General features: G+C 43.8%; 2 protein-coding genes, 1 long non-coding RNA gene and 1 pseudogene across 3 annotated transcripts; 2 read left to right on the forward strand and 2 right to left on the reverse strand.

Annotated features, from left to right (window-relative positions):
- Positions 1–23,272: 23,272 nt before the first annotated feature.
- Positions 23,273–24,250, reverse strand: LOC146725042 (uncharacterized). The gene is made up of 2 exons (XM_085485139.1): positions 23,999–24,250; positions 23,273–23,902 (listed from the first exon to the last, which is right to left on the reverse strand). Exons 1-2 carry the CDS (start codon positions 24,248–24,250, stop codon positions 23,273–23,275), a joined length of 882 nt encoding a protein of 293 aa, XP_085341265.1.
- A 989-nt stretch (positions 24,251–25,239) lies between these two features.
- LOC114943285 (uncharacterized) lies at positions 25,240–28,970 on the forward strand. The gene is made up of 3 exons (XR_003821990.2): positions 25,240–26,611; positions 26,721–26,944; positions 28,433–28,970. It is a non-coding gene; the product is annotated as an uncharacterized LOC114943285 (long non-coding RNA).
- Positions 28,971–35,603: 6,633 nt separating this feature from the next.
- On the forward strand, positions 35,604–36,167 carry LOC146725043 (uncharacterized; annotated as a pseudogene).
- A 29,418-nt stretch (positions 36,168–65,585) lies between these two features.
- Positions 65,586–68,930, reverse strand: LOC114943286 (uncharacterized). Its single transcript, XM_029318873.2, has one exon. The coding sequence runs from the start codon at positions 68,928–68,930 to the stop codon at positions 65,586–65,588; it is 3,345 nt and encodes a 1,114-aa protein (XP_029174706.2).
- Positions 68,931–72,089: the final 3,159 nt, after the last annotated feature.

The raw sequence follows: 72,089 nt of genomic DNA on the forward strand, positions 1-72,089 counted from the left end.
AATAGTCTGTTGTCATTCTACCGTCGATTTTGAATAAATTTCCCATACCTGACCACGCAAAACATCCTCACACCATTATACTGCCTCCTCCGTGCTTAATTGTCTTTTGGATATTTTTATCTAAAAGTTTTTCGCTAGGCTTTAACCAGACCCGCGGTCGCTGTTTATGACCAAAAAGATCAAATTTGCTTTCGTCACTCCAAAGAACTTTTTTCCAGAAGTCCAGTGACTTGTTGACATATTTTTTTGCAAATTGTAATCGTTTAATTTTATTCACCTTTCGAATCAAAGGGCGACGCAGTGCAAAACTGTTTATCAACCCAGCTTCCCGAAGTCTTCTGCGAATAGTTCGATCAGAAATGTTTAACTGCATGTTTTCTCGAATAACACGGCTGGTAATTGTTGGATTTTTCTTTGTTTCCCGTATAATTCTACGGTCTTCAACTGAATTTGTCTTTCTTCTCCGTCCGCGTCCAGATTTATCCGCTACTGTGCCAAGCTCCTGGAATTTTTTTCAATTCTTCCTGACTGCAGCTTCACTTATATTGTATTTGCGAGCGATTTTTCTATTGGAAAGTCCCTCCTGCCGATCCTTAATTATCAACTTTTGAATTTGCAGACAAATTTGCTTATTTTCCATGATTACTAGTGAAGAATCGTTACTATACTGAATTTAACAATATGAATATCTAACAATATTTAACAAAACACAACTATATTTATTTGTTTAAATAGCTTCTATCGTTTCCCAGCAACGCCAAAAGGAAAGCAAAAAATTTGTCGTGCGTACTTTATTTTGTCCAAGGAAAATCTCATAATAAATGTAGCGGACTTAACTATTGAAAAATTTTGAATGTATTTAAGATTTTTATTGTCAAAAAACGAAAGTAGATTAAGAAACCTTCTTTTTGTCCAAATACATTATTATTATATTTGCTAAAACTGTCGAGTTATTCATATAAATATAAAAATATTCGAGGTGCGTACTTTATTTTGTCCAGTACTCTATTTCTTAATAGTTATATCTTTGAGGGATATAACATCCTTTCCCCGTTAAAGAAGAAAAACGAAGGTACGTAGTTTTTCGCTTAATACTAAAATTTTTAAATGTTTTATGTCCGTTTACAATCTAATTACAATCGTTTCTTATTTTCTAAAAACGCGTGCTATTGCTTCTTTACTCTCGGTCTTCTTTTAGTCTTTTTTGTTTTTTGTTTTCAAACTACAATAGCAAAATAATAGGTATTATGATTAAAATTATTATTATTATTATTATTATTATTCCGCTAGATACTATTGGATATATAAACTATTTTTGTGTGTCGTGATCTAGCCGTCTCGGGGTATGTATTTTTCTTAGTTATCTATAAATTGTTTTATTATATTTACATGTATTCGTATCATCCGCCTTCTCTTTTTTATTGTATAATTGACGTCGGAGTTCTTTTCGATTATCCTGTACGGTCCTGTCTATAAGGCGTCAAGTTTCTTTGATCGTCCGCGTCGCAGCGTATCGTCATATATAAGCACTTTATCATCGACTTTAAATTTTATTTCTTTCGCGTCTTTATCATAATATTTTTTTGATGTGATTTTCTCTTCGTTTACGCGATCCTTTGCAATTTGTTGTGTGGCCCTTAACCTTTCCCTAAGCTCTTGGGCGTAGTCATCGTAACTGTAAGTAGCCCTCGGTGGTTTTGTTAATGCCGTCGGTAGGTTGGCTTGATGTCCGTAAATTAACTCAAACGGCGTGTATCCCGTTGCAATGTGTGGGGTTGTATTATAAGTGAACATTGCATAAGGCGTCCATTCGTCCCAGTCGGTTTGATCAGCGTCAATATAATGCCGAAGATATTCTGCTAACGTCCTATGTGATCGTTCGAGTGCTCCATTTGTTTCCGGATGGTATGCGGTTGTTTGCAATTTTTTGATTTTTAATAGTTTGCATGTGTTTTTGAATATTTCACTTAAAAAATTTGTCCCTTGATCTGTCAAAATTTTTTCTGGTATTCCGTGTTCTAGGATTATTTTTGTTACGAACTCTTTCGCGATTGTGCCGGCTTCCTGGTTAGGTATTGGTATCGCCTTACTGAATTTTGTTAGGATGTCTTGAAATGTCAATAAATATTTACTTTCATTCGTAGTTACTGTTAACGGCCCTACAATGTCTAACGCGCATTTTTTGAATGGCTCACTAGGCGTATCTGTAATTATTAACGGCGCCTTGTTTTTCCGCGACAATTTATTTTTTTGACATGATTCACACTTGGCGATGTGCTTTTCGACATCTTTCGTTGAACCCGGCCAATCATGATTTAAACGGATCCTCTTAATTGTTCTCTCTATTCCCTGATGTCCTCCAATGGGCGCATCATGATATTCATAAAGTATCTATTGTTTTTCCTCTTCGGTGTACACCCTTTCATTATCGGAGTCGTTTACCTCTTCTTTTTCTATCTTGCATATATCTTCCATCCTTTCGCTCGAGTCAGCGTTTCGGATTACATTCCGACTCAGTGCATCAGCGTTTGCGTTCGCTCGTCCGGCCTTATGTATGATTTCGTAATCATATTCTAATTTTAATCTCCAGCGAATTAACCGTGAGCCGAGGTCATTTACGTTAAATAGCCATACCAATGGTTTATGATCTGTGATGATTTTGAACTTTGTCCCGTATACGTATGGTCTAAAATGTTTTACGGCCCATACAATTGCTAATAATTCTTTTTCAGTTGTGCTGTAATTTTGCTCCGCGCGAGATAGCACTCTGCTTGCGTAAGCAACAGGGCGGTCATTGCCTATGAGCCCCTGTGAGAGCACGGCTCTGATTGCGTAGTCGGACGCGTCTGTAGTTACATTAAATTCCTTACTGAAATCCGGATATTGTAATATTGGTGCCGTTATTAGCTTATCTTTTAAAATATCGAACGCAATTTGTTGCTCGCTGTTCCATCCGAAGATTTCACCCTTTTTTGTCAACCTAGTCAGGGGTTTCGTGATCTTCGAGAAATCCTGAATGAACTTTCTATAATAACCGGCGAGCCCTATAAACGCCTGTACATCTTTAACTTTTCGCGGCGTCGGAAAATTTTTTACCGCCTCTAATTTTGATGGATCAGGTAATATACCGTTTTCCGAGATTATGTGCCCTAAGTAAATAACTTCCTTTCGTAAAAATTCGCACTTATCTGGCTGCAGTTTCATGTTGTGTGTCCGTAGTCTTTGCAATACTTCCATGAGCCTCTTATTATGGTCTTCTAAACTTGATCCATATATGACAATGTCGTCGAGATATACAAGACATTTGAGCCCTTGAATTCCAGTCAGTACTGAATTCATTAGTCGTTGGAAGGTCGCAGGTGCGTTCTTCAGTCCAAATGGCATTCTGTTGAATTCATAGTCCGAAAGGAGTTGAGAAAGCCGTTTTATTTTTATCGTATTCAGCCATAGGTATCTGGTGGTAACCTGATGCTAAATCGAGCGTTGTAAAATATTTTGCGTTTCCCAGCTGGTCCAAAATGTCCGTGATATTTGGTAGCGGAAACGAGTCGCCTATTGTAAGATCATTTACCTTTCGGAAATCTACAACTACCCTTAGTCTTGGGTTTCCGGATGCGTCAGCTTTTTTCGGCACTACTAACAGCGGAGCGTTCCATTGGCTAACGCTTGACCTGATAATGCCGGCATCTAGCATCTCTTTAACTTGTTTGTTTACTTCCGCCTTATGCTTCTTCGGCAGGCGGTACGGTCGTACGTTGACCGGTGCTGAATCGGCACGCGTGGTTATCTCATGTTCTACGGTCGCGGTGCAGCTCAGTGGTTCTCCATTCAGAAGAAATAAATCGCAGTATTCTTCGCATATCCTGTGTATAGCCTGTCGTTCTTCTAAGTTGAGATGGTCCGTTCGTAATGATTGTCATATTTCCCGATTTCTTTTGCTTGAATATTTCGGGATTTCTTTTTGTACAACGGTTATTTTATGCGTTGTTTCCCCATCTATTTCATCTATAGTTATTAACGGCGTTCGTAATTCGACAATTTTGTCAGTAGTATTTATGACGCTAATTGGGCACACGTAGTTCTTCGGTTTCACGAGGCATCGTCCTATATAGACACCGATTGCAGTTTGTTCGGCTCTTACGATTCCTGCGCTATTTTTGTTTGTGGCGGCTCGGATAATCGTTTCGCTGCGCGGCTGTAATCGGATCTTCTCATACGGGCGCAATTTTATTACAGCGTTTCCTATTTGCAGCTCTTGTTTCCTATAATCGCAAGAAATTTTTTGTTTCTGCAGGAAATCTATTCCTATAATCCCATCATATTCCATCGGGAAATAGTCTTTCACGACATAGATCGCGTGTTTCATTTTTCGGCCGTCCAGATCAATGGTCGCGAAAAATTTTCCTATTGTCCGCGCCTTGTGCCCGGTTATGCCGATCAAAGTGATTTTGTCTTTATGGATTTCGGTTTCGCCCTTTAGGTGTTTGACCTTTATTAGAGAGACAGTAGCACCGGTATCGTAAAGCATATTAATCTTGCCGGTTTTTATTTCTCGTATCGGTAGGGTTATCAAATTCAAGCTTGCCTTCTCGCGAAACGTCGAGCGCACGTGCGTCACCTGATATTCCAGTGCGCGTGTCTTATTCTTTTCCTCGTGTCTCTCGTCCTCGTCGCTGCTTCGCTCGGAATCCGTATCACTTTTTCTCGTTTTCGGCTTCTTACGACTTTTGGTTACATTGACATTACGCAATTTTTTATCACCGTTTATTCTATCGTGACTTGATGTCGTTTTTAATCGTCCATTTAACGTCCAGCATTGTTCTCGGCTGTGTCCGCGTTTTTTGCAGTAATTGCAAAATTTTTCTATTGTAGTTACGCGATCTGACTTCTCCGGTTTAGGAAACGCGTATTTACTACTACGGCATTCTCGCTCGTACTGTCCCGATTTTCCGCATTTATAGCATTGCACGGCATTTTTTGATAGTCGCGACGGCGCTTCATCATAACGATTTCGATTTGTATAGTGACTCGATCGCGATGCGGTTGTGTTCTTTACCTTTTCTTTGGCAGTTGCAGCCGTTATTGCCTCCTGTAGCGTTTGATAATTTCGAGAACGAATAAGTAGTTGTGTCTTGTCGCGTAGTCCGATTTGAAAATTTTGCAAGGCTTTTGTATAGTACTTAGTATGATCCGCTTTTCAATGGGGGAGTGATCTTCTCCCTACGTCATGGATTTATATAACTCCATAGCTAAGGTATCGACGCGCGTTCCGAAAGCTTGCGCGCCTTCATTTGCCTTTTGTTTTAAGGAATTGAACTCTATCTGCAAATGCATAGTGCTTCGCCTACTCTGATACGTACATTCCAATTGTCGCTTGAGTTCGTCGTATGTCTCGCGTTTGAAAATCCAACATTGCTTTGTCTTTTAATTTTGTACACAAAATAGCTCCCACCAACCCACTCTCATTAGCAGGGTGTATATTTTTCATAGCATAAGTGCATGCGCTTAAGAATTCTTGCAGTTTGTGTTGTGTCGTCCCGTTAAATTCCGGAATCATTTGTCGTGCTTCTTTTAATGAGATAAAATACTCATGGGGTCCTTGTCGGTGTCTAGCGTCATTCTCCGTCCGTCCATACATAACGTCATATCTTTTGTTGTACTCTGGGTATCGCGTTTCTCCCTCGAGTGTACGTGCGTGTGTGTCCCGGCGGATCTGACACCGTTCGTTGGCATATGCGTTAGATTCGCGAATTTGTTCGCGCAATACATTTATTTCGGTACGTAATTCTCGCATGCCTCTCATTACTTCGCGTAGCATAGTGTTTTCTATGCCTGCCTCCCTATAATTGGGTGTTTCGCGCATTTCGGCTTCTTCAACGCGTTTATTTGTGTATCGCCTGATATCTCGAGGGTTATCTGTTCCTATATCGCTATTAGGGGGTAGTGCATGTACATCGACTTCCACGGGTCGATTATTGTCGCGAGCTATGGTGCCGTGAAGACGGTCAATCTCGCGGTCGATAGCACCCTCGGACACATCCATGACACCGTTCGGCGGTGTTCGCAACATGTCCTGATATTCGCTCGGATCAAAAATACTACTGTCGTAGGACGTAAGCGAGTACTCTCCGCGTTGCGACACGTTACTAAGAGTTCGACTTACGCGTATTTTACTTTCTTTTCTTAATTCTTTATCGGCGTCGATTTCTCCTTTTTCGAATAAACTTTCGTCAAAAATATCGAACGAAAATTCGCGTTCGGCTTTCCCGTGCGTAACTGATTCTGAGTCGCTCTTGCTTGAATAAATTGCTTCTAATTTTATTCGCACGTTTTCAAGATTTTTTAAAGTTAACGGTAATGTTCTGATTGACCGTTTGGCTGAGTCGCTATGTAACCACGGTTTATTCTTCAACGCTTGTCGGGGTGTTTCGCTCTCCTCCGACATTCACGCAATATATATAAAAAGTTTTATTCGGACTTACATTAATACGGCTAGCATTATTATCGCTCGCTTGCAGACGCTGCAGGTCATCGCTCGGCGGTGTTGATACGGCTGGCGATCCGGCGTTGTAAGGTGATCCTGCGGGTCGCGGTACGGTGCGATGCGTCCTTAGATGATGGCCTACTTCACGTCTGCTGATGCGTTGTCCGTGTGTGTGTGTAGTCTTGCACGTACGGCACGCTGCTGCTTATACGTCGGCTGATTTATCTGGCTGACGTGTCTGTTTCCTTATGTGCGCGTATATGTTACAGGTCTTATTTGATGCCTTCTGTTTTATCCGCTTCCCGTCGATTATTATTTTCGACGTGCCTGATTATTAATACTGCTGTATTTTTCAGGTTTTCCTTCGAGTAGTTCCTGACGGTCCTTCGGCGCAATCCCACCGCTGCCACCAATTTTGTTGTGTGCCTCGGGTGAGACACAAGGGGTCGCGTTAAATTAGGATGAGGATCCGAGACGTCAGGACTTATTTCGGGTTGATGAAATAAATGCATTTCACTTTTATTATTAAAACTTTTATTCAAGTAAACCGCTTGACTTTTAATTGCTTCACCACTGTTACACTGGTGTGTATATTGGTTTAACGGCACTGTTTAACTATAACTTCGCGTATCGCGCGCGACTACGAGAAGATGTTAAGATTGCACACGGCTAGCGAGATCGTTTTAACGAACGACGCGAGAGCGTCTTGAGAGCGACTTATTGCGACTGCGACTGAGCGGCGCGTCTCCTGCTCCGTTTTTATAGTATCACTTTTTGGGATTTCCTTGATCGGAAGGGGTGCCTGGCAACAGGCTCCCTCGGTCAAGGACCTAAGTGCAAGCGAAGCAGATTCAAAGTCCTTCTGCTTTGCTTGCGCGTTGAGCAATTTCGGTTCCGCGTATATCTCGCGTCGTATGCGTTTTTACGCGGTCAGTGTCCGTCGTCAGGCGGATGTAACACGAGAAGTTAATAAACTATATATTTCTTAATAGTTATATCTCTGAGGGATATAACAGCGCGGGATCGGACGCGAACCCGCTGCTGTTTCGTGTTGTCTTTTTTTGTAATTTAGAATTATTACGGCGGCAAACAGGATGTGCGACGAGTCTCAGCCAAGAGAGACCCAGGAGGAGAGATAGGGAGGCATGGGAAGCAGGACGACGGAGACCCCCCTCATCAGGGACACGCCCGATAAGCCGCATTTCGAAATTCCTCCGCCTAACATCCGACAACGGAGTAGATGCTGCCGCCTAATTATTTTGTGCCTTTCAGGAGCGGAAAGGGGAATGGCCACTCAGGTGCTACATGCACCCGAGCCCTCGCATTCGGAGCGCCGGCGGGAGAGCTGTCGCATCTCCGGGACATCCGGAGTCCTGAAGGAGAGCCCAGGAGCGGCCCTGCCGTGCGCTGCCGCGACGACCGCCAAGGAGGGCAACTCGCGGACCAAGGATCCGCGCAAGGATGATTACGCGCGCGGCCGCAAGGACCACCGAGGCCGCGCGCGCGGCCCGACCTGATAGCGCCACGAGTGGCTTATCTAGGTAATTGGGTCACCGGCGTGTCTCCTGAGGGCCCCCGGTTTGTCACTGTCTGGCGAGCGCCTGATGAGAGCAGAGGTCCACAGAGAAAGAGAGTGCGCGAACCCTACAAGAGAGCGGAGAGAGCGAGAGAGCCGCCGCAAAGGACCGGTGAGACGACGTCGTCATCCTGCAGTCGCCCGAATTCAGGTAGATAAGTGGATGGGTCTCTATTAGAAACTGTCGTTATTGAGATTTGCGCCGGACTTAGTTGCCAGAAACTCCGAGATTTAGAGATAATTATTGTTTTTGAGTCACGTGATGAACGTAAAGACATTGCGAGAAATCTACGACCCATCCACTCTCACGTGCCCGAATATCCTCTCTCCCGCGTCGACAGTCCTCGCGTGTAATAATTGTCGCGCGTATCATTTGTGTAATTTCTTCGTTGTCGCTAATTACCGAGAAGTAACTCATTGGGGAGCTCATAAACGCATTTCGAGATTTGCCAGTGTATTATTATTACTAGGAAGAAAATGCGTTGTAAATCTTTTGTATGGATAAAAGTGTGTACGGCGCACGCGAGGCGCTCTTACGCCGTTCTCTTTGTTGTCGCGCATACCGCGCGGATCACGCGCCCGCGGCGTGAAATAATATACCCGGTGGCGCGCCGCCGACTCGCGCGCAGAAAATCTTGACGGCCATAAAACCGCAGATTGTTGGCGTATTACAATTCTTTTTTTTGGGGTACCTATTCCGTTCCCCACGACCTATATATATTGTTCGTAACTCGTCACGGTGAGCCATCGATCGTATTCTTTCACCCAAAATATGTAAAAGTTCGTTCGGTCACCGCTGCTATTATATACATTTTATATTTTCTTTTTGTTCTGCTTTTTCTCTATCGTGTTATGCTCGTGGGACGCCACGTAATCAAGTAAATAATGGACTGTATAACTTTGTTTTTATTTTGGCACAAAAAAATGAGTAAATTTACAGTAATGAATAAAACACAAAGTAAGAATAAAGCCTGATTAAGATTATAAACTGAATAATAATGTCACTATAGAAAATAATGTCACCAGGGTTCGTAATCGCGGATCACTCGCTCGTTAACTTTTCGGGTCTCTCGGACGACTGACTGCTCGGAGCGCTTAGGCATTTCACCCAAAAACGGGGCAAGCGTGCCTCGCAGGGAAGATCACGACGTGCTCACGCTTGAGAGTCGTATAGTATCACGCGCCTATCATGCCGAATAACAGTTCGGACGAACTCCGAACAGTGTTATTCAAATATATGCTATTGAAAATTAAGCAACTCTGATGATTTCTTGCCGCCACGCACCCGAATCCATACCTTTTCTAGGGCTAGCCGGGCGGGAACATTTTCCGTCGCGATTTCTCTCCCGAACATGACGTTTTCGGTAGAAAGTTTTTGAAGGATACTTCCACTAGAGTAAACTTTGGCACTTCCGATAATTAGCGTGATTGCGAGACGGTGCGGCTGCCGCACCTGGCGCCCAACTCAATTGTGAATTTTGCGGATCGAACAGAGAGATCGTGCCGAAGGGTAACCGGCATTTGGAAGGAGAAATTTTCTCCTTACTTCACGGTTCACATTTTTGCTGCGATTTCGCGCGACCGGTTACAGTATTAATGTATAAATGTATTTGAATGTGCTGGTGTGCGATGCAGGCGGTGTGTTCCGGTATCGGTGCGGCGGTCGTGCCCTGTAACAACGCGCCAGGGATTTATTAATTGCGTGATTTTAAGTGCGGTATCCGGAACGACAAGTTTGTGATTCATTTCGGCGATCGGAATGTGAGATTTAAAGGACCGGCTTTTTAAATCCTCGAGGCTATGTTTATTATTTTCCCTGACGATGCGCGGCGCGGGGCGCGATACGGTGAGCGTGTTAATTTTGTCACTCGTGTGCAATGGTGACGCGCGATGCAGGGCGCGGTGCGCGGGTCTCCTGGTCATCGAGAGAGAGAGAGAGAGAAAGAGAGAGAGAGATTAATTGATCTTTATTAGTTTTCTCAGCTATTTGTAAAATACAAATCTAATTAACATTAATTACAATAAATTCCTTTAACGTTCGCTTAAACGGTTCAAACTCATCAATTTGTTTCATTTTACCTGGTAAGGCATTGAACATTTTCACTTTTTCATAAAACATACTCTTCTGTGCACTTGTTCTACAAAATTGCATTACATTGTTCCCTGCTTGTTGCGTTTGTCTTTCACTCTCATTTTCTACTACTGTTAATTTATTTCTTAATTGACCTGGTAACATATTCCTCAAAATCTTAAAAATAAATATACACACATTATAATATAGCCTCTGTCTTACGGACATAAAGTGCAGCGCTTGCAGCATACGCTCTACTTTGGTATATCTATCACATTGCAATATGACCCTCATGGCTCAGTTTTGCGCTCTTTGCAACTCATTTAGCTGTGTTTCTCTCATATCAATTAACAGCGTCGCACAATACTCAAAGTGAGGCGCTATGATTGATTTATATATAATCATCTAATGTATGTCGATATGCAGTTACCTATTCTATTTAAAAAACTCACTTTTTCCCTATTTTCTTTAGCATGTAATCACAGTGGTTCTTAAATCATAACCTATCATCAATAATTATACTTAGATATTTCATTCTTTGCACACGCTCTATCTCTGTTCCGTCCAAACATTCCAATGTAATGTTACCTCTCAGTTCTTTTCTTATACTTCGAACTATCATATATTTCGTTTTCCCTGTATTCATTTTTAGCTTATTTGCATTCATCCATCTTTCCACTGCAACAAATGCCATATTCATTTTTCTTTCTAATTCCACATTACTTTCTCCACTCATATACACTAACGTATCGTCTGCAAACATTTTTCTATTACATTCCTCCGGACAGATGTTAATTATATCGGTTATATATATTAGTAGGTATACAACACGGGTTCTAACCTAGGAGCAATGAGGGGGGGGGGGGGAGTGAGTTGGTTACTGACGAGACGTCTTTTAAGACAGAAGGTTTAATTTTATATATTTTTACATCAGTGATGTTTTAAGTTTTTCTCATTGCTTTACTATTATGTCATCTCAAAGATTTTGTAAGTAATTTTTTGTACGCTCTTGGTGGTTTAATCTTATTTTGTTTGCTTTTGTATTAACGTTGTATTTAATTATATTTTTCAGTTTATTTGAAAGTGACCAAAACCACAGGTCGAAACGTCATGATATTTCTATTTTAATAAAGGAATTATTGTCCAATTTTGGTCGTTTTTTGAATATTACATACTTAATTTTGGTAAATCTATAATTGTTCTACTATCTTTCATAATTCTCGTCGGTTTATTTACATATTGCTTCATGCCTAAGTTCCACATTGTTGTTTCGGAGCGCGCGTAGAAAAGGAATCGGCACAAACGGATGGAGAAAAAGTATGCTCTCAGATTCACAAAAAACCAAACAAAAAGGTTTATTATTCACAAAGACAAAACAAAATAATAATTTTGTGTACTCGGTACAATTTTCAATCGCGCGGATCGAAACAAGTGATTTCGAATTTCTGAGACCGCGATCAAGAAAAAAACGTTGGGTTGAAAAGTCTGCGAGCGACAAACTTTTATACAAAAAGCAGAGTGCGACCAATTCGTGGAAACTCCCGGCGAATTCTGATTAATGCGCCGGTGTTTGCTAGAAGTCTCGACTCGCAAAACATGCAAAAAAGCGCGGTCGCAGCCCGATCGTCGTCTCTAGCCCCGCGAGTATCGAAATATCAACACCGAAAGATCTTCGGCACAGTTGATCTCTTGTTCTTTTCGTTGTTTTGATTCGCGACGCGGCACCTGACTCGATTGCGACCGTCGTGCGAAAACGATTGCTTCTTCTCGAATATTGTCGTTTGCAACTTTCTTGTATAAAACGAATCCAACATAATATCTATGTTAAAATCTATTACTATTGTATATTCTCCTCTATTATTAATTCTTCTATTATATGCCTGTCTAAAGACACACAGCGTTGCTATGAAGAATGGTCTATGTACCTACTGTCTTTTACCATTTGACTAGTTAGTTCTTTCTACTGATCAACAGCGGCGCCACACTCGCGTTTCTTAACCTTGTCGAGTTGGCGATCTGTGAAGCACTGACACTTCATAGCGTTTTGTGTATTGTTACTGCGTAAAGTGCCGAAAAATTTTTCACGTAAAGAAAAATTTTGGCGAGCAGTTAATTATTGTTATTTAAAGTCTTATAATATATCGTGAGTAGTAAGCTTCTTGTAATAAGCGGTATATTGAACGGAGATGAGCGAAGTACGAGACGGAAAGGCGGATGACCTTGAGTTACAGCACAGCCATATTGAAAGCTCTCCGCCTAACGAGGACATCGCGACAAGTGATGTGGATCGACAGAGAAAGGGGGATAGTAGTTCTTCGTCTTCGGACACGGATCAACCCCCAAAGAAGAGAAGCAGCAATGATCCGCGAGTAGATCATTTAATTACTCAAGTAGGTTATATTGCTAGTTGTCTAAATTACAAAGTGTTCCCAGGCGACTGTGCCATCAACGAGCGCAGGGGGAATAGACTCGGGGAGCTCCTTCCTGGTTAACCCTGCAACGAATAAATCCTTATTCTTGGGAGAAATTCAGACTAAGGTTGACGACAAAAAAGTTATTAAGCAGGCACCTACGGAGCGAGTAGAATCTGTGTCAAAATTACAACGATTTAGTTCTAATTCTTGGAAAGAAGTAAAATACTCAAAAGCCTTGCAGCCCTTTTTAGCCACACCAGCTTCGTGGAATTAAAGATTAACCACGAGCTATGTCATCTTAACCGTGGCAAGGACTTTCTGGCTCAGACAGAACGAGTAATGGCTGGATTGACAAATGCCTTACTCGATTAGAAGGATCTTTTACGCTTTGGATTGCAGGAAATTATTTACTGGGCAAATAATTTACCGTCAGAAATGAATTTATCAAATTTATTTAATAAAATCGTAAGTTTATTTGGTTCTGACTCTCAAAACTATAAGAATATGGAACAGATTCTACAGGTGTTATGCGGAAAGAGAGCGGAATGCATTGAGGTAAGACGCAAACGTATCTTATCTGATCGTGAGTTATCAAATAAGAATTTGCAGGTAGCACTGCGAAGAGTACCCCCGAGTGCGGAATACCTCTTTGACTGTAACAGTCTGACACCTTTGATACAGTCTGTCGGTGGTGCAAATATATGGTTGAATACGCCAGGATACCTGAAGGAGAAGAAGAAGGAGTTTGGATCAAAGAAACGTCCTGCAGCACAAACCGGAACATCATCGTCTTTTAAATCTAAGGAAAATGCTCATAAAGACCCACGATCATTTAATACGAACAAGAACACACAAAAAGTTTAAAAGTAGCACAAAAAGCAATTCCTTTCGTACGAGAGAAAAGAATTGACTATGCTCCCTTCAGAGGGAGTTGTTTGCGGAATTTTCAGGACGCATGGCTGGGCTTAGGAGCAAACAGTTTTATCATGAAAATCATTACGGAATTCCGACTTCCGTTTTCATCCAAACCCCCTTTTTTAGTCTATTCGGCATCACACAGTATGAGAAGGTACAGTACAAAAATATCATTGGAACTAACAGAGCTGATCGATAAGCTAAAAGAACAGGTACTGGAAGCCCCAGAGCAAATAGATCCAAGTTTCATCTCGAAGATGTTCATAATTCGAAAGAGCGACGGAGGATTCCGTGCAATTTTCTACCTGCGAGGGTTGAACGCATTTATAAAAACAAAACATTTTTAGTTAATTTTACAGGCGACAGTACCAGAGTTTCTCCAGAAACAGGACAGGATGGTAAAGATCGATTTGTCACAGACTTACTTCCATGTCCCCATCGCAGAATCCCATCGTTGTTACTTAAGGCTAGTATACAAGAGCGAGTTTCTTCAAATGACCTCACTGCCATTTGGCCTAGCCTCTGCGTTCAGAACTTTTGTAGCGCTGACGAATTGGATCGCGGAGATCCTTCGTGCACGAGAATGTCGAGTGCTAACCTATCTAGACGATTTCCTCCTGGTCCATCAGGACCAATACAAGTTAATGTCACAGGCTGCGGAAGCCGTGAAGATCTTGGAATCTCTGGGATGACAAATCAACTACCAAAAGTCGATCCTCAGACCGTCCCAGCAGGTCGAGTATCTAAGCATTACTTGGAACATCAGCAACAACACAGTGTTCTTGGCAAAGAAGAAAAAAGAGAAGATCTTAGAATCAGTAAACCTTGCCCTGACCGAACGCAGATGCAGCTTGAAACAAATTCAGAGGCTTCTGGGGCAGTTAAACTTTGCAAACTTTGCGATCCCCAGGGGTCGTCTCCACTGCAGGCATCTACAGATCTTCTCGCATCGCTTCAGTCGCCAGCGGTTAAGGGAGAGACGAATGATACCCTCTCGAGCGATAGCAGATCTAGAATGGTGACGCGGAGCCATTGGAAACACATCCTCGTTGCACCCAAAGAAATACACCCATTTCTTGACGACCGACGCGGCAGACGCTGGTTGGGGTGCGCAACTGAACGAAACCATGATGATGGGAACATGGACGAACAGACAGATGAAATGGCACTCAAACGGGAAAGAGCTGTTTGCAGTATATGTAGCAATACAGAAACAAGCGGCCTACCTGAAGAATGTGCATATTCTAATCCAATCGGACAATCGGACTTTAGTAGCTTACATCCGCAACGAAGGCGGGATGAAATCACTGAGTCTTCTGGACTTAACATGCAGGCTGTTGACGCTGACGGATCGACTGAACATTCGTCTGTCAGCGCTCTATCTACCGGGGAGGTATAACTGCATCGCCGATCACCTGTCACGAGGACGGCGCCCACCAGAATGGCACTTGTTACCCGCTGCAACAAGGCAAGTATTCAGCAGATGGGGCACACCAGACGTCGATCTCTTTGCGTCCGCAAAAACAGCTGTAGGCAGGGACTATGTTTCACTAGACTCCAAGGATCGCTTGGCTCTCTACTCAAACGCCTTCAGTCATCGATTTCCGACTGGGGTGGATATTTCCCCCGCCCAACCTGATGCCCAGGGTGCTGGCTCACTTAAACGATGCCAGCGGTTGGTACATAATAATAGCATCTTAGTGGAAGGAAACCTTTTGGATGGCAGACTTGAAGTCTCGTGCCCGGGAGGCACCAATAACGAATACAGCAGCTCTCAGAAGTACTAATAGATGCGACGACGGGCAGGCCACCAGCGCAGATAGACCAACTGATTCTTTAGGCTTGGTTAATTGGGGGTGGGGAGACCTCATCAATGACTGGTTACCCGCCGAAAGACGGCTCCTAAACTCGGACTGGAGACAATCGACACTCAACACGTACTTCCCAGCACTTAGGAGATGGCTAAATTGGAGCGAGCAGAGCGGTGTGAACCCGCGTTCACCGTAGGTTCAGCAGGTCGCACGATTCCTAGCCTGGCTTCATCTAGAGAAAAAGCTAGCATACAGTACAATTCTAGTACATAAGTTTGCTATTTCCACATTCTGTGGCCCCACAGCTTCTGAATCTTTATCGAGAAGCCTGCTGGTACGCCAGGTGATAAAAGCAATTGCAACGGCGCGTCCAAAGGATTTACAGCCACCAATCTGGGATGTACAGATAGTCTTTGATTGGCTAACAAATTCCAGCAATAGAAATACGTTATTCGAGGTATCTAGGAGAACAGCGGCAATCCTACTGCTGGTATCGGGCCGAAGAGTGCATGACCTGACGCTGCTGAGGATATCAGAGGACAAAATGTCATCATCTGATGAGACGATAACGCTGTGGCCAGCATTTGGATCCAAGACTGACTTCTCAGTGCATAGACAATCAGGGTGGTTGTTATCGAGACATTCAAACCAGAATGTTTGTCCTGTCAGCTGGATTAGGAAACTAATACAGGCTTCTCAAGAAAGAAGAAAACAAGGTAAGGAACTGCATTACCTGTTCATTACAATAAACGGCGAGGCATGCTCAGCTTTGAGAACAATAATAGGTAGCTGGGTAAAGTCAGCGCTGAGAGATGCGGGAATTGAGGCCCTGCCAGGCAGTTGTAGAGCAGCAGTAGCTTCAGCAGGTTGGCTGGAAGACCATTCTTTCCAGGACATCTTAGCAAGAGGAAACTGGAAGAGCGAGAACACCTACAAGAAGTTCTACTGCAAGGAAGTTTGTAGAAGTCGAGAGAGAGAGAAAGACTTATTCTCAAATTTTTGACCAGAAAAAGCTCATTCCAAAGATTCTGATATCTAGATATAAGACTTATTGTTTAGTCCAGCACATATATATATACATATTATAATCTGATACGCAACAATTAAGTTTCAGTTTCAAAAAGTTTAGTTGATATACGACAATTAAGTTTTAGTTTCAAAAAGTTTAGTTGAAATGCAACAATTAAGTTTTAGTTTCAGAAAGTTTAAAACATAAAACCCATTATGTTAGTCATTAAGTTTAGAGCTAAATGAGCAAAATTTTAATTAAGGGAATGGTAGAATGTAGTCTAAGAGAATTGTTTGCTTTTAGTAATAATTAAAAAATACATATCATGCAAGACTTGAGTCTTGTCAAAATCCTAATACCAACAGACTTATCATCACAGCGTTTTGTGTTGGTCACCAGCAGATACCAAATGCGTCTTTATAGCAACGCTGTGTCTTTAGACAGGCACATAATATAACATTTTGAATTACAACAAAATGATTGTTATGTGCCGAGAGAAAGACACACAGCGTTGCGGGAAGGGCTTTCTGGTGAAGATGCTATGAAGTGTCAGTACTTCACAGATCGCCAACTCAACAAGGTTAAGAAACGCGAGTGTGGCGCCGCTGTTGACCAGCAGAGAGAACTAACTAGTCAAATGGTAAGAGACAGTAGGTACACAGACCATTCTTCATAGCAACGCTGTGTGTCTTTCGGCACATAACAATTATTTTGTTGTAATTCAAAATGTTATATTATATCCTCCAGAAATCTCACGAAATCACCATGCGATGAACTCGGTGAATGATATTACTGTTATCACTCCCTTATACAATTTATCTTTCACCTCAATCGCAGCATACCAACAATTCGCTTCTAACATTTTTATAAATTCATGTATTATTATTATTAATAATATTGAAAGCCGACATATATTTCTTATTTGATTTTATTTACGCCTGGGCCTAATTATGGCGTTATTTACTAACATCTACTAAAAAGGCAAATGAAAAATATAGGATCGAAAGGGTCTGAATAGCTTAGTTGGTAAGAGCAGTTGCTCGGAAAGTGAAAGACGCGGGTTCGATTCCCGCTTCAGCAACTTTTTGGACCTATATTTTTTTCCATATGTAAGTTCGAGATTAATTTATATATGGAACTTAGTAATCTTAAACCAAGAGATACAGTTCCGAAGAATTAATTTTTCGCGCTTGGGCTCTATTGGCTGATTAAAAAAATTTATGTATTATTATTATTAATAATATTGAGAGATATTTCTTATCTGATTTTTATTAATATTATCTCATATTTAATATTATCTCTTACATATAAAATAACCCCTTGTATTTCTGTTTTCAGCATCACATTTAATCATACTATAACCTGGTACGTTCACTTCAAAGTCTTCAATTTCAGTAGTTACTCTAGTTTCTGATACTGCTACAAATGCAGGGTTCATTTTCTTCATAATCTGATGCTGTATGTCATTCTTATGCGCCATCAAATTTTGCGCATTTGTATATAGTATTAATTCTGTTTCCTTTTGTACTTGCTATTTAGCTTCCTCCCGGCCCTCTTTTTCTCCTCCTGTATCGCCCTCTTGAAAGTCGGACATTCCGGATCAAGTACGTCAAGTTCATCATTTATTTTCAAATTGTATGTTTTAATCTTAAACATACAATTTATACATCTTTTCTTTGTCGCTGTACATTCACTTACATTATGATCTCCTGCACATTTGTGACATGTTTCATTACGCGTACAATTTTTTGCAATATGATAATAATCCCAGCATTTAAAACATCTTTTAATGTTAATGTGATTGAATGCAGGACACTTTCTCCATCCTACATTCAGTTTCCTTTTACTCAACATTACTTCATGAGTCTCTTTATCTGTTTCAATTATTACGATACCATCCTTTTTTCTTCTTCCGGATTGGTTTTTTTATCATTTGTTTTCTCTTTAACTATTTTCTTCACTATCCGCATAGTAATTCCTTCATTTTTTACATCAATTTTGTTCTACTTTTTAATCGTACTTATTAAATTATCATTATTTTCAATTTTATTTCTTCTTCGCCAATATTGACAATTTTTATCTTAGGTTTCATCCGCGGTGACTCAGTAACTTTGAAATTCTCGCTTAACTGAGCCTGTCGCCTTTAATTTTTCCATTTCTTCTCCACTCTCACAGCCGAGAATCACTGTTCCCTTACTTCCTTTTTTAGCTTCGTTATTCCCATAGCCATATTCTTGATATCTACCTTTTCCTTTATCAGTTTTTTTGTTGCTTCACTCTCCTGTTGCACCTTAGGTTTGACAATTACAATATTTTCTTTTTTTTCTTTAATTGCTTCACTTCTAACTTTTCTGAGCTTCTCCTGCTGGTCTACACGCACCTTACATCATTCCTTTCAAGTCTTCCAGTTCTTGTTTAATGCATCCAAATTCTTCTCGAACTATTTCTTTGATCATTATTTTAATTTCTTCCTTACATGCGGTTTCGTCTTTTATTTCTTTCACAGTCTTTACAAGCCAATCTATTTTTACATCAATATTTGTTGATTCACTCACTCCTGATGTTCTATTTCCACTGCTAGATGCTTTAAGCAAACCCGTAGATCCTGTAGATCCCTAGTGTATCCCTGCTATTCCCCGCCACGGTCGATGTCTTTCTCATATCTGCTTTACTTTCAGTTAATTTGTGCCGTAGTCGCTGGTAAGCGTAGTGCAGATGCGGTGACTCGCGAATCTCCTACAGGCTGCGATAAAACCTTGTACTGAACAGTCGGTTGCTAGTTCGAGATGTATAGCGGAAGTAGAGAAACAAATGAAGACGATTAGAAATCTTTTGTAGGTACGGTCTTTTCGTCTATGCCAGGTTCGGAGAGAGAAGGGACCGGCGTAGTCTACTCCGGAGTTCAAGAATGACTAGACGGAGTAATACGGAGTTTAGGTAATTGCCCCATGAGTTTCTTCGCGGCTACGGCACGAAACCGTATGCAGCGCACGAAGCGTTGCACGAAAGATTTGACTGGAGCTGGACCACTCAAATTCTAGAAGGAGTCTTAGAGTTGACGACATGAGCTGAATGCTTCCGTAGAGTGTTTTCGTATGTGTCTTCTTGAGGATGAGGTGAATTAATGCGGATTCTCGCGATAGCAATGTTCGATGTTTTGCATCAGGGTCGAGAGGTGAATTCCGAAGCCATCCGCCGACTCGTAAAAAACCGTGGACAGCTTCGGAATTTACGTTCATCTACGAAAGGAGCAAACCGTAGAAGAGGATTAGACTTCGCGAGGCTTTTATTATCTTTGAGAATCGCGATTTCTTCAGAGAAATGATCAGCTTGAGTTTGTCTAATTTAAAACGTCTCAGCGTCTTTAAGTTCTGCAGACGTCAACGATTGTAAAGAGTTTGAAATCGGAAGCTTTCTGAAATACGAGATAGCACGGGAGATCCAGGCGGTGACTCGAGTTAATCGTGAAAACGTGGAATACCGATTGACGAGATTCCATAAAGCGAATTGTTGATACGTTGCGAAGGTAGCTTGAGACGTCTGTTCCTCGAGATCGTCCTCTGGGTTGAGCGGCGCTGTTAAGGAGGGCCAACTTGTCAATAGCATGGAAAATCTGTTTACCAGAGCTAATGATTTTGAAGAGTCTTAGGCAATAGTCTACGCAAAGCGCAGTCAGCGGAATTTTCCCTTCTCGAGACGTGATGCCAACGAGCGGAAGGGGCAAGTTCGCGAATAAGTACGACGCGGTTGGCGACAAAGTTTTTCCATTGAGACGGATGACTTCTTATCCACGTCAGCACGACGGTTGAGTTAACTCAAAAATGCATCGGAATGTTATTCAGATTTAATGCGGTTCGGACAAGAATAGAGAGACCAGTGAGAAAAACGGCAGTAGATAATTCGAGTCGTAGAATTGTAACTCATTTAAGCGGTACGACTTTGCTTTTCGCGGTAATTAATGAAACTCGCGCGTGATGCGAATTCTGTAATTTATATTTGTCGAGAACGCGAATATAAATTACAACACCAAGAGCGGTTTGCGACGCGTCCGAGAATTCATGCAGTTTAACTGCTGTTGAAGTCGAGGAAGTTCCGAGCCATCGAGGTAGTGGAGCGGAAGTGAATTCGAGCTCTTCCTCAAATTCCTTTTATTGTTGAGCATCGGTATCTCGGAAAGCGGATCGTCTCAGTCAAGGTTGAGCTTTCAGAGGTTCTGTAGAAACGTTTTCGGCACGATAGTGATAAGCGTGATCCATTTGAGCGGATCAAAGATTTGCATGATTCTTAAGAGCACAGGTACGTTTTGTAATGATTGAAGAGTTAGAAGATGAAAAGCGCGGGCTTATAAGGAAGCGGTCGGATGATGGATTCTACGACAGCCCGAGAGTGTGTGTGAACGGCTCAGAATGAAAATCTTTCGTCGTTGCTGTAGTTTGACGATGAGCGTTGATGCCAACAATGATTTCAGGTTCGTTAGATGTCCATTTGTGGAGAAAAACCGCCCGCTATGAGGAGTTGATTGACCTACACAGCTTTGAATTGAGCGAGATCGATGATATCAGCTCCCGAAAGTACGTCGTCTATGTACATTTCGTGCTGTATTACGTATACAACGAGCGAGTAACGTGAACTCGGAGATACGGAGCGCAAGCAAGATCGTACGTTACGGTATTAAGCTGGTATTCCACCAACGGTCCTGACACGCTCCGGAGAATTTTTTGAAAACGCCGATCGTTCAGATGCATGTTAATTTGATGGTACCTTTTAGAAATATCGGCGTTGAAGAGTACGGATAAATCCATAAAAAGACCTTTCACATTTTATGGGCACTTTATCATTAGTGGAAGAGAATTGAGATATTAGGGCTGACGTTGCGACGAACTGGCGTAACGTTATTTATAGATGGTGCAAATGTAAAAGCGCTGACGTTTGGCAGCTTTGTATCCTCGCGGAAAATCTCTCATAAACGGAGAGAAACATCTTTTTTTTTTAATTGCAACACATTGGCGCCAACGTTCGGCTGCCTTACTCCTCCACACATAAAACGGCAACGCGACATGGGAAACTATTTTTTGAGATACGCCAAATGCTAAACAAGAATACAGAATTGGGTGAAATACATATAAGGAGGATGAGAGCGCGTCAAGTCATAGTACGATTTGAGAATGCATAGATGCAGTGGTAAAAAAATTTAGTGATTACTTTTTTGCGTCAGTGGCATAATAGTGATTAAAAAAAGAAAAAAACATGGAAAACGCAGAGTATATTGAGCGCAATTTATTGGAGCGGTTCCGCCAAGTCGCCACCTTGGGCGAATTTTTTGAATGGTTGCAACAGTGCGACGAATTTATCGCACATCTTAAAGAATGCAGTCGTGTCAAGTGTCCGCGACTCTCGATTGGACATAGACAATCTATGGTGGCTAGAATAGTGCGACTCGAGGGTGTAAAGGTACGCTTGCAGAGACGATATATGTGTATTGGTGGTAAATACAGTGGCGGTGGCAATATCGACGGCAACAATAACGCACAAAGACTCGTTTGACGCGAAATCGATACGGCGTTCGAGAGTCGTATACTGACCAATGCGGTAATTAATGCAGACTATATCGAACCGCGACAATTTTTGGAAAATGCTAAAGACATTGTAATTGAGAACATGCAAAATGTGTTGCAAAGACACATCAGTGTAAAAGTGAACACCGTATTCAACGGCGAGTTTGTATCTGGCGATAAGCGTGCCAATAAATGTATCAATACGAGAAACTTTGAACGTCTGATTACCGCATGTGGTACGAGCGCCGCGTTATCGAGCCCACGCTATCTAGCATTGCTAGAAGAGTTCCAGGAACGCGACAGCGGCTGGGCATTGTCGCGGATAATAGATTTGACAGTGAATATCAACAAGTACAATCCAATGCGTGCGGGATGCCATGTCAAATTACCGCGAAAAATTGTGACAAAAAGAGCGGTGGTTAATGTGCGATCAGCGGACAATGCGTGTTTTGCATGGTCAGTGGTGGCCGCTCTTTATCTTGCTGAAAGAGACATGGATCGAGAATCCTCCTATCCGCATTACACAACAGTGCTGAATCTCCAGAACATTGAGTTTCCAGTGGCTGTGATCAAATTAAAAAGTTTGAACTTGCAAACGACATCTCCGTAAATGTATACAGCATCGAGAACGACATTGTCCCGTTACGTCTTTCAGAGAAAAAAAAAGACAAACGTCAATTTGCTGTACATGCAAGACGAAAACAGCGTTGGACATTTCGCTTGGATAAAGAATTTATCTTGATTTGTCAGTGCGCAACTGAGTAGAAAGAAATGTAGAAGATATATCTGTGATCGGTACGTATATATTTATTTGTTCGCGAGCGGACTTGTAGCGCGAGTGAGGCGCAGTGAGGAGAGAGAATTTTACGAAAGTTAGATAGGGCGACTGCCCAACAAATAAATTGAGTCGGTCTCAAGATAACTTGCACCTTTATTCTCACTACTCGGCTAACGCAAGCGATTATAACAATTATTCCGATTCCGGAGTTAATAATTATTATGCCCCGACGCTTCTCGCCGGCGAAAATCGTATCAGAAATCAAATCGATGTCCAAAGGGTAGTCGTGTCCGTAATAATTTTCGCGTGTACAAATTCTCGTTTATCTCGTCAATTATCGAAAGGCGACTGCGAATCGCGCTCGACTTTTACGCCTTATAAGGACACTGATCCTTCTAGAAAGATCAGGCGGGAAAAACAATCCGACAACAAATTCTGTTATTTGGATCTTTCTAGAAGGAACGAAAAGGTACGTGTTAAACAAATATTTATCACGGCTAGCGGTATACAATGGCCCAAACGGACGCGTTCGCTGGCCGCAGCGCAACGCGGCTTAGTGACAGCCGTCTCTCTCTTTCCCGCTAGCGCGCGTTGGCTCGCAGCTAGAGCGGGAAAGAGAGAGACACTATTTCGTGCTCTTGTCCTTTTTTTCGCGCTGATCAGAACATCCCGCCCGCCTTGCCCGAGCTTCCTAGGGCGACATGCATGTGCACCCCGGCGAGAGAACTGCTCGAAACGCTAATCGGCCGGGTGAACTGCGAAGCCGCAGTCCGGACGGTGACTACGCGGGTTTGTCCATCCTCGCCAGGATGAACTCGGATGATGCGCGTGAATGGCCAATGCGTTGGCGGAGTGTTCTCGTTCCTGATGAGGCACAGCCGTCCAAGGCTGTAGTCGTCGATGCTCCTGAGCCACTTCGGCCGATGGACGAGTGAGTGTAAATACTCGCGAGACCATCGATCCCAGAAGTGGTCCCTCATTTTCTGCAGGAGCTGCCAACGAGTCAGGCGGTTGTCCGGAACGTCCAGGAGCGGCGGTTCGGGCACAGCGGTCAACGGCGTGCCCACCAAGAAGTGTCCGGGCGTCAGGGCAAACAGGTCTTCAGGGTCGTCGGACAAGGCCTGAAGCGGTCGGGAGTTCAGGCAAGCCTCCACCTGAGCGAGGAGAGTGGCCCTCTCCTCAAAGGTCAACGTAGCGTCCCCCAGCACCCGCCTCAAGTGATGCTTAAGGGACTTCACGGCGGCCTCCCAGATACCGCCAAAATGCGGTGCGGACGGGGGGTTGAACAGCTACTGGATCCGATCGCTGGCTAAATGTCCGATGACCCGGCGCAGCTCAGCACTACTGGCCGCAAAGAAGGCTCGCAGCTGGGCATCAGCGCCTACGAAATTTGTCCCGCAGTCGCTCCGGATTGTGCGACAAAGACCACGACGGGACACGAATCGTCGTAAGGCCGCCAGGAAGGCGTCGGCGGTGTAGTCCGACACCGCCTCGAGGTGGACGGCTCTCGTGGACAGGCAGACAAACACGGCGATAAAAGCCTTGTAAGACCGCTGACCGCGTCCTCGGCTGGTTTGTAGTTGAACAGGGCCGGCGTAATCAACGCCGGTGTTCAGAAAGGGGCGAGCGGGAGTCATCCGCTCCCTCGGTAGGCTCCCCATCAGCTGTTGCGGAGTCGCCGCTCGTCATCGCACGCAGGTAACGCAACGGCGCAATCACAGCTTCACGACTGCTCGGCCTCGTGGGATCCAGTAGAGTTGCTGGACCATCCCTAGGGTCAGCTGAACGCCGCCGTGCAACGAGCGTCGGTGGCAGGACTCCACCACCAGACGGGCGAGGTGCGAATTTCCTGGCAGGATGACCGGATGTCGCTCATTGTACGCGAGGAGCGCGTGCTTGAGACGGCCGCCCACTCGCAGCAGTCCTTGTAAATCTACAAATGGGTTCAAGCGTAGCAGTGGGTTGGAAGAGGGAAGAGGAAGGTGACTCCGAAGGGCGGTAAACTCGGCCTTTAATGTCCTGCTTGGACTTGCAGGATCCAGGTCAGCCTGGCCTCCTCCAGCTCGGCCGCCGTCAGCTCAGGTCCAGAGGTCGGTACGCGGGGAAGCTATCGTCGGCACCAGGCAGTCAATTGCAACATGCGGTTGAGTGATGAGCATCGTCGGAGCTCGTCAGGCTCCTCCACCGAAACAGGCACAGTCCTAGTGGCGTTGATCCCTGTCCTCTTTTCCGGCCAGTCGTCGTAGACAGGCCCAGGGTCCTCGCCGGGCCAAGACGATGGCTCCGCCTGGAGCCAGGAAGGACCTCGCCACCAGAGAGGATGTGTCAACAACTCTTCAGGCGACAGCCCGTGGGAGGCACAGTCGGCAAGGTTGTCCTGGCTAGAAACATGGTGCCATCGAGCGTCAGGCACCATGGTCTGGATCTCGGACACGCGGTTGGCCACAAAGGTCTTCCACCGGTTAGGATGACCTCGGATCCACCCCAGGGTGACTGTGAAGTCCGACCATAGGTGGATGGTAATCCGAGAGAGGCCAAGCGTAGAGCAAGCGTGGAGGGTGAGCCTGGCCAGGAGCGCCGTGGCACACAACTCGAGCCGTGGCAGAGTCACTGGTTTTACTGGCGCGACCTTGGTTTTGGCCGTCACCAGTCGCGCGTGCCAGGAACCGTTGTCTCCGGTCCGGATGTAGAGCACCGCGGCGTAGGTACGCTCCGAGGCGTCGGCAAAGCCGTGAAGCTCGACGTAGTCGTCAGGCGGGCCGATCTCCAGTCACCGCGGCACTCGAAGGCTCTCGAGCAGCGGAAGCTCCTGCGCGTAGGCGTGCCACTGCCGCTCGGCCGCCTCTCCCAGCGGGTCGTCCCATCCCAGACCCCGCAGCCAGGTTGACTGGAAGGAGATCTTGGCCCTCACTATCACAGGCGCTAACCAGCCGAGGGGGTCGAAGAGGCGCGCGGTGAAAGAGAGTACCGATCTCTTCGTGACGTCCTTCAGGGTGGTAGCTAGAACAGAAAAAGAAAATTCGTCTGTGGCGGGATGCCACCGCAGTCCCAGAGTGCCATGCGTCTCGTGAGGCCGCCAATCACGCAGAGCCCGCTGCATGAGATGCTTAGCCGGAACGCTCTTCAAGATTCTAGGATCGTTTGCCGATCACTTGCGCAGGGGGAAGCCGCCCGCCATGCACAGTCCGGTCAGCTGCCGTTGTAGCTCGCAAGCTTCCTCCAAGGTCGAGGCACCAGTCAATATATCGTCCATGTACACTTTTCCGCGTAGAACTCAAGAGCCCAAGGGGAAGCTCTCCGCCTCATCGTCGGCAAGCTGGCGAAAAGTGCGCATGGCCAGGAACGGCGCACACGCTAGCCCGTATGTGACGGTGTTCAACCGATAGTCGCTCACCTCGTCCTGGGAATTGTACCGCCACAAGATTCGCTGAAGATCCCGGTCCTCAGGGTGAATCAGAATCTAACGATACATTTTTTCCACGTCCGTGGCCAGAACGTAGCGGTGAAGTCGCCATCGAAGGAGCATCTCGGCGAGAGGAGGCAGCAGGTTCTGGCTCACCAGGAGGCTCCGGTTAAGAGAGTCGCCGGAGATGGTCGTCGTGAAGCCATTGAAGACTACGCGCAGCTTAGTCGTCGAACTCGCCTTGCGCAGAATTCCGTGGTGAGGCAGGTAGTTGACGTGTTTCCCCTTCGCGGTGTCAGCACGGGTCATATGGTCCAAGGCCTTGTACTCCCTCAGAAAATCGACGTAGAGTCGGTGCAGTCGGTCGTCACGCGCAAACCGTCCTTCTATGCCGACAAGACAGCGTAAGGCGGCGCGCTTCGTGGTAGCAAGGTCTGGCAGTGAAGCAACCACTGGTAGCCGCACGACGTAGCGGCCGTCTGCTTGTCGGCTGTGTGTCGTCCGGTACAGGTCCTCACACTCCTGTTCGGCGAGAGTGAGAGGCGCTAAGCCGGCAGGCAGTTCCTCCTGCTGCCAGAAGTTCTTCACCAGGCAGGTAAGGTCATCATTCCTCTTGCATTGTATTGTTAGCGCGCGGGCGGGAGGCTCGGCCGAGCCGACTGGCCCGGAGAGTATCCACCCTAAAGTTGTCTCTTGGGCGCCAGGTTGACCACGGCCGCCTTTCCTCAATTCCGGTTCGAGGATGGTGATGTAGACATCGGCTCCGAGGAGGATGTCCACCGGGTCTGCTGCTAAGAAGTCCTGGTCGGCCAGAATCAGGCCCGTGAGATGAGGCCATGCGCTCGCATCCGCCTGTATGCTGCGGTCCTACAGCGTCAGTCGGGGGAAGACCAACGTCGGAACGGTCAGCGGCGAGCCACCACCCTAGGTGAGATCCTAAGGTCTATACGGCCTCGCGTTACTCCAGCCTTAATCTCACCGATTCCGTATATCGTCATGGGCGACGATACGCGAGGCAGTCGTAGCCGTTGAGCGAAGGCCTCCGACACCAACGACGTCTCCGCTCCCTAGTCGATCAGCGCCCGCACGATGTGATCGACGCCGTGGCGATCCATTACGCGAACGCGAGCGGTAGCCAGCAGCTCGGCCGTTGGGACCGTTGTCTGCGGCTTGGAAAAATTGACCTTGACAGCCACGGCTGCGGCGTAGGCATCGTGCAAGGTCGAGTGGTGACGCTCGTTGCACGATAGACATGTCTTCTGAGAAGGACACGCGGTCAGCTTATGCTTCCCGAGGCAGTTCACGCACAAATCAAGCGACGTTGCGTACTGCTTCCGTTCGGCCGCCGTCTTGGCGAGGTACGCGTCGCACTGGCGCAAGTAGTGCTCTTGGTTGCACAGAAAGCAGCGGCCTTGCTGGCTTTCCTGCTTGCGCACTTGCAACGCGTTTTTTGACCGGTTTGAACTCGAGCTAGCCCTCGCCGGGCTAGCTTCACTCTTCAGGGGCGCTAGCGACTCGAGGGTGCGCATCCTCTCCTTCACGAAAACGAGCAGCTCTTCGAGCGACGGCGGCTCCGTCGTCCGACTAAACTGCGTCTCCCATTCTTGTCGCGACACCGGATCAAAAAGTTCTGTAATGATCTGAACGCACAGATCGTCACTACGCGTCAAGGGGCGACCGATCTCCTCTAAAGACCCGACGGTGGTCTGAACGTAGTGATAGATTTTTCGTAGCTCCGCAGCGGATTCACCCTTCATTTTTCGCAGCAATACGAGCTTTGCGATGTATGATCTCACCAGAAGCCTCCGGTTCTCGTAATGCTCTGTCAAGGCCGCCCAGGTGCGATCAAAGTTGGAGTCGGTTGTTGGCAATTGGCAAATCACCTGCTCAGCCTTTCCCTTGAGGCTGGTCTTCAGGTAGTGGAGTTTCTCCACCGGCGACGCGGCCCGATTACTAATCACGAGTGAAGTGAAGAGATCGCGAAAGGCTGGCCAATCTTCATACCGTCCGGAGAATTGCGGTATAAAGATGCGAGGCAGCTTTGTCGCGGCTGGAGCCGCTGGCGCGCCGACGGCAGCAAGCGCGTCTGGGTATGGACCTCGTAGTGCGTGAAGATCATCGATGTATCGACCCTTCTGCTCGTGGTACGCGAGGTCCGCCTTCAGCATCAAGTCGTCAGTTATATAGTCGTTGGCCTGAATTTCCTCTCCATAATCCATCATAATTTGCTTGTGGCAGTTCAGGAATCTGACCCAATAACCCTCGAGTGTCTGGAGACGAGCTTCCAGCATTCCGACCGTCATCTTTGCTGCGCCTGACTTCTTCATATTTTCGTACGACCGGGCGAGAAGTCGGTATAAGTCATGCTGCGCGAGCATCAGATCTTCCATGGGTTCAGCCATTGTCTTTGTTGCAGGTGTCTGCTGCCCGAAGAGTCCTCGTCGAACTTCACTGTCACTTCACTGCACTTGAAAAAAACCGACGCCGGCGACGCGGAATCCGGCTCGAAGGACCAGCGAAATGTTCGCGAGCAGACTTGTAGCGCAAATGAGGTGCAGTAAAGAGAGAGAATTTTACGAGAGTTGGATAGGGCGACTGCCCAACAAATAAATTGAGTCGGTCTCAAGATAACTTGCACCTTTATTTTCACTACTCGGCTAACGCAAGCGATTATAACAATTATTTCAATTCCGGAGTTAATAATTATTATGCCCCGACGTCTCTCGCCGGCGAAAATCGTATCAGAAATCAAATCGATGTCCAAAGGGTAGCCGTGTCCGTAATAATTTTTGCGTGTACAAATTCTCGTTTATCTCGTCAATTATCGAAAGGCGACTGCGAATCGCGCTTAACTTTTGCGCCTTATAAGGACACTGATCCTTCTAGAAAGATTAGGCGGGAAAAACAATCCGACAATAAATTCTGTTATTTGGATCTTTTTAGAAGGAACGAAAAGGTACGTGTTAAACAAATATTTATCACGGCTGGCGGTATACAATGGCCCGAACGGACGCGTTCGCTGGCCGTTGCGCTGCGGCTTAGTGACAGCCGTCTCTCTCTTTCCCGCTAGCGCGCGTCGGCTCGCAGCTAGAGCGGGAAAGAGAGAGGCACTATTTCGTGCTCTTGTTCTTTTTTTCGCGCTGATCAGAACATTATTAAACTAAAATAAAAAGAAATAATTTTAATTGAAATTATAATTTTTTATTTTACAGATGCTTACACTATTTTAATTCGGAATACAAGTTGCAGACGCATACTGTAGACTGTGGAAAATTGAATGACTGCGCTATCCGGTTATCGAGCGATAAAGACAAGTGGCTCAGCTTCGACAACTACAACAGAAAGGAGCGGCTTCCGTTCGTGGTGTACGTCGACCTGGAATGCGTTTTGAGAAAGATGGAAGAAGAAAAAACTTATCAACATCATCAAGTATTTAGTTTAGCTTATTATGTACATTGCTCGTACGACAATTCATTATCTACTTATAATTCTCGCCGTAGTGTCGATTGCGTGGCGTGGTTTGCCGAAGAACTAAAAAATTTAGCAGTACGTATAAAAAATATTTTAAGTACAAACGTCCTCATGGTAAATTTAACATCTGACGAGTGGGCAAAATTTTGCAACGCAACGCATTGTCATATATGCGAAAAACCGTTTGAGCAAGACGATGCACGCGTTTGCGATCATTGCCATCTCACCGAACGGTACAGAGGTCCCGCGCACTTAAATTGCAATTTAAATTATAAAGAATCTTTTTGTATTCTGGTAGTTTTTTATAATCTGTCCGGTTACGACGCGCATTTTATTATCGAGGACATAGCCACAGCGTTCGAAGGGGAAATCGAATTACTCCCGATAACGAAAGAAAAATACATTTTATTCTCGAAAACTGTTAGATTGACGCAAGACAACAATTCAAAAAATCAATTAAATTACGTTTGATAGACTCATATAAATTTCTCAGTGCTAGTCTTGACAAATTGGCGTTTTTTCTGAATAAAGACAAATTAAAAATTTCACAATCACAGTTTCAAAATTTACCTAGTAAAAAATTCAATTTTTTGACACGGAAAGGCGTTTTTTCATATGAATATATAGACTGTATCGACAAATTGCAAGATGCATGTTTACCGCCGCGCGAATCATTTTACAGTTCTTTGTCAACCATTGCCGATTTTCGATGTATCGAATTTTGACATCTCATCTATCGTACTCGATTCGCTTACAGGTTATATCCTCGAAGTAGATTTAGAGTATCCGCAACATCTTCATGATACACACATTGATGTACCGTTTTGTCCGACACGCGACAAGCCGTCTGGCAAGCGCGTATAAGTTCCTCGCAACGCTTTACGATAAGAAGCGTTACGTGATACACTACCGCAACTTGCAGCAGTGCATGCGTCACGGGCTTCGCGTTACAAAAATATGCCGCATACTACAATTTACTCAATCCGCATGGCTTAAAAATTATATTGAACTTAATACAGAGTTTAGAACACAAGCAAAAAATAATTTTGAAAAAAAATTATATAAATTAACGAATAATGCGGTATTTGGCAAAACGATGGAAAATGTGCGTAATCATGTGGATGTAAAATTATTAACAAAGTGGGACGGACGATATCGCGAAACCAAATTTTCATAGTACAAGCATATTTTCGGAAAAGTTGGTTGCCATAGAATTACGAAAACTCGAGGTAAAACTATAAACCAATCTATGTCGGCATGTGCATACTCGACATATCGAAAGTATGTCTTTATGAATTTTATCATGAATACATGTCACCGCTTTATCGTGACAAATGCCGGATAATGTACACCGACACAGACAGTTTAATATACCACATTGAATGTGAAAACGTCTATAAAAATTTGAAGCGTAATATCGCTCGATTCGATACAAGCAATTACGCTGTGGACAATGCGTACGGTATACCGCTTGAGAATAAAAAAGTGCCGGGTCTGATGAAAGATGAAAATAACGGTGCGATAATGACCAAATTCGTGGGGCTTAGAGCAAAAATGTATGTTTTGCGGGTGGATGATAAAAAAGACACTAAAAAAGCAAAAGGTGTCAAAAGTAACGTTGCAACGCGTAGTATTACATTCGACGATTATACGCGCTGCCTTAATGACGAGATTGAAATGGTGCGAAAACAATCTTGCATAAGATCGAAATTGCATAAAGTGTCTATCATCCGCGACACGAAAATTGCTCTAAATCTCTACGACGACAAGCGGTATGTCGTACCTGATTCGACCATCGACATATAGAATGGACTGAGCATTGCGATATGTAAACGCGCGCCTGCTTTAGAGTGAGAGGTACTACATCTGAGGCCTATGTTTGTCTCTCTTGCAAGCTTCTGATTTGTTATTTCGTCCCCCTCCAGAATTCTAGCAGTAACATAGCATTAAATTTTTGACACCTCACCTTCGCCTACTCGCTTTGGAATAACGTGAAACGTTTATCTTTATCTTTAAAAATTAAAAAATGGTTTTAAGGTGTTTTGTGTGCAAAATTACGTATGATAAAAATAAAAAGGATATACAGATGCATAAGTAAGTACATTAAAAGTATTTTTTATAGGACATTATTGTAACACATTCTTTAAACATATTGTTTTAAAGCTGTATATAATTATATTATATATACGTAACTTGCACAGTTTTGTTAAATATATATTAAAATTATATATTATATAATAAAATTAAGATATGTAATAGTATGTAATAAAAATTGTGTAAAGTAAAATTATAAAAAGTTAGGTTAGATAATGCGTTTTACAAATAAGAGATATTTAGAACATTATTTTAAATATTTTGTAATATAATAATAATTGAATTATACAATATAAAGCTAGTAATACATTATCATTATAAATATACTAAATATATTAAAACAAATTTTAAAATAAATTCTAAAAAAATCTATTGACTACACATTTCATAGAAAAATGCACATGGTCCGCAATTTTTTTAGACGGCCCTGCAAAAAGAGAGACAAACATAGGCCTCAGATGTAGTACTTCTCACTCTAAAGCAGGCGCGCGCTTACCCATCGCGATGCTCAGTCCATTCTATATGTCGATGGATTCGACCGACATTTTACCACAGGGACATTACCGAATACCGTTGTAAATAAACTATATTTAATATATGTATTTCACATTTTTTATAAATATTGTAAGAAAAGGATGTATTAAAATAAAAATTTAGTATATTTCAAATTCTTTATATATTTATTTTTTATATATGTTATACGTTGTATAATTTTTCTTTCTTATTTTGAATAATTAATAAATACAATCTGTATGAATTAAATTAATATTGTCCTTATGTATCCAAGAATTGTGTGAATTGTCAAATCCCAGCCATTTCACGTAAACCTCGTCACCTCTCCTGCGCAGTACTTTCTCCACGAGATACACGTTTGGATAATTTGCATGATGCAGTTCGTGCTCGTAAAACGCTCTAGCGATAGATTTCTTGCGATAATCCTTGAGTAGATAACTCACGGAATAAGTACGCTGCACTTTTACAATTATAACCACCTTGGTTGTCCAATTTGGTGTGTATCCCTTCTCGAAAAGTTATTTGTACTTGCTAATGCGTACCTGGTCACCTACTTTGAACTTTGCCGGACCCGCGATTTTTACATGATTGTACACGGTAGCCAAAAGTCTTTCAGCGATTGCGGGGGTAATGTCGGCAAGTCGCATACCAATCGTTCGATGCTTGCGTGCGTTGTAATCCGATACGAGGTGCGGCAGCATGTCGATCCACTTGTAAGTGCCATTCGGCGTAAACATCTTCTACATATCGTTTTTTAGCGTGCGATTGAATCGCTCGACGATCGACGCCTTCAATACCAAATATGTAGAATAGCGATTAATGTCATGTTTTCTTATAAGCCGTTGCACATCGGGGTTGTAAAATTTCTTCCCGTTATCGGTTTGTATGTTTTTCGGACATCTCTTGCTATCTCGAATTATCTCGGCGATTGCGTCAGCTGTCTTGCTTCCTCTTTTACTCTTGAGTGGTACAGCCCACGCATATTTGCTTAACACATCGATGACGGTGAGTATGTAGTGATAATCTTTGTTGAAACGGGAGTACGGACGCATCTCGACAATGTAGGCTTGTCACAGATCGTCGTATCCTCGCACTATGACATGTCTTTGAGGGAAATTTTTTCTTGCTGGAGCATACAATTCGTCTACCAACTGCCGTCTCTTTAAACTATGTCGCTGCGTCGCTTCGTTGATTTTATCCGGTGGCTGGTTGTTGTTCTTTTTAATATTCATTTTAGTTTTTCTCGTTCTTGCCTCGTTCTTCGCGTTCTTGCCTCGTTCTTTCGGGTTAGATTCTCGTTCTTTCGGGTTTTTGCCTCGTTCTTCGCGTTAGGTAGTCGTTATAGCGTTGTTCACTTCCATCCTTGACCCATTCAAAAATCGTCTTTGACTCGTTTGCAGTCTTTTTTACAGTTGTTTCTGATCCGTTCGTAGCCGCTTTTGAATCGATCGTAGTCGTCCCTGACCCGTTCGCAACCCTTACTGAGTTGTTGATAGCCTCGTATGTAACCTTCAAGGACTTGTTTGTAGCCTCGTTCGCAGTCCTGCTTGACATGTTCGTAACCTCGATCGTAGCGATTGCGTTCACCGCCGTTTCCGGGTCGTTCACTGCTGCTTCCGGGTCGTTCACTGCTGCTTCCGGATAGTTCATTGTTGCCACTCATTTTTGTTTGGTAGCACGTCGATGATCTTTCGTAGCTGTTCTAGAACCTTCCATAACCACTCGAGAATCCCTTCTAACCATACAACTATTTTATAAATGTTTCTGAGTTGTTCACAGCCGCTCATTCAGATTGATAGTCGTTTCTGAATTAGCGTTAGCCGCGCGATGAAGTTCGTTTATCGCAGTCTGTAATGCTCGCACGTCTTTCTCCAACGTAGTCAGTTTCTCGTCTGATTCTTTTTGTTGATCTATCAATCTTTTAATACAGGATTCCACATACAGTTTGTTGGCGGCATCGGTGTCAGACTCAGGTTGCGCTACACGGCGAATTTTGCGCGATCTTGCGTCATAGTTCGTAACGACGCGACATAGAGCGTTTTCATCCAAGTAACTTTTCACCAATCTATTCTAAGGACCGCTTGTGTCGGTTTCATCATTTCTTGGTTCGAATAATCCAAATTTATTAATAGGCATTTTGATGCGAGTGATGCAGATGGACTGATTAGTTTGTCGGGACTCTGTTTAATTTATAATAATACTCGCTTCCCGAAGTTCCTCAATGATCGACAGGATCTCGTTGTCGTGCGCGTTGTTGCCGGCTTGACGCAAAGCGTCGAGCAATTGTAAGCGATTCACTAGCTCGTCGGGGTCGTCCCAGTGCACATAATCAACCTTATTGTCAATTGGCGTCATAGCGCGAGGCATTCCCCTGCCAGATTTTGGGTAGTCCGAATCAATTTGTGTCAACAGTGCGGTTATATATTTGCACTTGTCCCCTTGCTACTCTTCACACGACCTTGTGCATCAAAATTGCGTTTATGCGCGTTTGTCGCCAATATGTTCTTGTATTTTCGCAAATCATCTTCCTGGTAAACAGGCCTTCTCTTGAAAATCAACTCGTACAATTCTGGCGTTCCAATGTACCGCGTGTCGCCTATGATTATATTGTCATCTTTGTCAATCGCGAATTGCTTGTTTCCGATGCGCATTTTATTCTCGCCGAAATAGACTCCGTATACATTATCAATCTTTTTCTTTTCATCAGCACCGAGAAGAGCGTACATGTACTCTTGTCCTAATGGTTCCAAATCCTTTTGCATCAATTGTTGGCCTTTCGACGATTTTAACCGGTGTCGAAGAGATATTTCGGACGGGTTACGCGTGGTTTCTTGAAAACATTTTTGTCTACGAGTGTTTTGGGTATTACAGGTTGTGCGTTTTTCAGTGTAAAGGTTATCGGCAGTGAAGCTTCCAATGGCTTCGAAATATCTTGCAGAATATCCCGATGTGCATTTAATCCTCTTCTCTTTTTCGGTGTTTCCTCCTTCTCCTCCTCCTCCGCCTCTTTATCATGCTTGATGGTTTTATGTTTTCTCTTTTTCGATGTCTCCCCCTCATACCACGTCTCGATCTTCACACTGCCGTCGTCAGTGTTAGGCTCGTTTTTCACCAAAATCGTCGCGTTCTCGGCAATCTTTTGTAGCGGTTCGATAATCGGTTTAAAGTGAGTCTTGACTGCGATATCGTCATTGTTCTGACCGGTTTTCAAAGCACGATGTTTTTTGCGGATCGATTCGCTCGTTTTCGCAATTTCTTTTGCTATCTTTTCACGTTCGCGAATATTATTAGCCATGTCAGCACTTCCCTAGAGTAAGCGTTTTAACCTTTCTCAACAGAATACAGGCAATGACTAACTGCTTTGTGGTATCGCAAACACGTTAAATCTTTTTTTATATCGCTCATTCGTAAGCGAGCTATCCTTGTCTATCATTAGAAATCCATACTTTTGTTGCCAACAAGTATGACATAATTTACTGAAATCCTCATTTACATATGAGGTATTACTTATGAACAGCATTTTGCAGGAGCGTTGTGCGGCTCGTATACTAGAAAGACGATACGCATTGACAGCCACGGAATTCAAATTCCTCGAAATTGGTATCAACGTGGGTCCACCGAGTTACGTGGAAATTGTCATAGGAGATCATCAGGAAAAACAACTGATACTATCTATCGAGACTTAGAAGGGACTTTACGAGCAGCGTCACAATATTTTTCGGAACGACTCCACTAAAGATGTATATAATTTTATAAATGTTGGGCCGCTAACAGTGCGATTTCACACGATTAACGACACCAAACTCATAAATCTCGAATCTGCAGATGTACGCATGATGATGATCGAATCGACGTTACAACGTATGTTCGATCTCGATCCATGCATCGATATAACATTCGATCAATTGGCTACACTTACTGGAACAATCGATATCAAGTATACGCAATTCTTTAATATTGCGTTTACTGTAACGAATCCTAAAAAATTAGCAAATGTAATATGCGCTAGCGATGCCTTCAACAAGCATGAACTTATTGATTGCAAGCTGATAGCTTTAGTTTTTAATCTATAATACAAAAGAAAAAAATATGTATATATATACAATATATATATAAAAAGAATAAAATTTTGTAAGTCTATATTATGGGTGTAATTTCTTCACACGCATTTTCATTCTCCATTCTTCTCCCACTCTTAAACGGTCCCTACTCTTATACATAGCTCTCAATAGTTGTGTAGTCCTGGCGGGAAATGACGTCACGCGAGCAAGGAAATCGCGAAACTAGGGACTGCGAGAGCTAACGTTGTGACGACCAATTAGTGGTCGTCATTAATTGCGCCGAACCAAACATCTGCCCTACGCGCCGAGCCAATCATCCGCCGGTCGCGTGATCCATCCCCTCCGGGGAGATGCCCGCTACGCGCAAAGAAGCGCGTGGGGGGGGGACCCGCACTAGTATATAAGCCGGCTCGTCCGAGGATCAGTCCTGTCCTGAAATCCGATCCTAGCACCAGGCCTCTGGGTGTCCCCGAGGCTTCCTAGATCAGATTCACGACAGTCGACGAAGACGGGAGTACCCTCTTCGGAGCCTGTGAGTTCCCGGCGTTCGACTTTCCTTTCTGCGACCGGCGAAGGTGGGTGTAACTTCTTTGCTGCCTGGGAGTACCCGGCGTTCGGTTTCCTTTCTGCGACCGATGGAGATGAGTTTAACTCTTTCGCTGCCTGGGAGTGCCCGGCATTCGGTCTCCTGTGTCCGGCCGACGGAGGTGGGTTTGACCCCTCCACTGCCTGGGGGTACCTATTCGGCTCTTTTCTTCGGTCGGCAGAGATGGGCGTGCCCCTTTTGACGCCAGGGTATACCCGGCATTCGACTCTCCTGCAGCGCGCCGCGCCGCCGCCTGCGGCTCCGCGACCGCGAAATCGTTTGTCCGTCTGCGCGGTAGATATAAGTTTGTGTACAGAGCAGTGTGACCGTCCGCTAGGTTAAGTATGTATATAATGTAAATAACCATCGAATAAACCATTTGTGACTCTCAACTCGTGTAAGCAAGTTTAACCTTCCGTTCCCGAATCCTGGTTCCGGCGAGTTGTCCGAAGCTAACCGAGAACGCACCGTTATATGGCGCCCGAACAGGGACGCACGGTAGGCCCAGCTTGCGTATCACCGAATGAGCAGTGCATGGGTACACTCGCTCACCAAAGATCAAGTACTCCAGGAACTAGAACGACACAACCTTGATTCGACCGCTCCGCTGGACACACTTAGAAAACGTCTTCGGAGACCCTTGAGCCAACATCCAGGGAGCATGCCGAAGACCAGCACGCAGCAGAAGGCTGCCAACTTGATCCCGCCAACCATCATAGAACCGGGGGACGATCAGATGTCCGACGAGGAGGACGAGAGTGGTAGCGAAATTACGGTGGCCCGCCGAGGATTTACCAGCACTCGACCAGATAAAAACGATGAATCAGATCCAAAAGTGGGGTCACTTCTTTGATGGTAAAGATCCACTCGCCTTTCTGGAACGAACAGAGGAACTCCGAACCAGTTACGGCAGATGAAAACGATGAATCAGATCCAAAAGTGGGGTCACTTCTTTGATGGTAAAGATCCACTCGCCTTTCTGGAACGAACAGAGGAACTCCGAACCAGTTACGGCCTCGACCCCGACCATCTAATTACCGGCCTTCCGGAATTACTACGGGGCGACGCCCTACTGTGGTATCGGAACCATAGCGAAAAATGAAATACCTGGGAACAATTCAGTCAGGCGTTCCACACCCACTTCCTGCCGCCCGGATATCAACGGCGGATGAGACGGGAGATACAAGGTCGGCATCAACGACCCGGGGAAACGTTTCAAGCATATTTGACGGCCGTGCTAACCATGATGCGTCGAGCCGGTGGGTACACGACCCGAGACAAGGTCGAGCAGGTTTACGAAAACATGGACCCCGAGTATCAGATTTACGTTCCTCTGACAGACCAGACCAGACCCAGTGACTTGAACACAAGGGCCGCTCAGTATGAGGCTATAACTCAGAGGCGAAGAGAACGCAAGACGGAGAGCCCCGCTTGGCCCAGGGCCACTGTAGCCGCTTCCACGTATAATCAAGAGGAATGCTGTTGACGTTGCAAACAGCGGGGACACACCCGCCTAGACTGCAAGCGCCCGCCCCTCCCCAAAAAAAGTTCTGCTTCCGGTGCGGCAAGGACGGCGTGTTTACCCGGGATTGCCACCCGCTGTCGGGAAACGCCGCCCGGACCGAGAACGTAGCGGCCGTAGGCCGGTCCAGCACCGAATAGAATACGATCCCAGGCCGCACCTACACATACAGATACATCAGTCGGAGGTCCGAGCCCTGTTGGACTTCGGTTCCGAAATCTCCTTCATGGACGAGGAAACCGCTCGACAATGCCAGATCCCGATCCAATGCCTCGGCACGGACGGAGATACGGTACGGCTAGCCGACGAGACCACAACCAATCGGCACTGTCCGCCTGAGGTTTCGGGTCCAAGGACGACCCTGTCGTCACCGATTCGCAGTACTGCCTCGACTCAGCAGCCCGATACTGATTGGCATCGACCTGTGGGCTAAACTGGGGATCGGCCTGGCACCAACCACCACACGCCGGGCCACAAGACATACCGCCACTAGCGCCAACGTCACCGCCTTGAGTACCAGAGTGACCAACGAGAACACCCAACTGCAGGCCTTCCTTGCCGCCGAGCTGCCTCTCTTCGACGCCATCCGGGGCCCCACCGACCGTGCCGAGCATCACATCCGATTGAAACCCGGCCCACCAATCAAGTAGCGGTACCGGCCGCGGAACCCGGCCATGCAGCAAGTGATCGACCAGGAAGTCGAGGAGATGTTAAAAGAGGGGGTCATTGGACCCTCCGCAAGCGGGTAGAGCTCGCCGGTAGTCATTGTCCGAAAAAAGGACGGAATTCACCGCTTCTGCATTAACTACCGGAAACTCAACGCAGCATCCGAAAAGGACGCCTACCCGTTACCCCACATTACCGCCACACTAGATAAACTGCGAAGGGTCCAGTATCTGTCCAGCCTTGACCTGAAAAGCGGGTATTGGCAGATTCCACTGACCCAGGCAAGCCGGCCAGCGACAGCCTTCACCGTGCCCGGAAAAGGGCTGTACCAATTCACGGTTATGCCGTTCGGCCTTCACTCCGCTCCGGCCACGTTCCAGCGGCTTCTCGATACGGTCCTGGGCCCGGATCTGGAGCCCCATGTGCTGGTTTACTTAGACGACATCGTTATCGCCAGCCGCACGTTTGAGAATCACCTCCGATATCTGCGCGAGGTTTTTTGACGCTTAAGGGCTGCCAAACTACGCCTTAATACCGAAAAGTGCCACTTTAGCCGAAGCAGCCTTAAGTACCTGGGACACATCATCGACCGCCGGGGCATTCATACCAACCCGGGCAAGGTCAGCGCCATAACGGGATGGCCCGTCCCCACCACGCTTCGTCGAATCCGCCAGTTCCTGGGGATGGCCTCGTGGTAGCGCAGATTCATCCCCGAGTTCTCTGCTGTGGCCGCACCCCTCACGAACCTCACGAAAAAGAACGCACGGTGGGCGTGGGGAGAACCGGAAGAACAAACTTTCCGACGACTCAAAGAGGCCCTGACTACCGCACCGGTGCTCGCCTGCCCGGACTTTAGCCGCCCCTTTCTCTTGCAGACGAACGCCAGCTCCCACGGACTAGGGGCCGTCCTAACACAAGAATTCGAGGAAGGGGAACGCGTCATCGCCTACGCTAGCCGAACACTCAACTCCGCCGAGCGCAATTATAGCGCCACAGAGTTAGAGTGTTTAGCCGTAGTGTGGGGGATCAGAAGGATGCGAGACTACCTGGAAGGGTATCGGTTCACCGTGATCACGGACCACTAGGCATTGAAGTGGCTGCAGCAGCTCGAGACTCCCATCGGTCGACTAGGCCGCTGGGTATTCGAGCTGCAGCAGTTCGACTTCGACATCAAGTACCATCGGGAGACACAAAATCAAAAGACCGATGCGCTCTCGCGGGAACCACAGCTCAACGCTGTCATCAACCGACAACGTGCCCTTGGTACAACCGGATGCGAGCCCAGGTAGAAGCGGAATCAGAGACCACCCCAGATTACGAGATTCGAGATGGGCAACTATACCGCCACGTGCTACATGACCTGGACTTCTGACACACGCCTCCGAGGGAGCAGTGGAAGAGATGCGTGCCGCGCGACCAACAACCCGAAATCCTGCAGCGGCTACACGACGAGCCCACAGCAGGATACCTGGGGGTATCCAAGACCATCGCCCGGGCCGCCCAGCTGTACTATTAGCCTGATATGTTCCGGGAGATTGCTCGGTACGTACGCCGGAGAACACCACCAGGACTGGGACGGCCACCTAGACGCGCTGCAGTTTGCAATCAACACCACCCGCCACGAGGCCACGGGGTACACACCGGCGTACCTGAACCACGGAAGGGAGCTAGCCCGGCCTCACGTGGCGGACCGACACGAACCTGACAAACAAGAACCGGGGCAACGCAGCCAGCAACTGGAGGAGGCCTTCGAGCTCGTCCGTGTCCACCTGGCCCGCGCTTTCCAGAAACAAGAGAGGCATTACAATCTCCGGCGCCGCGAATGGCGACCGCAACTGGGAGACCAAGTCTGGAAGCGAGAACGACATCTCTCCCGGAAGAGCGAGGCATTCAACGCGAAACTCGCCCCAAAATTCAGCGGACCAATGGAGGTAGGTCGCCTCATCTCACCGGTCATCGTAGATTTCCGGGATACATGCGGCAAATGGCACCGACACATACACATCCAGGACTTGAAGCCTGCCGGAGCAAGAGAGACAACCGCCCCAGACGATGAACACGACGCAGAGAGTGACGACGAACAGCCTATCGAGGGGCCATAAACCCCTAGATAAGTATAACTAGACTCTAGCTATCACTATCTTAGTCGAACCGCCGAAAAACCGTAACACAAAAACATGATACTACATTCCAGCGCACCCCCACCCCGCCGACCGGGGTATATAGGGCAGCACGAGTCGCACGATCGGCCTAGTCTACGATGAGCTCCTCAGTGGAAACTATCCAAGACCTATTCGGAGACATCTCCTCATCCTCCGACGACAGCGGTGGGGGTGGAAGCGGCGACCGACACCGGCACGGGTTGCGCACATGTCCCGACCCGGGACGAGCATCCAACGCTCCGACGTGGAGACGAGGCGGCGGGCAATCCCTCCCGTGGATCACCACCTTGGCGTGGTGAGGGGGCTCACCCTTTGCAAGGGGATAGCTTTGCGAGGGGTGCTAAGAGTGGTCCGTACCTCTCGAGGTACACTGCCCCCAGTTTCTGGGGCATGCCTTCCGTTTCTGGGGGCTCTCCTCGGGGTGTGGAAGAATTCCACATTTCGGGGAGACGAAGTCCACTTTCCCGTTAGAGCTTCGGCGATTAACGCCGCCATGATAGGGAAGAAAGAGGGAACCGGGAACCTAGAGGAACACAGGGCATAGCTAACAAATGTCGTACTTCAAGCGTGCGACGTAGCCATGCCCAAGGTTCCCGAAACACGCATACTGGTGGTCGGAGGACATCGCCGAATTGAGGCGGTCCACCGACCGCACCAGAAGGAACGTGAAGAGGAGGGCGAGGTACGCGCTATCGGATCCTGAAGGACTGGAGGACGCGTGAGACGCATATAGGAACAGGAGAAACGACCTACGCGCCTCCATTCGACAGGCAAAGGCGAGGGCCTGGGAGGACTTAATCTCCTCCCTGGATGAGGACCCGTGGGGCCGTCCTTACAAAATAGTTCTGAATAAATTGAGAGGAGGGACGGCACCACTAACGGTGTCATTAGACCCCCATCTTGTCGAAAACATTATAGGAGTCCTGTTCCCCCAAACAGCGGGTATGCAAAACCCGATACAAACGGGGGAGCAGGAGTGGAATGAGACAGAGAGGTCACGGGAGGAGAAATCCGGGATGTCGTAAAAAGAATAAAGAAGGGGAAAGCCCCGGGACCAGACGGCATCCACGGTAGGATATGGGCCCTCGCCTTTAAAGAGCTGGTCGAGCCCATGAGGCACCTATATAACGGGTGCCTCAAGGAGGGCTCCTTCTTCTAAGAGTGGAAAAGGGCATCTATAGTCCTAATCCCTAAGGAAGGCAAACCTAGGGATTCGCCCTCGGCGTACAGACCAATATGTCTGTTGGACGAGGCGGGGAAGATTCTCGAGAGAATCATCGCTGCCCGCCTCGTTCATCACCTGTCCCGAGATGGTCCGAATTTAGACGACAAACAGTACGGCTTTCGGGCCGGGCGGTCAACTGTTGACGCAATCTTGCGTGTCCGCTCGGTCTCGGAGGCCGTCGTGAGGGAAGGCGGGGTGTTGTTGGCGGTCTCATTAGACATCTCGAACGCCTTCAACACCCTGCCATGGCACCGGGTGGGGGACGCCCTAAGTTACCACAGGGTTCCCCCCTACCTGGTGTCAGTGATTTCGGACTATTTTCGGGACAGAAGTCTGGTCTACATAGACCAGAACGCCGAGGAGCGCAGGGTCGAGATTTCGTGCGGGGTTCCACAGGGGTCAGTCTTGGGCCCCCTTATGTGGAACCTCGCCTATGATGTGACCCTGAGGACTGCCCTTTCCACCAGCTGTGACGTCATCTGTTACGCGGATGACACGTTAGTCATGGCCGGGGGAGACATCTGGGAGGAAGCGATAGCGCGTGCCAATATCGCGGTGGCTCGTGTCGTGCGCACAATTGAGGGAATTGGGCTGAAGGTGGCGCCCCAAAAGACAGAGGCCGTCTTTTTTCACGACGGTTCTCATGGGGCGCCTCCAAAGCCCAAATATCGGTAAGAAACACCCCTATAAAAGTGGGGACCCAAATTAAGTACCTGGGTCTCCACTTGGATGGCAAATGGGCCTTCGGCGAGCACTTCCGCCAATTGACCCCGAGAGTAAGTAAGGCGGCGATGGCGCTATGCCGGCTGCTGCCGAATCTCGGGGGACTGGATGGAAGGGTTCGCCAACTTTACGCCGGAACTATCCACTCGATGATTATGTACGGAGCCCCCGTGTGGGCAGAGAAGGTAGAGGCCACCCGCAAACTGAGAGATGCTCTGCATCAATTGCAAAGGCGGGTGGCCAACCGCATATGCCGGGGGTTCCGTACCGTAAGCTGGACAGCCGTGGGGGTACTCGCAGGAGTACCCCCTATCGAGTTATTGGCCCGCATGTACGCCGAGATGTACAGGCGTACACGCGGGCTACAAAGGCAGGGAACGGCCGTCACGGATAGTATCCGGCGTGTTTTGAGGGTCCAGACCCGACGGAAACTCATAGAGAGTTGGTCCGACAGCCTACAAGATCCACGCCTGCCGGGACAATGGACCGTCGGGGCTATCCGGCCCTGCCTAGAACAATGGCTAGGCAGGGCCAAGGGGGATGTAACCTACAGAATGACACAGGTGCTTACCAGACACGGATGTTTCGGTGAGTACCTGTGTCGCATTAGAAAGGAGCGCACGACACGATGTCACCACTGCAGCTGCAGACGGGACACCGCCGGCCACACACTCCAAGAGTGTCCGGCCTGGTCAGAGGAGAGAAGAGAGCTGGAGACAGCAATCGGAGGAGATTTCTCGCTATCAACGATTGTGAAAGAAATGGTAGCGAGAGAGGAAGTCTGGAGGGCGTTCTCCTCTTTCTGTGAGAGCGTGCTCTCACAGAAAGAGAAGGCAGAAAGAGAGAGAGAGAGAGAGAGGGCTGGGAGAAGGGGCTCCCAGCCCTCGGAGGATGAGGACGAAGGAGGAGACGACCCTGAGGACGGGAACGGGCACCCTCTTTTCCCGCCATCGGCGAGTTCACTCGCTTGTGGTGGCGGGAATCGGGGAAGGTTCGCCCCCAACGGAGAAGGAGATAAAAACAGGCGTGGGGGCGGGCCCCCTCTTTTCCCGCCGTCGACGAGCTTGCTCGTTTGTGGCGGCGGGAATCGGGGGGGGGGGGGGGCGTGCTCTCGGAGGAGGAAATGGAGCAGGCGTGGGGACAAGCCCTCTCTTTTCCCGCCGTCGGCGAGCTTGCTTATTTGTGGCGGCGGGAATCGGGAGGGGCGCGACCCCGGAAGAGAAGGAAGGAGTCAGAGAGGCGAGGGCGGGCCCTCTTTTTCCCCGCCATCGGTGAGCTTGCTTACCTGTGATGGCGGGGATCGGGGGGGGGGGGGTCCGCCTCAACTACACCCGCTTCAGATCATGACGCGGGATGAGGTCTCCGGGGGGGGGGGGCTAGGGGCCTTAGTCCTCAGGGCTCTCTCCCGAAGACCTCTCGGGGTTCGGAGGCGCCGCCTCACTTAGGTGGGGCGGTGCGGCCGCGTCTCCGAACGGGAGACCCCCTCAGTTGTGGTCGAATCCCAACTCCCAAGGGAGCGGAGGAAATCACAACTGAGGGGGAATGGGCGGGGGGTAAGGGTCCCTTGCCGGGGGGGTTGGGCCTTGGCCCGTCCTTCCCGGGGCGCGGTCCTCCCCTCTTTTTCGCATGGACGTAGATGCGACAGGGGTGTCCTCCCGCCGAGAACCGCAAGATACCGGCGCGAGGGCCCCAACGTCATAGAGGGTTCCCTTCCCCTTCAGGGAAAGGTTCCCTGGTGAGGGCCTCCGGAGTGACTGCCGAATCCTTGTTCCTTCTGGGAAGGGGAAGGAGCACCACTCCGGAGGCGGGGAGTGGCGGCTCGAGCGGGACACTCTTTGGGAGGGCGCGACATGGGATTGATACCGCCCTACGTCGCAAGTGCGAGAACCCCGTGATGCATTCGCGGGGGGAGAGCGTCGCCTTCAGCGGCGTTCTCCCGAGAAGGGATAAGGCGGGAGGGCGGCCAGTCGGCATGGGAAACCAGCATTTTGGCCGTCCCCCATTAACGCCCGAGAAGGTATTCGTAGTGGTTTTAGTGAGGTATGTCTCGCGTACCCTGACCAATCCATTCGTGGATTGGCCAAGGGATGCGAGGAGTCCCACATAACCACCCGTTCTCTTCCCGGAGGCAAGGGTATCCATGAGGATTTCCACTACGTATAAAAAAAAAGCGGCGGGCAATCATTCTCGCCACCCCGCCTCCCCCGTGGAAGACGAGGCACGGGCCAGGGGTGCTGATGGCGTTGCGACGCCAGGTTCGGGCGAGCGCACCGCGCCGCCCGCCCGCAACGCCCGGACAGCAACGGGGGCCCAACACCTCGACCCCCGCAGCCACCGAGCCCCGGACCTGGAGTCTGGCCGCCGTCTCCGGCCAAGCAGCGACCGCCCGACCATCCGGCCCTCCTGCACGCGGATTGACAGCCAACCACGCACGTCCGCCACCGCCGCGTCCGCCGAACACCGCCGCGACGCTGCCAGTGCAGGTAACGCTGGGGGACGGCACCGTGGTGGAGGTCCCCTTCCACGCCGCCACGATCAGCCGGAAGTACCGATTACGTACGGCGACGGAGAAGTGGATCATCCGCTTCGACCGACGAGGTCGACCACGGGTCGTCCACCCCTTTTTTGCCACCTCCCCGTAAAAAGGGGAATGATGTGACGACCCATTAATGGTCGTCACTAATTGCGCCCCTGCGGGGGGATGCTCGCTACGCGCGAAGAAGCGCGTGGGGGGGACCCGCACTAGTATATAAGCCGGCTCGTCCGAGGAGCCGGCACCAGTCCTGTCCTGAAATCCGATCCTAGCACCAGGCCTCTGGGTGTCCCCGAGGCTTCCTAGACCAGATTCACGACAGTCGACGAAGACGGAAGTACCTTCTTCGGAGCCTGGGAATTCCCGGCGTTCGACTTTCCTTTCTGCGACCGACGAAGGTGGGTGTAACCCCTTCGCTGCCTGGGAGTACCCGGCGTTCGGTTTCCTTTCTGCGACCAACGGAGGTGGGTTTAACCCCTTCGCTGCCTGGGAGTGCCCGGCATTCGGTCTCCTGTGTCCGGCCGATGGAGGTGGGTTTGACCCCTCCGCTGCCTGAAGGTACCCGGCATTCGGCTCCTTTCTTCGGTCGGCAGAGGTGGGCGTGCCCCCTCTGACGCCAGGGTATACCCGGCATTCGACTCTCCTGCAGCGGGCCGCGCAGTCGCCCGCGGCTCCGCGACCACAAGATCGTTCGTCCGTCCGCGCGATAGATATAAGTTAGTGTACAGAGCAGTGTGACCGTCCGCTAGGTTAAGTGTGTATATAATGTAAATAACCATCGAATAAACCATTTGTGACTTTCAACTCGTGTACGCAAGTTTGCCCTTCCGTTCCCGAATTCTGGTTTCAGCGAGCCGTCCGAGGCTAATCGAGAACGCACCGTTACAACGTTTAGAAGGAGAGATGTCATGGTGTAGACACGTAAGTAAGAGATAGGTCGAGACGCATGCCAAGGAAGGAGATGGTGCGGCTAGGTACATGAGAGAAAGAGATAGCTTGAGGCGCACGCAAAGGAGAGAGAGGTGGCGCGAGAAAAGAAAGAAATAATTCTAGGTGCACGCGAAGCAGAGAGAGATGATGCGGCGAGGTGCACGCGAAGGAGAGAGAGGTGGTGCGAGAGAAGAAAGAAATAGTTCTAGGCGCACGCGAAGCAGAGAGAGATGATGCGGTGAGGTGCACGCAAAGGAGAGAGAGGTAGTGCGAGAGAAGAAAGAAATAGTTCTAAGCGCACGCGAAGCAGAGAGAGATGATGCAACAAGATTTTTTGATGTATTTTATAAAATTTTTTTTATTAATATTTTTTTAAATGTTTTTTATTATATTTTCTTAATGGGAAGGAAGAGAGCTTTTTTTTTAAAATGACAATTTATTAATGTTCAAAAATGTTTTTATTCATTGTGCAATATTCGGTGCTACGCGGAGTGATGAAAGGTTGGTGCGCGGACGCGTGTGCCAGGAGCTTAGAGCGGCACAGCAGGAAAAAAAGGAAGAAAGAAAGATAGGGAATAAGAAGTTTACGGCACACACTATATTTACAGACTACTTATAATGTACAAGAGTGCTTTTTCAATGCAAGTAAACTGCGACTAGAAGCGTGCGACGGCTGTCAGAAGTGCAATTCGACGACAAATCGATCTCCCGCGAGAAGTGCGACGAAACCGAGAAAGGAGAAAGTAACTCTGTCTGTACGCGCGAACGACTTGCTGACTAACTTTGTTAGACAGCAGAACGCGCGAACCAACGCGATCCCTTTTTTTTCACCGACCTTCGAGAGGGTTCCGAATTAAGGAACACCGTGTTTGTGTTCTTTCCACATAACGATAGAAACCTCTCGAATGTCGGAAGACAAGCTCGCTTGTTGTCGCCGGTTTATTTTCCTCACGGGACGGTTATCTGACAGCGTTCAAACGACGGAGGTATCGCAAGCGTTACGCGCGCTGTAATGCGATGTAGCGGGGCGCATTCGCTCGCGATTAGGCGCCCGGGGTCATAGCGCGAATCGTCGCGCCAAATTCGAGCGGCTATTCAGCGCGGTTAGCTGCGCTTGTCACAAAGCGAAGAATGCACTCCGAGATGCATTCACATACACACACACTCTCTCCCTCTCTCTCTCTCTCTCTCTACAATTCGCAACATTCATAAAATGTGTGTGCATGTATTTACAAAAAGTGTGTGTGTGTGTCTTAAATTAATATAAATTTAAAAAAGAAATTTAGATGAACACTAATAAAAGGATTGTGGAATCGGAACAACAACTTAAGTTTTTACTAAGATGTCGGAGCTATGTCCTTCCCACACATATTAGTAAATTAAATTTTAATCGTTTTTCTTAGTAACTGGGTATCTAAATTATTTCACAGAATAATGGTGAAGAATCAGAAAATCCTATTAAACTTAGAAATAAAAGATTCAAATATTAATATTAGGTTTTTAAGAAAAAAACTTCACAATATTGAATGTAAAATGTCATCCTTATTTTTTGATTTTTTTCTTGATGAATTTTATACTTATAATGATGAAGGTATATGCGATCTAACTATCATTCACAAAAATAGACTTAATGATAAATTTTATTGTATTATTGATAAACATAACGTGAAGGAAAATTTTTTAGACAGCATAGACAAATCAAAATGGCTCATTAATCTTAGTAATAACACCTTGCCTAGTGCAGTTCAGAATATTTTATGTTTGGGTGACAAATTTGGTCTTAATTTTGATTGTAAAAATTCTAGGGATCGTAGTGCTGTGGTTATTGAACACATAAAAAATTTTGAAAAGAACAGTAATAAGATATCTGAGGAATCTAGAGAATCTGTAAGAAATATGTTTATTAACTCTATTAAAAAATTTTTACACAATAAAAAACACTCTAATTATATTGATAATATAATTCGGTTTCAATACCAAAAATGTGATATATTCCTCAGAGATAACAAAGACTTATTTGTCACGAAAGCGGATAAGGGTCAAATCACTGTTGTTTTAAATAAAGTAGATTACATTAAGAATATGAGACTTTTACTTGATGACGTTACAACTTATATAAAGCTTGACAAAGATCCTATTAAAAAGTTGACTAATAAGGTTAATGCTATGGTTCGATCTTGGAAAGATAACAATTTAATTGACGATATTACGTGTAAACGTTTGGTTTGCAATAATGGGAATCTACCGAGAGTATATAATTTGCCAAAGGTGCATAAAATCGATTGTTCTTTACGACTTATTGTGTTCTCGATTGATAGTCCCACTTACAATATAGCAGTATTTTTTTTGCGACATTCTTTCTCGGTCTGTTAGTAGACCTGTCTCATACGTCAGAGATAGTTGGTCGTTCGTCAAGGGCATTAGGAATGTTGGCATTAAGGATAGTGAATGCATGATATCACTTGATGTCAAGTCCTTATACACCAATGTTCCTAAGTCCTTAGTTATATCGGCGATTAAAGAGAGATGGAAAGACATATCTCAAAATACGACCTTCTCTCTAGATCAATTCCTATTTGCGCTAGAGTTAATTATGGATTCTACAAGCTTTACATTTAATAATGGTTACTATAAGCAAATTTTTGGAATGCCTATGGGCTCTCCTTTGTCTCCTATTTTATCTGATCTTGTTATGGATGATTTATGATAGAAACTTTCTGTCTGAACGCTCTCCCGTTTCCTTTGTCAGTTTACTGTAGATACGTTGATGACATTTTTGCTATTGTTCCGAGAAATGAAATTGATAATATTTTGACACAATTTAATGAATATCATCCTAGACTGCAGTTTACTTATGAAATTGAATCTAACGATTGCATTAATTTCCTTAATACGTCTATTATAAAGGAAAACCAAAGATTAATTACGAATTGGTATCGTAAATCCTTCTTTTCGGGAAGATACATTAATTTTCATTCCAATCATCCTTACAAATACAAAGTTAGTACTATCCTTGGTTTTACTGATAGGTCCATCATTTTGTCTAATAGTAGATTTCATGCGCAAAATATTTTGTTAGTAGAACAAATTCTTACTAATAATTGCTATTCTATGGGTCTAATTAATTCAGTTATGAATAAAAGATTGCAGTTGCTACATTTAAAATTACTAGATAATTTTCCACTGAGGGGAAATAATTCCTTTGACACTTCCAACATTGTCATTTTCCCTTTTGTAAAAGAATTGAGTGATCAAGTTCAACGAACATTAAATAGGAGTGGCTTGAGAGTTTTATATACGGTTAATAATAGATTGAACAAATTAATTAAAAAAAGAAAAGACAAACTTCCTATCGGTAAAAGAACAAATGTAGTATATAAAATTTCTTGTAACGATTGTGATTCCTGCTATATTGGGCAAACCAAACGTCATTTGGAAACACGAATTAAGGAGCATAATACTCGAATATTAAAAAACATGTTACATCTCATTCTGTTATCAGCAAACACAGAACGTTAACCATGATTTTGATTGGTCTAATGTGTCCATTTTACATAACGAATTACATGTAAAAAAGAGAGAAATAAGCAAGATGATTTTCATAAAAAACAAAGAATTCTATTAATTTGCAAAGGGACACAGAAAACTTAAATGATATGTATGATACTATTTTGAATTTATTTTAGATATCGGTATTTATTTTATTAATTTTTAATTTTTAATTTCTCATTTTTATTTTATTTTTGTTTTTATGAATTTATTTTAGATATCGGTATTTATTTTATTAATTTTTAATTTTTATTTTATTTTTGTTTTTATCCTAGTAGAGTTTATATATAATTTGTTTTTGTGGTCTCCATTTACAATAATAATTTCAGGTTCTCTCTCCAATTAAGACACTTCTTCACTCCGCAAATATTGTAAACCTTATGACATCGTGGACCCGCATTTCATAAGTTTCAGCCTTTCTCAAAAAATCTCCATAAAGGATTATCATAGTGATAAAATCGGCCTCTACCTGTTTAATTGCTTACAAATTCAAGCAGCTAAACGTTGGCGCCAATGTGTCGCAATTAAAAAAAAATTAGGAAGTTGTTTTTGTTCTTGTTTATGAGAGATTTTCCGCGAGGATACAAAGCTGCCGAACGTCAACGCTGTTACACTCGTACCGCCTATAAATAACATTTTGACAGTTCGTCGCAGCGTTGGCGCTAAAATCTCAATTCCCTTCCGTATGTCAGAACAATAAAATACCCATAAAAATGAGTTTTATGGATTTTGGAGTGCTCGGTTTTAAATTCGAGCAGTCATAAATCACATAAATAAACACCTGTGAACATGCTTGGGTCCTTCCCCCCTTTCTCATAAAGATGAACATCTGTCAAATATGCTTGGAGACCTACCCCCCCCCAACGGCATACCCTTCTCGCTTACGAAAACCCCCGCCCCGCGTGACATCATCCCACCCGCGTCCTCAAGATACCCCCTCGCCCCGCACCTCCCTCAGAGGACCTGCGTTAGAACCCGCCTAGTATTCCTACTATAAAGATTAATTATTGTTGTACTTATTACTTTTTTTTATTAAAAAGTCTTGTACTTAAAAAAGTATATGTATAATTATTGTATTATACTTATTGTTAGTAATAAATATAGAAACATTAGTCAAATAATATACAGGGTGTCCGGTAATTGTTGCCGTCGTGTGCAAGTAAAGTAAGTTAAACCGAATAGAAAAGTCCTCTACCGTTTTGCGATTTACGCAATAATTATTGAAGTATTAAATAACAAAAATCGGACAATCCACGCAAATAGAAGCGCGCGACGAGAAAAGACGTCCTACTGTAACACGACACACAAAGATTTTTTGAACACAATTCGTAGACAGTCATCGTTTGCTCCTCCTTCTGCTTTGTCGCGCGCCGTGTATCGTGTTACAATAAGACGTCTCTTCTCGTCGCGTGAATTGGCCATTCTTTTTTATTTAATAACTTAATAATTATTGCGAAAATCGCAAAACGGTAGAGGACTTTCCTATTCGGTTTGACTCACTTTACCTGCACACGACGGTTGAGGCGACAATTACCGAACACCCTGTATATTTGTTCCAGAGTTCAAGAAACAATAGTATTTTATTAGAGGAGAAAATACAATTTTCCTGCCATACTTATGATAACCAAGATGAATATGATATCCATTTTCCGATTTCACTTACTGAGTTAATATCATTTGATGACCAAAAGAAAATCCAATTTAAAAATAAAGTTGTATGTGATAAAAGTTTCCTATTTTTATTATGTTATTATAGATGTTATAACAGACCGCTTTCCCGGTGCGGCCGGATCGCTCAACCGGAATCACAAGGTTCGGGAAAGGGGTTAGATTTAAGAAGCGTGCGACACGGTGTATAAATTCAACGAATGTTTATTCTGTGTGCTATATACAAGTGTGTGTTTGTGTGTATGTGCGTGCGTGTGTGTGTTTGCGTAATATATGTATATCGCTGTGTGCGCGAAGGCGTTGATGAGTTTATAAAAATATGACGTGTGGATGACGGTGAGTGCGTGTGAACATGAGTAAAGATGCACGTGAACGCGGACGTCGATAACAATTTATGTCGCGTGTATGATAACGTGCGTGTTTGGCTGGACGTGTGTAGTTGTATACAAATGTGAATGCGTGTCAGGTGAGTCGGCGCGGGTCCTGTTGGCGGTACGTGTGTCGGCGTCGGAATCGTGTATCGGTGCTGTAACAAATGCGCCGATTATAGTTTCCGTGACATGTAATGCAATGCGGAAATAATAACTTTATTTCGCGTCGGCGATCGTAATTCGGGATTTTAAAGGAACGGCCCTTTAAAGTCTCACGGTCGTGTTTATATTTGGTTGCCTGGCGCAACGCGGTCCGGGGCGCGGTGCGGTCCCGTGTTGTTATGATCGTGTGCGCGCGTATTTGCTTTCTCTCTCTCTTGTGCGCGGACGTGTGAGAGAGTTGACGCTCTCTTTCCCTTCGGTCGTAGATTCTGAGTATCCGCGTCGCGGAGATTCCGTTATTATTTTTCGGAGTAGACGATAGGCCGCGGGAGCTCCCGACAGAGGCGCAGAACGCCCAACCTCTGATTTATCTTGGTCGATCGTATAGGTGGATAATGCGAGGAGCGCATTTTTATACGGCCCGTTCGGGATTTGCCGTATGCCGTCGTGATTCTTCGGTAACTTTTTAATTTGTACGGATCGTGGGGGAAAGTATTACCCGAACGTACTTCCCCGCGCGACTTATCTGGTCTCTCGATGTTTTGTATCGTCGGGCTTTACGGCGCGGGCTGTATTGTTATAATGTTAATGTTTTTTCTGTAGAGTTATATCACAATTTAAGGTTTTTGATTACATTTCTTATTATTAATTTATGATATATTTCTGTTTTTCAGTTATGTCAACATTATATTAAAATAAAAAAAAAGTTTAATTTATTTTCGTATTTATACGTTATTTAACTATTAAACAAAATCTGTATTCAATATTATTTTGAACATTGTTTATCTTTTTAGCTTCATGTTTTCAAACTAATTGGCGGAGTTGATGCACATGCCATGATACAAAATATTATGAAAAAAGCAATGACAGATACTTTAGTCCAAAATTTCAGCCAGACAGGAAAAAAATAAGCAAATCTTTAAAAATTTAAATTTAACATATATGAGATAGGCAATAAGAGCCAAATCGCGGATGACAGTGCGTTATTCTAAACGAAACTAAATTTTTTTTTCCGGTATTTTTTCAGGTATTTAATTCTAACGAATTATTCTGCGACTTTCGGATCTATATTTTTCTCTCGCATTTATTTCTTTAGGGGGAATAGGGGATACATGGAATTAAAAATCTCTTGTAGAGATTATTCCAATTTTATATCTTGGCCGTCCAAGTAAAATTTGGTGCCTTGTGCACAGGTATTTAATTCTAACGAAAAAAAAAATTTAGTTTCGTTTAGAATAACGCACTGTCATCCGCGATTTGGCTCTTATTGCCTATCTCATATATGTTAAATTTATATTTATATTACAGAGCCTAGTTAAACTCTTAATTTATACACGCTGGCTTAAAGGCGTTTATTTACCAACCTTAATATATATAACAGAGAAAAGTATAGAATCGAAAAGATCTGAATAGCTCAGTTGGAAGAGCAGTCGCCCGGCAAGCGAAAGGTCTCGGGTTCGATTCCCGATTCTGCGACTTTCGGATCTATATTTTTCTCTCGCATTTATTTCTTTAGGGGGAATAGGGGATACATGGAATTAAAAATCTCTTGTAGAGATTATTCCAATTTTATATCTTGGCCGTGTCCAAGTAAAATTTGGTGCCTTGTGCACAGGTATTTAATTCTAACGAAAAAAAAAAATTTAGTTTCGTTTAGAATAACGCACTGTCATCCGCGATTTGGCTCTTATTGCCTATCTCATATATGTTAAATTTATATTTATATTACAGAGCCTAGTTAAACTCTTAATTTAAAAATTTAAATCTTTCTAAAATGATCATGCGTAAGTTTCTTTTAATATAATCTTAAATTAACTTGCTTGGTCCATGTATGGTCCATTTAAAAATTTTTTTAAGATATACATATATTTATCAGAAAACATTTACAATCTATATTTAAAAATACTTGTGTATGTGCATTACAGAATACACATATAAGTGGCTTTCTCAAGTTACTGTAAGAGTTCAAAAAGATGAAAAGAAGTATGAACATTGCTGCAATGTTGCTGCAATATGTATTTCTGTACCGTATAGGCTCGGTACTGGAATATACGATGCTGGGATGTTTTAGACGGATAGGTTTCAACGAATAATTCTACCAGGTAAATTTGAACAACGCACAATTGCATTTATTGTTCACCCTATACATGCAGACATTTTCTTTTACAGAATCGTGTTTACACAGTTCACGAATTCCCGTCGCGTACGCGATTTCGCACTCGCACTGCGTCACAATCAGTATTCGGATACAACGCGTCGTGTTTGATATCGCTTACAATCGCGATCGATGTTATACATAGATTCCCGCGTTATACTATTTGACTCGTATTGACTCACTCTAGATGTATTCGCGTTTTTCGCTATTCGGCCGGTGTAGCTTTTTGGTGTTCGGAATGCAAGTGAGTCTCAAGTTCTCGCGTTACTTGCCTTTATCCACATGCTCCCCACCATAGGTACTTCGTCCAATCGCGTTCCGACGCAAGCGCGCACTCATTGCATTTTAGGTCTCTCGTAATGATTCGCACTCGGGACTCGCGGAGGCCTCTCGTCCGCACTCCAGACACTGGTTCTTTCCGTGTGTTTTCTCATGAATTTCTACGTATCGCGCTTATGTTTTGCGCGATCGTTATTCAAATAAAAATTAAATTAAATTAAATTAAAAATGAAATAAAACAAAGCTAAAGCAAACCTAAATATAACACAACTTAAAATAATCTTGTTATTTTGATTGCGCTGAGGTGTCGCTTTCTCAAATTGAAAATTTATTACTCTGGCAATATTTCACGCGCCAAATTTTTTCTGCAACGTCTTTCTCGAGTTACTACCTCGGAAGCCGTGACTTGAAGACTAATATTGGAGAATATCTCAATACTACGTTCGGCATGTTTTGGACTCATGATTATATGTAAGTCAATCAGTCGAATCAGCAGTTAAATCGTGTACGCTTTTCACGCATCGAATGCCCGAATTCTCGCGTTACGATAACCAAAAACAAATATTATCCGATAGTCGTCATCCGCGCTGACTATCGTGATTTTCGCATAACATTTAAAAAATCTTCGCAACTATTGCGTAAAACTATGAAATGATAAATATAAGGAAACTAAACATTATTTTCGCAGATCAATGTGTTACATAATATTTAAACAAAACAAATAATAAAGATATTCGCAACTATCGCGTAAAATCATATAATGATAAATATAAGGAAACTAAACATTATTGTCGTGGATCAATGTGTCGCATCATATTTAAACAAAATAAATAATCAAAGTAAGAAAGTTGAATGCCAGTAAGATTAAACCAATGGGTAAATATTTAAAATGACCAATTGGCTATTATTAATGGTGTTAATTTATTTGTGCAGCAACGTTTCGACCCTGAATTGGGTCCTCTTCAGGCTGATATTAAACGTCAATGTTAATTAATACATCTTAAATAACGAGATAGTAGGTATTTGTTCACAACCGTGATGTTAACAATGTTTACCATGAAGCGATACAATACAAATGAAATCTCGTTCTTTACTTCACATGTGCACTTAAACATAATTTAACATTAACATAATGCACAAGAGCCGATCTAATATTCTTATCAAGGATTACTATTATATATGACGATACTATTATATATAACGATAGTTCAAATGACTCGAACTTAATTAATATTGCTGAATAACAACAGATCATGACTCAAATAGACTATATCATTAATAAATATTCTCCAGATTATATACGACTTTTCAAAATATCAATTCAATTATTTTACATATTTAATGCATGATTATGTTAGTAGGACTTCAGGTATACGGTTGTTAGAAACAGCACAAGAGTAAGGATAAATTTGTACTGTGTATGTATGCATGTATGCATATATGCATGTATGATGTATGCATGTAATTGTTGTTGTAATTGTTAGATAAACTACATAAAATAAGGTAAACTTGACTCCCTGAACTTTTAGACAAAGGCAAACCGTCGATATTTATGATAATTTCGATTATTTCTAAATCTTTAAAAGAATGTGATGTTTCTGCAAGTTTCTCTACGCAATAATTAATTCCAAAATGATAATAGCGTCCTGATTCAACATCTGTTGCATTTACTTTTCTCACAGTACTTAAGTACGAGCATTTCGAGGAAATTCAGGATATTTCGGTTTTAATATTGTAATTAATTTATTTAATGTGACATGAGTTATTCTATTTCTAATAGCCCACCTCTGTAATTGTGATGTAAAATTTACATTATCTTCATAATGTTCAAAATTATATAAATTAATTGAACGATCCTCATTAATAATGGGTATTAATATCTACATCATTAGTCTCGCTGCTAATAGCTTCATAATTATTTATTAATACAAAATTATCACTATAACTAATAGGTGTTAACAATAATTTTCTATCCAATTGTTTATTTAAATAATTGATGCATACAAGGCATATTTCCCGATTTTAGACAAAATAAACAAAATATAAATAAATTTTACCTTTTTCTAAATAATATATAAAGCTTAAGAGAGAGATTCTGGGTATATTCAGCCTACAAGTCGATAAAGAATAACACACACTATATAATGGAGATCGAGGCAAAAAATAAAAATTTATTGAACATTAATTATTTTCGAGCACCGAAATTAATATGAAGAACATGGACAAATTAGTATATATTACATTTGCTAACAAGACAACTATAGCTTTAAGATGAAATTTATAGACTGTTATTATATGTAATTGTTCTGAATTCAGCGATTGAGAAGTCACAAATAAGTGACAAAACGTCTTGCACAAATTTTTTGTAATTTTTATATTTAAATACAGTAATTTTACATAGTCAATCATATCTGCTCGTGTAAAAGCCTTTTCTTATTGTATTAATTTTCATTTGATTCGAGCTCAATTATCACATTGTTTTAATTGATTATTACATTGTTTAAATAATTGATATTTTCAGCAGGAGAAAAGAAAAAATGGCGGTGTGGGAGAGGACGTTGTGTGGTGTGCTTCGAAAAAAGTGTGGAATTAAGAGGTGATAGAGAAGGTGAAAAAAGGAAAATGTGGGCGCTGTACGGCAAGTGGAAGTGAAGAAAGAAAGGAAAGTGAAAAAGGAGGAAAAAAGAGAAGATACATGAAGAAAAAAGACGAGAAGTGATAATGGATAGAAGGATAGCAGCGATACGCTGTGGAACAGTCGACACGTGGCAAATGACACGAGGACGCACGGCGAAGGAAAGAAAAGAAAAAAGAAAGGAAGGAAAGAAGAGAAAGAAAGAGGAAAAAAGGGCGAGTACAAAAGTGGAAGTAAAGGAAAGAAAAAAGGAGAATTGGGGACGGAGATGGGCCGTGGAACAGTCGGACACGTGGCAGACAGCACGAGAAGACGCACGGCTAAGAGAGAAAGAGAGAAGGAAAGGAGAAAAGCGGAAGAGAAAGAGAGAGAGAGAGAGAGAGAGGAAAAAGAGGAGAAAGGGGAGGAAGAGGAAAGAAATGCATGAAGGAAGGAAGTATGAAGAGCAGGAAAGTCAGCGGAAACAGGTAGATTGGTGGAGATTGGTAAGAGAAGAGGAAGAGGTGAGAGAAGAGAAAGAGAGGCTGAGGAAGAGGAGAGAAGAAGAGAGGAAGGAGAAGAAAAAAAGGAAGATGAAGGAGTCAGGGGAGGAGAGGAGGAAGAGCGGGAGAGGAAAGAGAAAAAGGGGAGACTGAAGAAAAGGGAGGAAGAGGAAGAAAGAAGGTAAGGGAAAATGAAGCAAGGAGGAATGGCCAAGAAATATGGAAAGAAAAGAAGGGGAGGAGAGACTAAAAGAAGAAGAAGACGAGAAGAAGAAAAGAGGGGAGAGAAAAGATAGATGGAAGAAGGAAGAAGAAATATGGAAAAATATAGAGACAAGAGAGAGGAGGAGGAGAAGAGAGTGGGAAGAAAGAGAAGAAAGGAAGAGGAACGAGAGGAGGATGGAAGAACAGGAAAGAAGAAGGAGGAAGAAAAACGTGATATGGAGAGGACTGGATGGAGAGGATCAGGAGGAGAGGAGGGTGTTGGAGAGGTTTATGGAGGTAGTACTGGACAAGAAAGTAGAAATAGTGAAGTCGACAGAGATGAAGGGGGAGGATGGAAGGATGTTAGTTGTAGTAGAGATGGAAGAGGAAAAGGACAAGAAAGAGTTATTGGAGAAGGGGAGAATGATGTGGAGAAAGTGGGAGATAGAGATAGATGAGGATTTAACGGCGGAGGAAAGGAGAATTAGGTGGTTGATGATTGAAAGGGCAAAGGTAGAAAGGGAAAGAGGAAGAGAGGTGGAGGTTAGGGGGAAAAAGATGTGGGTAGCATCTATTTATGGAAAGGAATGGATTTGGAATGAGGAGAGAAAGAGGCTAGAGGAATAAAGGGAAAGAGGAGAGTGAGAAAGAATTAAAAGAGGAGTAGGAGAGGGGGAAGAGAATAGGTCAGAATACCGGAGTGCAAAAGAGAATAAGGAAATAAGGAAAGGATAAGGAAAAGAAGAAAGAAAGAAGTGACAGGGGGAAAAGGGAAAAAAGAAAAAAAGGTAAGAGGGGTAAAGGGGTGAGGAGGAAGGTGAGGGGAATAGGGTGTTTAGAAAAATTGTAAGGTCGCAAAATAGCCAGGTGAGATGGAAGGAGGAGAGATTGTGTATGTATGCAGGGGAATGGGTATGGAGGAAAGGGATAGGAGGAAGAACGGAAGGAAAAAATTATTGAATGAGGGAAGGAGGAAAAGAAGACGCTTGGTTCTGTTGTATGTTATAGTTGTTGAAGGAGAAAGAGAGAGGAGAGGTGAAAAGGACGAAAAAGGAGAAGACGACAGCTGGGCAATTTCATCCTGAGGAAAGGAAAAGATGGTGGGAGGGGAAGAGAGAGATTTCAGAGGAAAAGGAGAAAGAGGATGAAGGCAGATATGGCGGAAGACAGGAGGGAAAGGAAGAGAAGAGACGATTAGAAATACATTTCTGTATATGAAATGTATTAGAAATGTAAATAGTGTAAATATGTATGGATGAGAGGAAAGAAGATTGTAATAAATTTAGCAGTCCTATAAAAACGCCCCGGTAACCTCTAGAGGAGTCCGGAATAAATTCTAATCTAATCTATTTTCAGCAAAAAAACTAATAATTGATTAATATTATGTATAAATGACAAACACAGATTACATTAAGATATAAAATAGTAGAAAAAATATTGTATATATAATTGTTATAAATTACTATATATAATCTGTCCAAATATAATTATGTAATAATAACTAACTATAAGTAGTGCTAATAATTACAAATATGTACTAAAGTAGTAAAATAATAAAAACAGATTAACAAATGTTTCTGATAAAACAAAAATATTTTTGTTATTTATTATGTTGTTTTTATGATTTCTTGACAATTATAAAGTGGAATAAACAAAAAAATATTAACTAAACCAATTTTGTATATTTAGAATTTTATGTAATTATAAATATAATTAACAATACATTTTAAAATAATATCTATAATTCTGAATGTAATAAAGAAAAAATAACGTATGTATTTTTGTATTTCAATCTAATATACTTATTTGCAACTTGGTCCAACTTCCAAGTTTGTAAATTGCCTAAATTATAGGTTTCATAAATGTTTAATTTTGAAGATGTGCAGGGTTTAGTATAAAAATCTTTAAGGGTATTATATTTTTTCCAAGTACAATTTTTCTTAGAAGCAGCAAAATTGAAGATAACTATAATACTTTCATTCAATAAACAACAACAATTATCAGGTTTTTTATTTGTTAATATAAATTTTTTAAACACAATTTTACTAAATTGATTATAATTGTGACAGTTAATAAGTGGACCATTGCAATGCGGATTTAAAAGTTCAGGTTTTTGTTGTTTTATTTTTAGATTAAGATTTATATTATTTTGTTCACTTATCCGGCAAACAATTTTCTCCAAAGGCTTATCATTTTTACAAATCATTTTTAAAATTGATTCTTATATTGATATTCTTATATAGAAAAGCACTAAATTGTTGTAGTGTTGTAGTGTCTAAATTTTTTTACATTATCACAAAGATGTAATAAATTATGTGTATTATGTGAAGCATTTTCTTTACCGTACAAAATAATTAATGATTCAACTATATTGTAATATTGTAATAATAATATATAATATTGTAATAATAATGTTGCATAATCTAAATATAGTTCAATATTTACTTACTTAATAGTACGTTGAATTTGATAAAATAGTAGCAGCTACGTGCAATGTTATAAAATTTTAGAGAAAAGTATAGAATCGAAAAGATCTGAATAGCTCAGTTAGAAGAGCAGTCGCCCAGCAAAGCAAAAGGTCTCGGGTTCGATTCCCGATTCAGCGACTTTCGGATCTATATTTTTCTCTCGCATTTATTTCCTTAGGAGGGAAGAGGGGGATGTATGGAATTGTTGTGTGCCTCGGGAGAGACACTTAAGGGTCGCGCCAAATTGGGATGGGAATCCGGGGCGTCAGGACGTGTCGGGTGTTTGTAGAAAATGCACTACATTTTTCGTATTAAAATTCTTTATTCAACTTCAACCACTTGGTCTTTATTTTATTTCACTAATAATACACTGAAGCTTTTACCGTGTGTGCGGCACTGACTTTCTATTACTCCGCGTATCGCGCACAACTGCGAGTCGATGCTAAGTGCGCGCGCGGTTAGCGAGATCGTGGTTAGAGCGATTAGTTGTGTCTGCGACTGAGCGAGTTGTCGCGTCTCTACTCTCTTTTTATATCGTTGTTTTTTGGAGTTTTCCCGATCGGAAGGGGTGCCTGGCAACAGGTTTCCCCGGTCGAGAATCTAGGTGCAAGCGAAGCAGATTCAAAGTCCTTCTGCTTTGCTTGCACGTTGACCAATTTCTGTTCCGCGTATATCTCGCACTGTATGCGTTTTTAACGCGGTCATTATCTGTCGTAATTCTGATTTCGCGTATACCTCGCATCGTATGCGTTTTTTAACGCGGTCATTATCTGTCGTAATTCTGATTCCGCGTATACCTCGCATCGTATGCGTTTTTTAACGCGGTCAGTGTCTGTCGTAATTGCGGATGCAATACGAGTACCCATTTCTTAATATTAGTTACCTTTTAATAGTTATATCTATTGTATATCTTTGGGGGATATAACAGAATTAAATCTCTTGTAGAGATTATTCCAATTTTAAATCTTGGCCGTGACTAAGTAAAATTTGGTGCCTTGTGCACAGGTATTTAATTCTAACGGAAAAAATTTTAGTTTTGTTAGGATAACGCACTGTCATCTGCAATTTAGCTCTTATTGCCTGTCTTACACTTTAAATTTATATTTATATTACAGAGCTTTGTTAAACTCCTAATTAATAAAATTTTAATATTTATCCCGCAATTTAATACAGTTTTTAATACAACTGGTCCAGTATATAATAAAAAGGTTCTATATTCTGTAGCTTTCCATCTTTTACTTTCTAATATTGATTTTGGTTTTCTATTAAACTCACATGGTATGTTATATTGTATTTGATATAAAATGACTTGCTTTATTGTAAGACTTGGTAACCTTTACACAATTCGAATTCGACACAATAGCGTGATAAAGTGTATTGCCGTTGTAATGGCCGGACGAGCAAAGAAGAAAAAGGCCCAGCTTTCGTAAGAATGTCCGCGCGTGGAGGGGGAATCGCCTTGCTACTACGCGACTCAATGCGCCTATTAGCGCTCTTTCTTCAAGTATGCCGCCAAAATCAAATGAAGATTTATTTATCGTCAACATACCGCCTCCCTTGAAAGGGTCAAGCCCTTTCAATGGCGATAGAGAGCAAATGGTTATATAATCCAATTTGTGTAAATAAAATTGTGTTAGGACCTAAAGAATAGAATCTAAAACATAAAAAACTAAAAACACACATACATGCAAAAAAAAGAAAATTAATGACTCAAGGTATATTCAATTTTCTAATAAAAAAAGGATACGGAGAATTAAACTTTGTTGTCCAAAGTAACCCAAAAAAGCAAATTTTTAATTATTTTTCTTCATTGGTAAAATGCATATCTTTGTGATGGGTCTCTTATAAACTCCTGTGTTAGTGTGTACTGAAACTACTCGGACAGTCCCATCAGTGCCAGGATAAATGTTTTTTATGCGCCCGATTTTCAATTTTAATGGCAGTAAATCGCTTTCCTGTATTAGAACCATGTCGTTAGGATGCAATTCTTTAGAGTACTTCCATTTGGTTCTGTTATAGTCCGAATGACTATAACTATATTATATTATATTATATTAACATAGTTTTAATAATAAATTAGTAAGTCAGCTATTATATAATCATTTGAGAAACGTTCTCACGCTCTCGCGAAGCGCTTATCGCGAAAAGACGCAAACGCGATGAAACATAAGCGTTACGCCGAAACCCGCGGACCGCAAGCGAAGAATCAACCTGCTTCGCTTGCACCTAGATAAAAAGCGTGTGAATAAAAATTAGCCAATGAAAGAGCTTCTCTACATCTTCCCCCGAAAGATGTAGAAAAGGGCAGGAGACCACCGCGAGCGGAAAGCGAGGCGACGAAGGCAGTCGCTAACGAAAATCCAAAAAGTCAAGTCGCTAATTAGAACCTAACTAGGAGTCGAAGACAAGCCGCAGAATATAACTATCACCTGTAATCTGATTATCGAGAGCGAGCACACCTAACTAATTACCCAGATGGAATTATACATAATTAATCCAACTCAAGAAATAAGCGAAATAAAAGATTTATTCAAATACACAAGCGAAGTTAATCAAAGTGGAGACGCCCGCCGATCCTAGGATCCTCATCCTTCAGTCGACTGAGACCCCAAAATTTTCCGTGCCTTCCCGGAGGCACAACAGTTCTGTTTCTTACTGAACGTATCGGAAAGGAATAGCGGAGTAAGGTAGCGAGCCAATTATTCTTAGTTTTGAACTGTGTCTTTATTTTCACTGATTCTCTCTCGAGATCCGCTCCCGTACTGGCGCTAGAATTGGGCTGGTATCGATGAACCATCGATTTAGGTCCGCGATGATTGGATATTCGCAGGTCGCGCGACATTTCGACCAATCCGACGAACGTGATTTTGAATAGAGAGAGGTCGTGGAATGTGGGTTTTTGCATGTTTTCGCGGATAAGATTTGAACCGTATGTGGCAAACAATATCATGAAACATTCACGTGCCGGAACATACCGCCCGCCTCGTATTGACCGATACGAAAGCAGATCTCTACGATTAAATATAATGAGATCGTAGCATTCGGTACAAAAGTATCCGTTCGCAAATTTATGTGAACATTAATCTGAAATGTAAAGCAATAGGAATGAACAATTTTCAAATGAGACGACTACATTACTTAATAATATAGTTTACAGCGTTATGGCTTACTTATGAGATACGGAGAAGAAAAAAAGAAAAGAAAAAGACTTATTTAGTAGATGCTGCGTTACGATCAAACGGTACAGGCAGGCGACAAATCTGCGCTATTGGACGTTTATATACTGCATTGGTAGTTCTGAGTGTGACTACTCTTACGCGATCGTCGGAACCCGGATGTATTTCTTGTACACGAGCCAGAGCCCACTTAGATGGGGGTAGTAACGGATTTTTTAAAAGTACTAACTCGTTGACAGCGATATCCTTTTGTGGCTCTGCCCACTTTTTTCTCGCCTGTAATGATAACAAATAATCGTGCGTCCAGGAACGCCAGATCTGTTCCTGCATTGACCTCACGAATTGCCATCGAGACAATCTGTTGTTTTCAATATCTAATACGGATTCCTCCGTACTGAAACAATAGGTCTACCTATAAGAAAATGACCGGGGGTCAGGTACGCAAAATCATTTGGATCGTCACTCAAGGCCGCGATTGGACGTGAATTCAAACAAGCTTCAATTGAGCAGAGAAGTGTTGAGAATTCTGCTTTAGACAGGGTACGCGATCCGGCTACGCGGCGGAAATGTCTTTTAAAGCTTTTTACTCCGGCTTCCCAGAGACCTCCGAAGTGAGGTGCTGAAGCGGGAATAAAGTGCCACGTGATGCCATTGTTTGTCAAAACATTCTTTAATTTTGGATCAGAAGTTAGAACCGAAAAGCTTTTCGAGAGTTCGCGGTCGGCGCCTTGAAAATTTGTACCGTTGTCACTGAACATATGCGATGGAAGGCCGCGACGACTGGAAAAACGGCGGAAAGCTGCTAGAAAGCTCTTGGTAGAATAATCATCTACATTTTCTAAGTGGATAGCTTTTGTAGCTAAACACACGAACAAGGCTACATAAGATTTCGTGGTTTTTTGTCCTTGTCCCACATGTGGCGTGACTAGGAACGGTCCAGCGTAGTCTACGCCGGTGTTCGTGAACGGAGAGGAGCGTGTTACGCGAGCAAGCGGGAGATCACCTATGAGCTGGGTGGGAGAGAGAGCGGTATAACGTGCACAAATGACGCATTGTCGAATGTGAGCTTTTATCAAATTACGTGCACCGATTATCCAGTATCTTTGTCTGAGGACGCGCAAGGTTACTTGCGTGCCTCCGTGGAGGGTAGCTTTGTGGGCTTGATCGATGAGTAAATTCGTAATGTAATGTTTAGGAAGCAAGACAGGGTGCTGTTCGTTATAACTCAGCGCGGCGTTTTTTAACCGCCCGCCGAGGCGGATTAGTTGGTCTTCCCCTATGAATGGAACGAGCATATATAGGACGGAAGAGTGTTTGACTGAGGAACCGTTAGACAGAGCATGCCATTCGGCTGAAAAATGCGATTGTTGAACTCGGCGTAACCAAAACGTAGTCGTATCTTGGAGTTCAGCTACCGTTAAGAGAGAGGAGAGAACAGGAGCGCGTGAACGAATTTTTTCTCTTAAATTTTTGACAAAACGTCGTACGTAAGCCGTGATTCTTATCAACCTCGTCCAACTGAAGCAACTAGTAGGAAGTGTCCATTCTGGATCACATTCAATGTGATAGACGGTCGTAGGGCGCGCCTCAGTTTGCATCTGATTCATAGCAAATTGATCTAAAGGAGTTGATTCATGTATGGGCCAGACAGTCGAAGGCTTTTGCAACCATGAAGGGCCTGACCACCAGAGTTTGTGAGCCACTAATTATGATGCAGAGATACCCCGGGAGGCGCAATCAGCCGGATTATGTTTAGATGACACGTGATTCCAACGAATAGTAGGAAGAGTCGTTTGAACTTCGGAGACTCGATTTGCGACATAGGTTTGCCATTTCGACGGGTGTTGTTTGAGCCACGCCAGGGCGATTGTGGAATCTGTCCATCCATAAAGTGGAATGTGAAACAGATTTAAAGAATTTATTATCCATTTCATCTAGCGACAAAGAAGCACGATCGCGTTAAGTTCGAGTCGCGGAATACTTACAGATTTGATCGAAGCGACTTTGGTCTTTGCCGCGAGCAAACTTATTTGAAAACTGTCAAGCGAATAAAGAACTCGTAAATATACTACTGCCGTGTAGGCGCGATTGGACGCATCGGCAAATCCGTGTACTTCCATTCCGAGATTATCTTTTGAACACCCAGTCCATCTGGGAATGCGAGCAGATTTTAACTGAGGTAAATCGGAATAATAATCGAGCCATCGTTGTTTTAAATTTGGGGGAACTGGATCATCCCAATCACTCTTGAGCAGCCAAAGTTCTTGCAAGAGGATTTTGGTCGTAATAATGATAGGAGATGCCCAACCGAGAGGGTCGTATAATTTAGCGACATTTGAGAGTATAGAGCGTTTAGTTAAGTCCCTTTGCGGAGAGGGAGAGATCACGAAGTAAAATGAATTTTCTTTGGACGACCATGATAAACCGAGAACTTTAAGATTATCGTCTTTTATCAACAAATTGTCAATTGAATATTGTTGTACGGTGGAAAGGTCTTTCAAGAGTTTGGTGGAATTTGCAGTCCATTTACTAAGCCGAAATCCTCCGCGTCGCAATAATTCTATTAACTGATCACGTGCTTCACGTAGTCCTTGCATGTCGTCATCGCCGAACAGCATGTCATCAACATAAAGCGAATTTTTTAATATTGAAACAGCTTTGGGGAACGAACAGCCTTCATCTTTAGCGAGTTGTAGGAGCACGCGTAAAGCTAAATATGGCGAGGAGGCGAGACCGTATGTTACGGTAAGCAGTCGGAACAATTTTATCGGCGAATCAATGTTAGGTCGCCAAAGAATGCGTTGGAAGTCAGTATCGATCGGATCGACTAGAATTTGACGGAACATTTTTTGTATATCGGTCATATAAACATAACACCATTGACGCCATCGTAAAATTAATGCCGCGGGATCCGCCTGTAATTTCGGACCGATCAACAAATGATCATTTAAAGATGTACCGCCTTGCGTTTTACACGATGCATTAAATACAACGCGCAATTTTGTCGTAAGGCTGGATTTGCGTAATATAGCGTGATGCGGAATATACACGGGATTTGCTATGTTTTTCTCTTTATCGTCGACCTGCTTTATGTGCCCAAGGAACTTGTATTCTCGCAAGAAATCATTATATTGTGTACTTACATCTCGCTTGTTTTGTGATTGTTTTTCATTACGATTATACAATGAACGAGCTATTGACAAAGATTCGCCAATGTTTATCGGAGGCTTCTCCTTGAAAGGTAGACGAACGACATATCTACCGTCGGGAGTGCGTGTATGCGTGTTTTTAAAATGTTCTTCACATTTTGTTTCTTCGGCGGTAAGAGGAATAGTATGAGGGACTTCCTCATCCTGCCAAAACTTGAGAAGAATAAGATTGGTATTAAGCGACGATTTGCAATGTAATACGGAAGCGTTTTCCGGTGAGTGTTCAGTACTTGTTGTGGGCCCTGATAATACCCATCCGAGAACTGTATTCTGAGCAGTCGGGGTACCTAACGGACCTTGCCTTAAATCATTTAATAATAACAAGCCGTAGAGGTCTGCTCCTATTAACAAATGAATGGGATCTTTGCTTGACGGGTTTGGATCCGCAAGCGTTAGATCTCGTAAGTGAGACCAATTTTTGAGAGGTTGAATCTGAGAAGCAGAGTATGACGTAATTTTCTGGTATACGTACGCGACTAGCGGAAAGAGGGGAGTCTTGAGCGAACAAGGTGACATATTTAGCGTGACGCGTGATCTCGATTTACCCGTATATTTTTCTCCGAAGCAACGTATTTGTAGATCAGCTTGATGTCGTTTAGTACGCATATTTTGACATAAAGACTTTGAAATAAAACTGTACGTAGACCCTTGATCTAGTAACGCGCGAACTCTAAATCTACGACCCTCGTTAGTATGAAGGTCAACCCAAGCTGTTGCTAGGAGGATGTGCGGGGGCGTTGAAATTTGAGTCGTCTGTACCGTTTGAACATTCGCGACGGCATGTGTTTCCGTGACGGTGTGTTCGCCGTGCGGTATTTGAGTACCGGCGGAAGAAACTGACTTTTGCGAATCAGAATCGAGGGGAGCTTCACGCGTTTTGCCATGCAATAATGAATGATGCATGCGACTACAGTGTTTGCATCGCGTCGTACTTAAACATTTCGAAGTAAAATGCCCGGATTTCAAACAATTAAAACATAATTTATGCTGTCTTGCGAGGCTATTTCGTTCGCTAATAGATTTTGAACGAAATTCTTTACATTGATGTATATAATGATTAGCAGCGCAATGTTCGCATTTTACTACGGATATGCTGTTAACTGAGGATTTATGTTTATATTGATTACGTGAATTGGCCACGCTATTATTTATATCCGATAAATCAGTCAAGCCTCGTATACGTAATGTCATAAAGTCGTTAATATCTTTGTACGTCGGAAGCTCAGAAGACATGCTACGTCTCAAATTCCATTCATTTCTTGTGCGCGGACTGAATTTCTGAACGATGAGGAATACGAGCAAGTCATCCCATTGCTCAACGGGACGATTTTGATTTTTTAAAGCCGCGATCGATGAGGACACTGTATCGCGTAGTCTTTTCAAATCGGTAACATTTTCCGTTTTTATGTTCGGCAAACTAATGAACGAATGAAGGTGAGCACACACTAATGCTTGTTTATCGTCGTATTCTGCTAATAATAATTGCCACGCAAATTCGTAATTTGTTTCGGAAATTCTCAGATTTGCTATCAACTGAGCAGCGTCTCCCGCAACACTTGATTTTAAATAGTGAAACTTTTGCGTGTTTGTGAGTGAATCTTGATTTGCTACAAGCGATTCAAATGTATTTCGAAAATGTTCCCATTCTACTTGGATACCTGAGAATTTCGGAAGCGAAATACGCGGAAGTTGTAACGCAAGACCGTGAGGCGCATCGCGGAAAGAGATTTCAGTACTATTAATATCCTGAGGGGGCTCTACTCTGACAAATCTACTTATCGCATCGCGGAAATAATCAGCTGCTTCGTAGTAGTCTTCCTCAGCATCATCAAACTCATTGTTAATAAAGTAGGGTAGACTTTCCTTTTCCTCCTTGGTAGCGGCAAGACAAATTCTGGTGTGAAAGAGTTGAACCTTTTCCCAGTACCCCTTCAAGTCAGCCAATCGACCTTTGATTTTTGGAAGTGTAACGTTGGTCTTGGAAAGTTTCTTGAAATTAATCAAGATCCTTTTGATTCGAACGAGCTGATTAGATTGGTCCACTAGGAGCGAAAGTAGATTATCTGACATTGTGACCAAGGAAATAACACACCGTTATAAGTGATAAAAAAAAAGAGAAAAAAAAAATTTTTTCTTTTTTTTTTTTTTTTTTATTTATGCGCGACAGAACAGGCGCACAAATTTCGGAGCGGATAGCTGTCCAACTGAACGAATGAAGCTATGAAGCAAAACCACTATTTTCACTTCGTTTGTTTAAGTCGATTAGCAGTAATGACTCATCGGTTTATTCATAAATAACACCGTAACATTTGTCAAGAGCGAGGAACGAATGGCGCGGCACTGTCGCCATCGTCCGACGGAACGCTCGCCGACGCGAACGCGTGATTAAGTGCGAATAAGACAGCACACTTTTCAAATGTTAGATATAGTGATTGCGAGCAATATTCACTCGTTTTGCACTAATTCTCGTAACAGTTCTGTGAGAAAATTAAAAAGATAACACGAGTACGAGCGCGATTTGGCTGGCGATATGTCGCCGTCTCGAGAGAGTGAACAAGCTTGCGCGGTAACAATTTGCTTCAGTAATCGAGTGAGAGATCTGATGCTCCGAAACGCTGCGGCCACAGATTGCACAGATAACACCCTCACTTTTCTGTCTTACACATTTCATCTTAGTGGGCCCTTTTAAGGTCGAGCCCCTCCTTTTTTTTACTCACTTACTCCGCGACGTAGCACTAGTTTTAACAATCCGGCTCGAAGGACCATTGTTTCTTACTGAACGTATCGGAAAGGAATAGCGGAGTAAGGTAGCGAGCCAATTATTCTTAGTTTTGAACTGTGTCTTTATTTTCACAGATTCTCTCTCGAGATCCGCTCCCGTACTGGCGCTAAAATTGGCCTGGTATCGATGAACCATCGATTTAGGTCCGCGATGATTGGATATTCGCAGGTCGCGCGACATTTCGACCAATCCGACGAACGTGATTTTGAATAGAAAGAGGTCGTGGAATGTGGGTTTTTGCATGTTTTCGCGGATAAGATTTGAACCGTATGTGGCAAATAATATCATAAAACATTCACGTGCCGGAACAGGTTCTTTGTTGTAATTGCTGTAAGTATTCTTTAGTCCAGCGCTTCCAGAAGTGCTGATATATTTGATTAATATGTTGCCAACGTGATAGTCGATTGATTGGCAAGTTTGTTAAATTCTGCTGTGGAAAAGAGTTAAAAGTGTCTCCAACTAGAAAGTGCCCAGGTGATAAATAGGAAAGATTATTGGGATCGTTGGAAAGAGGAGTGAGAGGCCGCGAATTCATGACGGTTTCGACCTGAGTTAACACAGTGTACATTTCCTCGAAAGTCAATACAACGTCCGCGATAATGCGTTTCAAATGAAATTTTGTCGACTTTATGACCGCCTCCCAAATGTCTCCGAAGTGAGAGGCATGAGGACGTATGAAATGCCATTCGATTAGATCTTCTTTTAATACGTTGTCTACTTGCTCTTGATGACGTTCGTTGTGCAGCATTTGATAAAATTCCTATAATTTATTACATGCTTCTTGGAAATTTGTTCCATTATCTGAGTATATACGTGATACCTTTCCTCGACGAGCGATAAATCGTTTAAGAGCGTTTAAAAATGCTTCAGAGTGGAAATGCTGCCAGCTCTATATGAACTGCCTTTGTGGCTAAATATATGAATATGGCAATGTAGATCTTTACTATTTTTGCGTTACGAAGTTGTCCAGACTTTATATTAAATGGGCCAGCATAATCGACACCACTGCATGCAAACAGTTTAGATGGCGTTACTCTATATGACGGCAATTGACTCATGATTGCTTCAGATGTGCGTGGAGCAGCCTTAAAACAAGTAATACAATTTTTAACATATTTTTTAACGCTATCACGTGCGGCTAGTGGCCAGTATGTGGTGCGTATAGCTGTTAATGTAGTTTGGGCCCCTGCATAAAGATGCCTATGATGCTCGTGTGCTATGACCAGGCGTGTAAAGGCATGATTAGCTAGTAATAGTATTGGGTGTTTTGCGTCAGGCGTTACTGTTGCGTTTTGAAGACGCCCGCCTACTCTTATAGTATTTTGTTTGTCGATGAATGGAGATAGGCTGGATAAATTGCTTTTTCGTAGTACACGACCCTTTGACCTCAAGACTAGTAGATCCTCTTTAAAGGCCGCCTCTCAAATGATCTTCACTAGATGTAGATTAGCATCCTTTAATTCTTGTGTGGTTATACGCCCGGTAATTTTCTCTGCTTTGTGTCTTGTATTATGAATGAATCTCCGACACAGTGTACTAATTTTGATCAGTTTGCTTAATAAAGAGAATCTTGTGAATAAATCTTGATTGTCTTGCTCTACCGTAATGATTTTAGCAGTTCGTTTCTGCTCTGGTAGATCTTCTGGTGATATCAATGGGAAATCTGTATCCCACCTCTGATGCTCTTCATGCAGCCATGCAGGCCCTGACCATCAAAGCTCAGAATCGATTAATACCGAAGGAAGGGATCCTCTAAATATATAGTCCGCTGGATTGTATTTTGTTGATACATGATGCCAACGATCTGGATGTGATAATTGTTGAATATTGCCTATTTTGTTGGAAATAAAAGTGTTCTATTTTCTATCGGTGGCCTTTATCCATTGCAGCACTATAGTTGAATCTGTCCAATAAAATATTCCTTCCGGATTAAAACACAATGCCTTTAATACCTTGTCCATCAACTGCGCTAATAGTAAGGCTCCACATAGTTCGAGTCGTGGTAATGATATCACTTTTAAAGATGCGACTCGAGATTTTGAGCACAACAATCGTGTTTGAATTTGACTATGACCCTTAGTAACTCTGAAATATACGCAAGCTCCGTAGGCCTTTTCACTTGCATCCAAGAAACCGTGCAATTGAATGTTGGATGCGTCCTCGCATATCGTATATCTTAAATCTGCTGATTATGTTTAATTGAGACTCGTATTGTAACCATGCTGTATGTATGTCCATAGGAACAGTTTCGTCCCATGTCAAGTTCAATTGCCAAACCCTTTGTATTATTACCTTGACTATGAGTGTTACGGATCCCACTAATCCTAATGGGTTAAATATTTTAGACAGTGCTGATAACATGCTTCGTTTAGTTACTTTACGAACGTTAACTATATTAATATTGTTGGACTGGAATTCATCGTTGACTATGTTCCAATGCATGCCCA

The sequence above is a fragment of the Nylanderia fulva genome, unplaced genomic scaffold (assembly GCF_048542155.1).
Source record: "Nylanderia fulva isolate GAGA-0341 unplaced genomic scaffold, ASM4854215v1 Scaffold107, whole genome shotgun sequence".
NCBI classification, from domain to species: domain Eukaryota; kingdom Metazoa; phylum Arthropoda; class Insecta; order Hymenoptera; family Formicidae; genus Nylanderia; species Nylanderia fulva.

Coding starts and splice junctions, on each gene's coding strand:
- LOC146725042 (XM_085485139.1), bottom strand. CDS start 24,250: ATGACTCCCGCTCGCCCCTTTCTGAACACCGGCGTTGATTACGCCGGC. Junction 23,903..23,998: donor GCGACTGCGGGACAAATTTC/GTAGGCGCTGAT, acceptor CGGATCCAGTAG/CTGTTCAACCCCCCGTCCGC.
- LOC114943286 (XM_029318873.2), bottom strand. CDS start 68,930: ATGTCAGATAATCTACTTTCGCTCCTAGTGGACCAATCTAATCAGCTC.